The sequence below is a fragment of the Phoca vitulina genome, unplaced genomic scaffold (assembly GCF_004348235.1).
Source record: "Phoca vitulina isolate PV1807 unplaced genomic scaffold, GSC_HSeal_1.0 scaffold20, whole genome shotgun sequence".
Taxonomy (NCBI): Eukaryota; Metazoa; Chordata; class Mammalia; order Carnivora; family Phocidae; genus Phoca; species Phoca vitulina.
Window position 1 is genome coordinate 38,566,073 of NW_022589723.1, and position 71,232 is coordinate 38,637,304.

At 50.7% G+C, this 71,232-nt stretch overlaps 1 protein-coding gene across 2 annotated transcripts; it reads left to right on the forward strand.

The window, feature by feature from the left end:
- Positions 1–39,878: 39,878 nt before the first annotated feature.
- Positions 39,879–52,264, forward strand: TBC1D21 (TBC1 domain family member 21). 2 transcript variants are annotated; one of them, XM_032417033.1, is made up of 11 exons: positions 39,879–39,938; positions 46,027–46,134; positions 46,266–46,369; positions 47,597–47,691; positions 48,214–48,324; positions 48,441–48,541; positions 49,499–49,595; positions 49,973–50,073; positions 51,032–51,148; positions 51,766–51,849; positions 52,232–52,264. In XM_032417033.1, exons 1-11 carry the CDS (start codon positions 39,879–39,881, stop codon positions 52,262–52,264), a joined length of 1,011 nt encoding a protein of 336 aa, XP_032272924.1. The 2 variants fall into 2 exon arrangements, with proteins under 2 accessions (XP_032272924.1, XP_032272925.1); XM_032417034.1 differs by lacking the exon at positions 46,027–46,134.
- The last annotated feature ends 18,968 nt before the right edge of the window (positions 52,265–71,232 follow it).

Consider the following 71,232-nt stretch of genomic DNA (forward strand, 5'->3'; position numbering starts at 1 on the left):
CCTTACTCCCCTAGCCCCTGTCTTCCTAGATCCTGGTGAATGGAGTAGAATTATAATATGGGGATTAGAATTATAGTATAGGGATTGGAATTATGGTAGAATTGTAGTATGGGGATTAGAATTACAGTAGGATTGTAGTATAGGGATTAGAATTATAGTAGAATTATAGTATGGGGATTAGAATTATTGTAGAATTACAATATGAGGATTAGAATTATGGTAGAATTATAGTATAGGCATTAGAATTATTGTACAAATACAATAATTAGAATTATGGTAGAACTGTAGTATGGGATTGGAATTATGGTAGAATTACAGTATGGAGATTAGAAATATGAGAGAATTATAGTATGGAGATTCAAAATATGGTAGAATTACAACCAACACCACACAAATACAAAGGAGTATAAGATTATATACAGGCCAACAAATTAGACAACCTAGAAGAAATGGATAAATTCCTAGAAAAATATAACCTCCCAAAACTGAATCAGGAAGAAATAGAAAATTTGAACAGACCAGTATCAGCAATGAAATTGAATCAGAAAAAACAAAAAACAAAAAACTCCCAACAAACAAAAGTCCAGGACCACATGGCTTCACAGGTGAATTCTACCAAAGGTTTAAAGAAGAGTTAATACCTATTCTTCTCAAACTATCCAAAATATAGAAGAGGAAGGAAATCTTCCAAATTCATTCTATGAGACCAGCATTACCTTCATACCAAAACCAAATAAAGACACCACAAAAAAGGGAACTGTAGACCAATATTTCTGATGAACATAGATGCAAAAATCTTCAACAAAATATTAACAAACTGAATCCAACAATACATAAAAAAAAAAAATCGTTCACCACAATCAAGTGGGATTTATTCCTGGGCTGCAAGAATGGTTCAACATTCTTAAATCGATCAACATGATACATCACATCAATGAGAGAAAAGATAAAAATCATATGATCATTTTAATAGATGCAGAAAAAGCATTTGACAAAACACACCATCCATTCATGATAAAAGCCCCCAAACAAAGCAGGATTAGAAGGAACATACCTCAACATAATAAAGTCCATCTATGAAAAACCCACAGCTAACATCATAATCAATTGTGAAAAACTAAGAGCTTTAAGATCCTCTTAAGATCAGGAACAAGAGGAGGATGTCCACTCTAACCACTTTTATTTAATATGGTACTGTAAGTCCTAGCCACAGCAATCAGACAAGAAAAAGAAATAAAAGACATCCATATTGTAAGGAAGAAGTAAAACTTTCACTATGTGCAGATGACATGATACTCTATATAGAAAACCTTAAAAACTCCACCAAAAAACTACTAGAACTGACAAATGAATTCAATAAAGTTGCAGAATACAAAATCAACATATAGAAATCTGTTGCATTTCTACACACTAATAATGAAGTAGCAGAAAGAAAAATTAAGAAAACAATCCTATTTACAGTTGCACTGAAAATAATAAAATATCTAGGAGTAAACTTAACCAAGGAGGTGAAAAAACTGTACTTTGACAACTATAAGACTCTGAAGAAATAAACTAAAGACGACACAAACAAATGGAAAGATATTCCATGTTTATGGATTGGAAGAACAAATATTGTTAAAATGTCCACACCACTCAAAACAAGCTACAGATTCAATGGGATCCCTATCAAAATGCCAACAACTAGAACAAATATTCCTCATTTGAATGGAACCACAAAAGACCCCAAATAGCCAAAACAATCTTGAAAAAGAATAACAAAACCGGAGGTACCATAATCCCAGATATCATGATATACTACAAAGCTGTAATAATCAAAACAGTATGGTATCAGCACAAAAATAGACGTAGATTAATAAAACAGGATAGAGAGCCCCCAGAAATAAACCCACAATTATATGGTCAATTAATCTTCAACAAAGGAGGCAAGAATATGCAACGGGAAAAAGACAGTCTCTTCAATAAATGGTGCTGGGAAAACTGGACAGCTACATGCAAAAGAATGAAAATAGACCCATTTTCTCACACCATATGCAAAAATTCCAGTTAATTATACTGGAATAACACCGTATGTTAATTATACTGAACTCAAAATGGGTTAAAGACCTAAATGTGAGACCTGAAACCATGAAAATCCTAGAGGAGAACACAGGCAATAAAGTCTCTGACATCAGCCATAGTGACATTTTTCTAGATACGTCTCCTGAGGCAAGGGAAACAAAAGCAAAAATAAACTACTGGGACTACATCAAAGTAAAAAGCTTCTGCACAGTGAAGGAAACAATCAACAAAACTAAAGGCAACCTACTGGATGGGAGAAGATATTTGCAAATGATATATCTGATAAAGAGTTAGTATCCAAAATATAAAGAGCTTATACAACTCAACACCAAATACACAAATAATCCAATTTAAAAATGGGCAGAAGACATGAACAGACATTTCTCCAAAGAAGACATCCAGATGACCAACAGACACATGAAAAGATGCTCAACATCACTCATCATCAGGGAAATGCAAATCAAAACCACAATGAGATACCACCTCACACCTGTCAGAATGGCTAAGATAAAAAACACAAGAAACAACAAGTGTTGACGAGGATATGGAGAAAATAGAAGCCTGGTGAGCTGTTGACGGGAAGGCAAACTGGTGCCACCACTGTGGAAAACAGTATGGAACTACTGTCCCATTCAAAAATTAAAAATAGAATTACCATTTGATCGAGTAATCATATGACTGGGTATTTACCCAAAGAATATGAAAACACTAATTTGAAAAGATACATGCCCCCTATGTTTATGGCAGCATTATTTACAATAGCCAAATTATGAAAGCAACCCAAGTGTCCATTGATAAATGAATGGATAGAGAAGATATGGCATATATATAATAGAATATTACTCAGCCATGAAAAGAATGAAATCTTGCCATTTGCAACAACATGGATGGATCTAGAGGGTATAATGCTAAGTGAAATAAGTCATCCAGAGAAAGACAAATACCATATGATTTCACTCATATGTGGAATTTAAGAAACAAAACAAACAAAGAAAAAAGAGACAAAGCCAAAAACAGACTCTTCACTACAGAGAACAGATGGTTACCAGCGCAGAGGTCGGTGGGGGGATGGGTGAAATAGGTGATGGGGATTAAGAGTACACTTATCATGATGAGCACTGAGTAATGTAGGGAATTGTTGAATCGCTATATTGTACACCTGAAACTAATGTAACACTGTATGTTAATTATACTGGAATTAAAATAAATAAAATAAATAAAATACCCTGGTGGGGGGGAAGGAAACTGGAGAAAGAGAGAAGAGAGCAGCCAGGGTATATCCCCCCAGGGAGAAAAAAAGAATTATGGTAGAATTGTAGTATGGGGATTAGAATTATGGTACAATTTTATTATGGGGATTAGAATTATGGTAGAATTACAGTGTGGAGATTAGAATTATGGTAGAAGTATAGTACAGGGATGGAAGGGCTCTGAGAGATCCAAGTCCTCTCACATCCACCTAGATCAGTGATTCTCATATTTAGGGTGCATTTAATTGCCCATATGATCCTGGGCCCCACATTTAAATGTTCTGATTCAGGAGTCTGGAGTGGAGTTCAAGACTTGGCCTTTCTTACAATCTACCAGGTGATGCCAATGCTTCTGGCCCAAGGCCCACCCTCTGGAACCACTGACCTAGATTTTAACTCAGAAAATAAACTTCTATCTCTGTTTCCCCCCAAAAGGATTCAATGCCAGAGCACTCACTCTATGGCTTTGGTATCCATTGATGGCTTGGTTACTGAGGGAGAGGCAGGTTTTTCAGGCACCCGCCATTCAGAGCCTTGGGGAAGGTTTCGGGTATCAGTATTTATAATGAAGTCACTGACAAGAACATAAAATTCTCTACAGGAAAAATAATCACAGAGATCCACAAAGCAGCATGCTGTAACAATATCAATAGTGGCAATAATAATAGTAATAACATATTATAATATAATGTCATTTGCCCTAATGTGCTACATCCAGATTGATCTGAGCAATAGAAAAGAATTACTGACATACACAAATGCTCACAAAGTCTAGCTTCCACATATTTGGGGCCATTTGGATGATGGCAATGGCGATGAGAACTATAATATGAAAACACATTTGTACACAGCTTTTGCATTTCTAAAGCACTTTTACTGGTTTTATTTTAGCAGCAACACTGAAAAGTAGGTAGGCAAGCTTCTTCGGTTTATAGACAAGGCTCACATTCTCTTGTCCTTTAAGCCTTCACTCGACAAACGTGGATTTGAATATCATTGTGGGCAGCTCAGGTGCTGAGAGGGACAGGGATAAGGTTGCAGATAAAATACAGGACACCCAATTGTGTTTGAATTTCAGATAGGCAAAGAATCACTTTATGTGTAACTATGCCCCAAATATTGCATGGGACATCCTTGTACTAAGACAATTATTCATTGCTCATCTGAAACTCAAATTTAACTGGCTGTCCTGTATTTTTATTTGCCAGGTCTAGCAACCCCAGTGGAGAAGGAAGGAGGTGAGAAGAAGAATAAGAAATATTTACTACCCTTAGAACAAAGTTACAGTTTGGTAGGAGACCCCAGAGAGATGATCCCAGTCCATGTAATCAGTGGGGCGGTGAGCGGTACTTCTCAAATTTGAATGTGCAGGGGAGTCCCCCAGGGATACTGTTAAACTGCATGTTGTGATTCAGGAGGTCCCGGCTGGGACTGGAGACCACATTTCCAACAAGCTCCCAGCGGACGGTGACGCCATTGCTCCCTGGCCACACTCTGAGTAGGGAGAGGGGAGAGGGAAGCTTAGAGACCATGGGAGCGTCCAGGAGGCGCTTGGCCCACCTTTAGGGGTCAGGGAAAAGCTTCTTCGAGGAGGTGGAGCCTGATGAGTCTTGCTGGTAAGAATCAAAGGAGGGAGATGGTGAAGAGGTGCCAGGAGAAGGAGCACCCTTTGTGAAGTCCCAGAGCGGGGAGAAAGCACCGCAGATTTGGGAAGAGCAGGGTATTGTTGAACATGGATGGAGGATAGGGTTTGGGCAGGCAGTGCTGGGCTCTGGGAGTCCAGAGATGAATCAGACATGGTCTCTGCCACCCCAGACCCCACCCAATCTTGAGGGAGAGGCAGAGCTATGGAGAGACGGGCACCATCCAGTGTGGCCCGTAGTGAGTTAGAGGTAAGTGCTGGAAGGGTGGGAGCCCAGGGAAGGCGTCAGTCTCGTTAAATGGATGAAATCACCAGTGTAGGGCTGAAAGACCCAGTAGGAGGCCCAGCTGACACAGTAGCCCAGAGCCTGTGACCCCAGGCCTTTATTCACTCACTGCATCTCCACACCTTGGTCCAAACATCAGTGGCTGAGAGAGTGGTTGTAGCAGTAGACTTGGGCTCATGGGTGGGGCTCTGTAGTCCGCAGTAGCTATGTGGTCTCGGGGCGCTTTAAAGCTAACAGTGCTGGGGTAGCCGCACTCACGAGTCCTGTTCCAGCTCCTTCGGGTTTATCATAGCAGCCAAGGCAAGTGCTAGCGTGCCTTCCTGCTCAATCTTTCCCTCTTCCTTTGGTAATAGATCACTGTAGCTGGGGACATGGCGTCTCGGGACAAAATCGACACTTCCCAGCTTCCCTGGATGTGGTCTGGCCCGTAGGGTGTGGTGGACACAATCTGAGAATCTGTCTGGGTGCAGTACAGGACACAGAAACTGCGCTAGAGTTCCAAGCAAGATGGGGCTTCCTAAAGGACGCGGGGCTTCCAAAGTCACTGGCAGGCTGGAAGCATGCGGGCTGTGGGATGCGGCTAGGATGTGTGGTCTCATCGAGACAGCCACACAGCAGAGGTCAGGAAGTTCCAGGAAAGTGCTCTCACGTCGCAGCCCCCCAGGGACACCAGGTGACCAGACAGCAGCTGGGCATCCAGCCCCTGGCGAAACTCCCATGCGCCAGAGTGGTCCACCGCCTAAGGAAGAATGGCCTCGGCCTTCTTTCCGCCTTCCAAATCACACGTGATTGCAGCTCCTCGGCTGGAACTAGTCATGTCGGCAAAGGGGTCTGAGCAATGCAGTGCCAAGGCTTCCAGGCTCTGTGAGAGCACAGCAGGGCAGGGGAGAGCACTCTGAACGCCCCCTCGCCCTTCCTGCCAGCGAAGAGAAGGGCGTCGTGGTGCAGGTGACCTCCTAGCACCACAGAGAATCCCCCCAGAGGCCTCAGAAGGGCCGCAAGAGTGGGGACCTGGGCGTGGGCCAGAAATAAACTCTTCTTTCAGTCACTGTTCCAGCGGCAGAGCCCGTGTCCTGAACCAGCCCCGTTAAGTGTCAAGTGAGGCTCCAGTGGTATCACTTCCAGAATGTGTAGTGGTGACGTGACTGGGGTGTCAAATCAGCCCGGCTGTCAGCCCTACTCCATCCACAGACAAAGCAGAACTCGGGGCTGTGGTGGCTGGTGCCGAATGCAGGCCATTGAGTCTGAGAGAAGCTGGAGAGAGGGATGGGGCATTGGGGGAGACTTCTTGGTGGAGGCAGAGCTGGAGATGGAGAGGAAGAGAAAGACTTTCCAGGGGAGGCCACTTTTCTCTCCCTTCCCTACAGCCGCACCAACCAGGGCGACGCTCTCCGAGCCCAAGGGGCAAGAGGAGAGAGGCGGGATGTCTCCCCTGCCAGGAGAGCTGACTTTCACCCGGGAGCAGGGTGGACATCGGGAAGGAGGCCTCCGGGGGGTGTGAAGGGAAGGGGCGAGGCGTTTTTCCAAAGGGAGGGACCTGTGTCTCTAAGACATGAGCTCCAAGACTCTGAGGAAAAGGATGGGGATGGACGCACTCAAGACACGGCCTTGAGGTCATGAAGTGGCATCTGGTTCTGGCCTGCCCTGCACCACTGCAGCTCCTCCCCCAGAAAAGCCCCCCACATTCACCCTTCAGACAGGGGTGGCTATAGGAGGCCCGCAGCCTGGGGCACAAGGACAGTCACACGAACCCGGGCGCCAAGCACTGGGGTTGGGCCACTCCCAAGCAGCCTTTCTGTCTTTCACCCGCCTTTGTGAAGAGTATGTGTTTGGGGTATGGGCACAGGCCTACACTGGCCAGGGCCAGGGCGTACTTAGAGACCAGGCCAGGACAGTTCAAGGTGAAGGATGGGCCAGGATGAGAAATTAGACTGGGACAGGGGCCACCCTGTGACCAGGGTTGGGCTCAGCCTGGGGCCAGGGTCGAAACTTAGTCTATGACAAGGACCACAGCCTCAGATCAGTGGTAGGGCTCAGTCTGGGACTGGAGTCTGGACTCAGTTTTTGATGGGGGAAAGAAAGAGTGTTGAGCTAACCGAACCCCTGTGTGTGAGCTCAATTTCTTTAGTTCCCTGGATAATAAACCATAATGAAAGGCCATCAGAATATGTATCAATTCCTCATTATATCATACTTGGCCATCAAAACCATTTTACTTCTGGGTCCTCTATTTACCCTTCCTCCAAACCTGTGGCACAGACTCTGTATCCCCTCCGGGGGATGAGGGTGTCCAGGCACGGGGGTCAAATGAGCTGCCTCGATTCTCACAGCAAGTTCAGAAAGAGATGGAGAGGCCAGTTGAGCAGGTGCCCAGCCCCGGGCAGCCTGGTGGACACTCAGCTTCCTGCGGTGCTTTGGAGACAAGCCCCAGGTCACCCTGAAACCCACGGGCAGGCGGCAGGAGGGCGGGCAGGCAGCTGGCTGGAGGAGTTGGCAGCAGGGACGTCCTGGATCGGAGCCTTGGGCCACAGCCAAGGCTGTTTAGTTGGGGTGCAGGGTGAGGGCAGCGATTTTATTCAGCCTGCTCTGCGGAGAGCCCCGGGGCAGGTGCCAGCAATTTGCCAGTCCTGAGTGACAGAGCCGGGAAACACCACCAAGTGGCTGGGAAGGCAGGGACCCCCTCTTCCCCCCTGCTCCCCCCATCCAGGTCCTCGTGGACACGCTCGGCCACTGAAGGAAATACGAAGTGACGGTAAGTGACAAAATTGAAAATGTAATTAAGACAGATGGAACCAACCGGCGGGGATGATAAAAACCATTCCCCAGGCTCTGAGATTTCAAGCGAGGTCACAGGATGACCCCATCCTGGCTGCACAACCGGCAAAGAGGAAGTGAGGGAATGAGTTCGAGGAGAGGAGCCAAGCTCTGTGGAGGGCAGTAAGCAAACTGGGCTTCGGCTGTGCTGAAAGAGATTTGGGTCAGATACAAGGATGAACTTCCTGGAGATAAGGGTGCTTGAACACTGGCCTACGTGTGACATCATCTCTTTGGCCCAGGGACAAGTGTATGCCTCCTGGACGGGCTTGGACACACTTGACCTCTCCAGGATCGATAGGAATAAGAATAGCTCTATTATCACATGAGAAGTCTGTGCAGGTGGAGGTGGATGGCATTTGGGAAGAGGACAAAGGGAAGGGGGTTCAGGGCTTCCTGGGGGCCAGAGCTGGGAGAGCAGGAGTCAGCCAGCCTCCACGGAGGTGTGTGTCACAATGCTTGAACCTGACATCTCCAGGTGACATTTTTCTCCTTCCGTGCTGCTGCCCATTGGCCAAACCACAAGCAGAGCGGGCATGGTGGCCACTCCTTGAGCCTACAGAGGAAGCAGCAGGCCACCTGGCCTTCAGCTCTCTAGATGCTGTGATGGGGGAAGTCCAGGGGCCCTATGGGGAGAACCTGTGGAAGATGTCATGGAAGCTTTCAAGGAAGGTGGGATGCCTGGGATCTGTGGGGAGATCCATGCAAGAATGAGGGGCTCAGGACCAACATCTGGGGCAGCCTTGCTCTGCTAACCACAGCTGGTAGAGCCCGCCTTTGCTTGGAGGGACTAAACTGGCCAGCGTTATTGGCCTCCATTCTCCCTACGTCCTGTGCGGGTACTCTGTGCCGGGCAATTGGGCAGGCAGAGAAGGTGGCTTCTTTATGCCTGATGAGCTTCTAGATGGGTGGGAGAGAAGAGACTCATACTCCAATTCAAGATAGTCATTCAGTTCCCATTTATTGAGCATCTACACTGTGCTAGGCATGGGTGGGTCCGGGACCCCCTGTGAAGTTAAGAAAGTGTATGGTTTTATTGGGAATTGAAACATAGGAAGCAATCAGATATAAGTGAAATATTCAAGCATTAACTCAAGGTGATGGGTGGTTCAGTTAGCAAGTGCACAAGAGCTTAAGGGAGGGAAGAATTTGATGTAGGCCAGAGTAGTCAGTGCAGGCTTCTTGGATGAGGCAGAGCCTGAACCTGACCTTTGCAGGATGAGAAGGAATGGCTTGGGAGATTAGAGGAAGGGGTGCCTCCCGGGTCGGCTCAGTGTGGTGGGAGAGGAGGCCTGCGCCCCGAGCTCTCTCTGTCCACCAGCAGTCAGACCATCATCTCCTCTGGCTCCAAGACGGATCTGGCAGTACTCCATTGCCAGAGAAGATGTAATAATGGAGACAGGTTGGTCCTGCCATCCCCAGACCATCTTTCATTCCAGGACACGTCCTTGTTATTGATACTGAGCATGAAACAGGGCCAGCATCATGGAAGAGATTGGAGAGATGCGGGAGTGCTCCATCATTTCAAGCACACCATCCATCCCTCCGTCAGAAGCCCGGCATTTACGCCTGCAGCGAGAACGCTGAAATATCAGGTCAGGATTTATCGGGACGTTAAGTCATCATTTATGCTACTCTTCTTCCCTTTTAGGGACAGTCTTCCTGAAACATCTCTATCTCCCTGACTTGCCATCCTAATGGCCCCAGACAAGTGTGTCTGCCACCTGCAGTCTTTTCTGAGAGTGCTTTCCCCTTTATCTCCCCTATCCCATGAGTCAGTCTCCCACTTTAGGGCAGCCCCTGCCTTTGACCTGGGAGTAAAGACCCCCCCCCCCCAGAGTATAAACTGTTTGATGAGGAAGAGAAAGGCCCCCTTTCCTGAGTTGCTTGCTGGATCCCCTGGGGTTGTGAACATTCCGGAGGAGCCCCAGTCCCTCACCCTTGATGACAATTCTAGGTCCCAGCTGTGCAGCCTCAAAGAAGTCACTCTCCATGCTGGGGACTTTGACCTTCTCCATAAAATGAAGGGGCTGGACTGGATGAGCTCTATGCTTCTCCCCACTCTAAAACGGGGTGAGCACAGTCCTGGAGGCCTCAGCTCATTTAAGGCAGAGCCTGCCAAACGGTGGGCGTTCCAGAGGTCCAGAGAGAAGTTGGAGCCAAGGACCAAGACTGGGGCCATGAAGAAAATGCTCAGCAATTCCTCACATGGGGGGATCCCAAAAGGGGTCCATTCTTTCGGGGGCAGGCTACTGGGGACTCACTGCTAGTCTCCACCCCTGTCTTGTCCTCTACTCACGTATTCTCTTTCTCTCTCTCCCTTTCCCTTCTCATCTGTTTTATGCGTGTCTTGAACTTTACCATCCTTCTTGCCACAACCTACTTCTTTCAACCCACATTTTGCCAGACCAGTAATAGTCCCAACTGTCGACCCAGACCCAAGGCAAGGTTGGAATCCGAAGCCTCGGTGTTTGAACTCTGATTGGTCTTATGACACTTAATGGTATCAGAGCCTGTCTCAGTAGGAGACGCTCTTGACAGGCAAACATTCCAGAACCTGGGCACTGACCATCAAATGTTCTTAGATGCGGAGAAGCATTTTCACTCTCCTCCCCTCAGCCCACCTTCCACTCTTCTAAGGGTGTAGCCGGTTCTGTCCAAAGCTGAGAACCCCAGGGACCCTTTCAGGGGAGGCTGACCTGGGATGGGGTTGTATGAGGAAAACATTCACAGAGGAAACTCCCGGGTTCCAGATGGCTGTCTTCATGAAACAGGTAACATGGCTGTGACAGGGCAGTGTCTTTTGAGCAGAGATACATATATTTTTTATTTTTTTGAATCTAAATATCTTCACATGGTTCAAAGATGAGAAAATGTTAGAGCTGTATCGTGAAAGGTTTCTATATAGTGAACGGTTTCCTTTCATTCCCATCTAAGACCCCAGTTCCCACCACCTCCTCCCTGGCACTGTTACTAATTTCTTACAAAGCCTTCCAGAGCCCCCTTATGTCTATATAAGCAACACCAAATATGCATTCACATTTCCTCCTATTGTTCATGAAAGTTAGTATTCTATACATGCTATTCTGTTCCTTTCTTTCTTCACCTGATGAAATATCTTTTTATTTCTGAGGAAGTGTCCTCATTCATTTTCACAGCTGCAGAGTACTCCTTTGCAGGCATTATGATTCAAAATCCCCCTACATCCAAGCACATTTTCAGGTGGTTTCTGAGAGAGCATACCTTCAGGAGAGGGTGTTTGAGATAAAGATCAATAGGCTCCAGGAGCCCCTGGGTGGCTCAATCAGTTAGGCATCTGCCTTCGGCTCAGGTCATGATCCCAGGGTCCTGGGATCGAGCCCCATGTTGGGCTCCCTGCTCATCGGGGAGTCTGCTTCTCCCGCGCCCTCTGCCCCTCCCCCCCACCCCTGACCATGTACTCTCTCTCTCTCTCTCTCTCAAATAAATAAATAAAATCTTTAAAAAATATATAGGATTCATAGCAGTGGGTCTCCTTCTTCAGTTTCTCTAAGAATTGACTTGGGCTGCATGAGACCTGCCTCCCAACCCTGCCGCACCTGCCAGGACTCCAAGCTGGTGGGGCTGATATGGGACTGTAAGCGGCACTTCAACCAGCTGATGCTGAAGGCCGTGCACAGTAGTACAGAAGTCTCTCTGAGAAACTCCGGTGAAAGCGTAAGGAAGCAAGAGCTATATCCTACACTGAAAATATTGAGGTGTTGCAATTAATCATTAAATTTAGCTCCGAGGTTCCTGGCAGCCCAGACCTAAGTGGAACCAAAAGGATATAGAGTTCTCTCTGCCAGAACAAAAGGCCAGTTTTTCGGGAGACATAAACATGTCCCTGGCATTAAATTCTAAGCGGAATTTATCACGGGAGCCATTACTTAAGGTACATTGAGCTGCACAACAGGCAGCATCTTCCCTGACAGCCACAGAAAATGCAGGAGGCATGTTCTTCACCGTTCCTCTGCTGATGTCGAGGCCCAGCGCCAAGCCCGGCTCAGGACAACGTTTCTGCAGGAAGCTCAGCCAACTCGGGCCATCTGAGAAAGCCCAGAACACCTGTGACACTATCAGAAAATCTGAACAGGGGGGTTCAATGTGACTAGGGAGAAAGAATAAAGACACACACCAGTTGGCTTCTGAACCCCGGGGATGCCATGCCCAGGATGAAAGAGGAAGCCTCTCACTTAACCCTAAGAAGCTCCTAGAACAATGTGTGGGAAGGGAGGGGAGAATGGACAGCTGTTTCCCCATTTTCCTCAGCTAAAGCTTTGAGTATTTCCTGAATCCAGCAGTTGGTGTCACTTTGTCATTAAGCATACAACTCAGGGAGTGGAACGTGGTGAATCAACTAATAAATGTTGGCGCTGATGATACTGATGGAGGGGGAGGGGCAGCAACAAGGGTGCTCCCCAGCCTGCTGTCCCGAGGATATCTTGAAAACCTCCAGCGATTTATGGGGCAAATCAAGGTGACTATGTCTGATATCCTAAACATGGTCTCTCCACCCCAATCTTTGCCTACTCAAACTTAGGGAAGCCAAGACTTTGTAAAGCCATTCTCTTCACTCTCCCCTTGGCCTACCCTCATTCCGAATTGGAGAGTGACTTTGGTATCATGGTCGCCATCAGGATGCCCAGGGAACTATGGCCACTGGGGCGAGAGCCGGGTTGAACCAGAGGAGGACACCCCTCTGGGGTACATTCAGCTTATCAGATGAGGCTTGGGACTTAGTACAGATGCAAGAAATCATCATTCTTATGAAATAGAAGACAGCTAAGCAATTATAATGGAATTCCTAGTTATTTATCAAAATCCATCCTCCTTCTCTTCCATAGTGGTAGAGTTGTAGTTAGCCACGTGGCTGTTCACCTAGGGGCTACCTTTCCCACCCCCCTTGCAACTAAGTGTGGTCACGGGACCAAATTCTCACCAATAGTGGATGTGGTATGTGTTTTTTTTAAGCCCGGCCCACAAAATCTTATAGGGTGCTTCCACTATGCTCCCTTCCCGTGAGCCCAAACTTAGACATGCCTGTGACCCAGCTGTACCCAAGCAGATAAGTACAATGCCCTAGAACAGTGGTTCTTAATCTTCAGTGTGCATCAGAGTTACTTATGGGTATTATTAGATCATGGATTGCTGCCCGCCCCCACCCCCACCCAGGAGTTTCTGATGCACTAACTCTGGGGATGAGAACTAAGAGTTTGTATTTTTTTAATTTAATTTTTTTTTTTGAGAGAGAGAGAGAGGGCACATGTGTGCAAGCAGTGGGGGGAGGGGCAGAGAGAGAATCCTAAGCAGGCTCCACCCTCAGCATGGAGCCCGATGTGGGGCTCCATCTCACAACCCTGAGATCAAGACCTGAGCAGAAATCAAGAGTCAAGTGTCGGATGCTTAACCAACTCAGCCACCCAGGTGCCCAAGAATTTGCATTTTTAAAGAGCTCCAAGGTGATGCAGATGCTGTTGGTTCGAGAAACACACTTTGAATGGCAAGGCCCCAAGGCAGGACGGAGAAAGAATCTCAATCCCTAAATGAGCACATGGAGCAGAGCCTCCATACACCTGGGATGTTCATCTTGGATTGATATACCTGCTGTCTTTCTTAAAGCCACTAAAGTATGGGTAGGTGTCTGTGTTTCAGAGCCCAGCTTTACAGAACTAGTACATCATCTAGTTCATCCTCCTTGAATATAGAAGGGGATGCTGAGGTCCGAGAGGGAAAGAACCCATCCAAGGCCGCATACCAGTCAGTGGGCAAGCCAGAATGAGAACCCAAAGGGAGCCTGAGCCCCATGAGTAGATGCTCTCTTTAAATTAGTGTGATGGGCAGAATAATCCCATCAGCTACCCCCACCTCCCAAAGATGTCCATGTCTTAATCCCTGGAACCTGTGAATATATTATGTTAATATAGCAAAGAGGAATTAAATTTGCAGATGGAATTAAGGTTGCTAATCAGGTGATCTTAAAATAGGGAGATTATCCTGGATTATCCAAGTTGTCACAGTGTAATCACAATGGTCCTTAAAAGTGGAGAGGGAGTCAGATGAGTCAATATCAGATTAATATATGAGGAACACGTGACCAGCATTGCTAGCTTTGAAAATGGAAGAGGGGCCATGAGACAAGGCGTACAGGTGGCCCCTTGAAGCTGGAGAAGGCAAGGAAACAGATTCGCCCCTCAAGCCTCTGGAAGGGAATACAGCCCTGCCAGCACTTTTATTTTAGCCCTGTGAGACTTCTGACCTCCAGAAGGGTAAGAAAATAAATGTGTGCTGTTTTAAGCCACCGAATTCGTGGTAATTTGTTACAGCAGTCATAGGAAACAAATGTGCTTGGGAAGTGTTCCCTGTGTGAGGTTGATCTTGTCCCCTAAGCCTGGAGCCCCTTGAGGGTGGATCTGGGTGGATCTTTGTCTCTTCTACCTCCCACTGTCCCTGGCTGGGGACTGGGTCCCGAGGGAGGGTGGAGAAAGAGAAGCACTCACTGTAAAGCCACGTGGATAGGGCCATATGGCCTTCCCTGCTTTCCAAAACCAAAGAGACCAGGCTTCTGTCACTGTTTGGGACACCTTCTAACCCCTGACTCCTGTCACTAAGCCCTGACTCTGTCCGGAGATTACACTTCATTTTAGGACCAGCCTGAGCCTTTACTCCATAAACATTTTAGAAAAAATGTTGACCCTAGGGGCAAGCTTAGAGTGTGGCTGACACAAACTAACCCTGTTCCCACAGCCCAGCTTGTCATGTCTTATATCAAGGCCCTTGGGGACTCTGGGAGTCTTTGGGACAGACTGCTGCTGTTAGAATGTGCTCCAGTGCTTGGGCAGGGCCTGGGCTGTGGTGCTGGGGAGGAGGCGGGGAAGTGAGGATGGGGCCCAGGCTCCCTCTGGAGACCTGTCTTCTGACGTGGATGTGGGGGCAGCTGGTAGACCTGGGAAGAGCACTTGGTCTCTGGTGATAGAAGCACCAAGCTTGACTAGGGGCACTGGGTGTCTGGAGGACTCTGCTGAGTGGGGGTTTGTCGAATGGAAAGAGCAAATGTCTGCCAGAGGGGTAGACTGACATGGGACCCTCACTGGCTCTCACAGGCCTCGGCCGCAAGGAGCCCGTTACCTCACTGACACTCCTCTGCAGAAGCTGTGCTGATCCCACAGTAGGCTGCCCGCCTTGCCAAGAGATCCCTCAGCCCTCCCTCGTCTCCATGCTCCCAGCCCCTCAGCCCCGCCTTGCTGTCTCTCCTTGCTCCCTGCGTCACACTCACGTCTGCACACCCTAACATGAGCTTCCTGAGGACAAAGTCCTGTTTCTTCCTGAAAACAGACACCCATGTCCAAGCTAGAAGAACTGGAGGCAGAGGAGGGGGCTGAGGAAGCCACTACAGCTGGTGTTTGCCGGCAGACTTCGGAGGGTTGGCAGGGGCAGGAACAGAAATTAGGAGCCCTGGGAGTTACACTTGGTCTTGCCAACTGTCTCCCTCTGTGACTTTAGAGAAGTCCCTTTACCATCACCTGCAGAGGCTTAGTTTACTTATCTTTAAAATGGGTCTATTAATCCATACATGTTCAACCACAGGGGAAGATTTATGGGAAAGGCCTTAGAAGTGTCAGGCATTTTTTTCAGCCCTGAAATTAGGAATAAGCAGAGGGGGTGGAGCCCGCATGACTGGTCGAATTTCCCATCCCTGCTGGTCCAGAATGAGGGGGATTATGTCAAACCAGGGACAAATGGATTAAACCCAAAAGCCTATCCCAAAGTAGACTCCTGGAGCCAGAAAGGGGGTGGGAGTTTGGAGCCTAGGGGAGAGGGAGCATTAGGGTTGTGCTGCTTATCCACCTGACCAAACAGCTCTGGAGGCAAGAACTGCATGGAATGACCTCTCGGAGGTCTGTATTTGGAGCCAGCAGGCCAGGCATTGTTCAGACAGGGAAGAATTTAGCTTGTCAATCATTTACACCTTAGTATGAATTCTGTGGCTGATTTACCCCTCCCCAAGATCAGCCTGAACTCTCCAAAATGCAAGATTTTTATCCCAGGCATCAGAGTGAAAACAATTGGCCATGGAACCTTCAGTTATGAAGTTAACCACCTCGCTGCTCTTTCAGCTTGACTCAGACAACCTTGGATCCCAGAAATGCTGGAATGGCCTGTTCTTGCCCTTCCCACCAGGGCAAGAAGTGAATGATCATGACAGTTGGAAGGAGTAAGTCTCCTGTACCCTGGGGGTGGGAGGATTCAAGCCTTGGACCAGTTCCCCTACCTGGAGAAGAATCAGCCTTCTGAAGCTGCATTAATGGCAGTCAGGGTTCCTCACACCCATGACAAGCTTGGATTCCAGGATTCTGCATGAGGGATAGGCACACAGGGCTGTAAAGCCCTATTGCCTTTTCTCCAAATGTGGGTGTCCCACAGCCCTCCTTGGATCCCCTGACACCTTACTTTGTGGGGGAACACTGGGGCTGCGAGCCCAATGCTTAGAGCCCACTCTCTACACACCCTGGAAAAGGGGCCCTGAGTGGCCCCCACCCACGCTGCTGGTTTGCACCAGTCTTCCCCTGGCCTTGCCTGGCCACAAGCCTGAGAATGAGTTCAGGGGCAGAGGGATTCCCAGGCCTCTTTCCATGCCCAAACTCCTCAAATTGCAAGGGGGCACATTCCTTCCTTTGGAACCAGAAGGGACTGGTAGCTTCTCCACTGTCCTAGCAATTCATGCCAGGAAAGCCTGGGCTGGATTGAAGAGGAAAGCAGGGAGGAATTAACATTTATAGAGTTCCACCCTGTGCTTGGCACTTTGCAAGCATTTATTTATTCTTTCAATCATTAATTCATTCACCAATTACTTCAACAAACAGCCAGTCCTGGCCCTGACTTTGAGGAAGCCACAGAATAGCAAATGCCATAAGTTATCTCATTACCTCTCACAAAATCCCTGTGATGAAGGTATTAGTCTTCCCATTTTATAGATGAGGAAATTGAAGATCAGAGTGGTTAAGCAACTGGCCCAAGTTTACCTGATTTATATGTGGCAAAGCTGGGAAACAGAACTAGGTTTGCAATTCTGTTACTTACCCCTTCCTACTGTGGGTCTGTTCTCATGTACAAAATGGGGTGCATCTCCCTGTTTGTAGGGTGGTTGTGAAGATTAGATACAATGCATGTAAAGTTCTGTGATGATGTGGATATTCTGTACATGGTTTATGGTGAAGTGGCTCTCATGCTCCAAGTCCAATGTTCTCCCACTTCCTCACATGTTTGTAGAGACAAGCTGTCACAGAGCTGGACTTCATTGGTGCTCGGGAAGGTAGGTGCCCATTCAGGGCTTGAAAAAGCCTGGGTCCTGAGGGAAGGAGATATTTATCAGTCTGGCACCAAGTAATAGTTGAGCACTGGTTGCGTATCTTTAGGATCTAAGAAAGAGACAGAAGAACGAGAAGATAAAACCCCCACCGTCAGAGAACTCTCAGTATTATTGGGGAGGCAAAAAAGATACACAAAACCACATAGGACAGAGGCCTGGCTATGTGTCTACAACATAAATGCTATAGAAACCAAGAAGTGGGCATGTGTGATCAGGAAGCTTCCTGGGAAAGAGAAACTTGAGCTGGGCCTCCAAAGGATATAGATGGGGTGAAGAAGAGACAGTTGATAAGAGGCCCTTAAGCAGGACCAGCCACTAGGTAGAATTTTTTTTTAAGTTTAAAATTTTGAAATAACTATGGACTCCAAGAAGTTACAAAAATAGTACAGAAAGGTCCCAAGTACTCATCACCCAGCTTCCCCCAGTGGTATGAGGAAATGTGTGGATAACCATAGCAATTTCAAAACTAGGACCTTAACATCAGCACAATACAATTAACTACAGTCCTTACTCAGTTTTTACCATGCACTTATTTTTGTATGTGTATATGTATGGTTCCATAAGTTTATCACATGTTAATCTGTATTACCACCACTATGATCAAGACACAGAATGGTTCCATCACCAAAAATGAGCTCCCTCGAGGGCACACCTTTGAATTGCCCACATTATGCTCTGCTCATAAACACCAAGCGTGTGGCTGCCCCTGTGCTCTGTTCATGACTGGAAAATTTACTGGGGAAAACAAAATCTGCTTATCCTGTCCTGCTCTGCTCAGTGAAGGTAAGTTGAGGCCTGGGTGTCCAGGGGCAGATCTCCTGGCATTGGCTGCAGCCCCCGTGCACAAACCCTACATAACGAGGCTCATCTTGCCACTTTCTTGCAGGAGAAACATTCTGCAGACTTGGTCCTCCTAAGGTGAGGCTTGGACAAGGGCTCAGAAATTCAGAACCATGGACAGATCCAGGCCCCCTGGAATGACCGAGGCTTTAAAAAGGCAAGAGTAAAGACTAGGTACTTCTCTGGGTCACCTCTTAATCTGGAGATAACCCGACCTTGGGTGAGTAATGACTCCCTTCCCCCACAACCGCAGAGCAGGCAATCGAGAGGACATTTCTGGAGTGCAGATCCCTGTTTGCCTGACTCCTCTCCATTATTCAAGGCTCATCCTAAGTCTCTTCTGTTCTGAGGATCTCTCTTTGACTTTCCCACCTTGCTGGCTTCCTTCTCTGAATTAATTTACTCTAAGAGCTGGCAGAACCATCCAAGATAGTCTGGGAGCACATCGTGTGCTGCTCTCTGCCTGCTCCCACATATGAAGCTGTACCCCCAGCCAGAATGTGAATGCCTTGACAAGGACCAACTTGTCCTTTACTTGTCCTTCTGTTCTCTTTTCCTCCCACCCACTGTAGCTCCACACAGGGTTAGGCACTCAGGGTCTTTCTGGAGGACATGTTAGCCAGGGGGTGACTCTGTCCTCAGCTTTGATTTCCTGGGAACCTTTTCTGTCTGGCATTGTTGGCACAGGAAGCAGAGGCAAACTATTCCAGAACTCCTTGACCCAGCTTCATTCCCTTTCTCTCATAATCTATAGGACCCTGGCCCCTAGGAAATCCTCGTCCCTGGTTTATATTATGTCTGATATTTCTGTCTATCCTGAAGTTGGCCTTCCCACAGCCACCTCTCTTACTGCTATCACTGGGAACCCTTGTCAGGGATGCTGTGCTGTACTACCCAGATGGCCCCTACAGGCCATTCTCCCAGCTGCTGGGAGGTGGTTGTTTGGCAGCTCTCATCTGTCCACTCTCTGCAGAGTTGCCTCTGCGGAAGAAAGTGTCCTTGTCCAAGGTCACACCCATTCCCCAGGGCAGTCACCAGCTAGTGACTGGTCAAAGACAGAGAGTAAAGGTCCAGCTTCCTCACTCCAACTCAAAAAGACAGCTCTGATGGATCACCCCAGCTTCCCAGCTCCTGGGGAATCAGCAGAGGCCTTCGCTGAGACTGTCCTGCAGCCCACTTTCTTCCACTACTCTCCCCACAAGCACTGGTCCTGAGACCACTACCTAGTAAGTTTCCTGCATACTAATCATGTCAGAGTCTGCTTCCAGGTGAACCCAACCTATGATAGCTCTAAAGTCTTGGCCCCTTGGGATTAGTCTTCCTGCTGACATTTCTGCCCTACTATCTGACTCTGTGGATGAAGACCAACAAAGAGTAGATCTACCCTGCATATCAATTTCCCCTAAGTCTCCTAAAAGAGTACTCACTCCACTCTCTATGGCAGTTCTCAGCGTGCTTCTAGAAGCAGGCCTTCCCTGATGTCCTTGGGTCACCTGGCATAGTAAAATGGGCTTTGAAGGCAAGCAGATCAGGGTTTGGGCCCCAGCTCTTCCACTAACCAGCTAAGTGACTTGGGCAAATTATCTAATCTCTTCCAGCTACTGTTCCCAAATCTAGAAGCAGAAATGATAATAAAAACACCACAGGCCTATTATGAGGATTAAGTGACACAACATAAGGGAAACTGTTTAACATAGTGCCTGGCATGTAAATATTAATCCCTTCTTCTTTTGGGTCTGGGGACCCTTTCCAACTAATTGTCAATTAATATTTTTAAATTAACCCAGCATCGAGCATCACAAGCACAGATGTGGTAGGTATTAGTCTGTAGAAAAAGTTTTGAATTTCCCATGTGATGGAGCAAGGAGGTAAGGGTGATGGTCATGCAACTCAGCTCTCCCTGTATGCTAGTCTTGGTTCTCATGCTGTTGGAAAATTCTTGACATCTAATGAAAATTCCTCATGGCATGAGGAATAGCAGGTGTTTTCATTTTATCCGAAGGGGAAATGGAGCCCAGCCAGACCTCCTTTTATAACTGGCTGGAGCAGAGACTGTGCTCCCTTAAGACACAAGACCAGCCCTTCTTCCAAAGCAATAGGGGAATGGATTGGAGAGGAGGTGGTACCTTAAATTATGGCTGCTTGGGCCACACAACTGGGTGCTGGCATCTGGAAGAGAGGACGTGGGCAGACAAATCAGCCTGTTAAGAGAGTTTTGTGAAACTGTAACTCGGCCCTAAAATAACAGCACTAAGTATCCAACTGTCCAAACACCATCTCTTCCCCAGAGGCAATGATCGTCTGTTCCCCTCCACTATCTCCCTGCTCCTTCAGCCCCGTTCCTCTCCCCACTCCCCAGGGGAGCAGGAGAGGCCCTGACCTCCCCAGAGCTGCTGCCTCCCCTCAGAGCAGCGTCCGTGGGCTGGGTGGGTGGCGGGGGGGGGAATGCAGGGTGGGAGCTGGAGGGGGTGTGGGGAGCCCAGGGCAGGAAGCCACACACTCTGTACACATTCCAGCTCCAGCTGGGTCTTTTCTGACAACCTTGGCCCAGCACACACCGTCCTGTGACACCCGAGCTGGGCTCAGAGAATGCTGACTTCAGCCCCAATTAAGGGGCCATCTCAGGGCAAGCTGCCGGCACCAGCAGCTGCTATTTTGGGACTTGGTGAAGACACTATCTCCTCTCTCTTCTTCTCTGTCTCTGTTCTGTTTTATTTTTCTCCTCTCTCTCCCTTCTCCCTTTCCATTATCTCTAGGGTTTTCTCACTGAGTAGGCATGTCTTTTCATCTCTCGGCTTCTCTGTTTCTCTAACACCCTGTCTCTGTGACTGTATCTCATTCTAGATCTCTCTTATCAACTAATTTGACCAACACTCATTGCCACTGGGCCAGACTCAGTCTGTGCTCTGGGAAAGAAGCAACATGCAGTCCCCTGCCCCCAGGAGCCCCAGGTCTTGTTTGCCTTTCGCTGGTTCTCCCCACCCCTCCCTGCATCTTGACCAGCCCTGCTCCCCATGCCCAGCAACTCCAGGGCTAGCTTCTGCAGGCGAAAGAGAGGATTCACACACTCCAGCCACCCCCTGGATCCACATGCAGTTTCTATGTCCTCAGGTTCCCAGGCCTGCCGTTAGAGGTTAAAGAATTTTCCCCTCTTCCCCCAGGCTCCCAATTCTGGCACAAAAAGGACTGGAATTCCCTGGATGGGTCTGTAGCAACAAGGGCTCCAGGATGCCCAAGGGCCCCCGGCCATGCTGTTCCACCATCCTGGACCCAGGGAGATCTGGGCCAGGTCCTGCAGGGTAAGACTGCTTGGTCCATCAAGAGATTCAGTAGTCATAGACCAAAGCCTCTTCTTCCAGAGGAGAGGCTTCCCTGGAGGGCCCACAGCCAGCATCATGCTGGGGTTATGAGGATGCCTACCCATCCATCCTCTCAGCCTTCCAAACTTACACCTGCTGGGCCCTGCTCACTTTCCTCCTTCCTAATCACCAGCTCACAGCACCATCTCCTGCTCCAGCTCCCGCAGCCTTGGCCACCTGCCCTGTGCCCTTGGCACCGAGCTTTCCCACCCTGGTACCTACCTGCAGGTTGAATTTAACCTGACCTGGGTTCTTTGGTACAGGGTGTAGAATAGTGATATTTAATAGGACCCACCTGTGAACTCTCTGAAGCCCTTCCCCCTGAGCATCTTCCCTTCTGAGGCTTCCCTGAGTACTAGGAATAGGGGTACATGGTAATTTTTTATGTACATTATTGAATTTTTAAATTTTTTTGATTTTTTTTAAATTAGCACCTACTATGTACTAGGCACCATTAAACATTTTCAGATGCATTACCTTATTCAATTGGTAGACCAGCCTTTTGAGGCTTTGGTCCCCATTCTAGAGTTGAAGCTCAAAGAAGTTTCCCAATGTCAAGTCATAGGAATCCAGGTTTCCTGATTATATAGCCCAGCCTTGTTCTGAAACCCAGCTCCTGCCTGTAAATAAAAGATGGAAAGAAAAGACCTACAGAGCTCGGTTCTTCCCCCAGGGAATGCTTAATTCCAGATCCAGGGGCCTCCCTGCCTTTAGCAGCTGCATGAGAGGCAGACACAACTCTTCAGGGAAGGGAGCCTTGGCCACTGGCCCACTGAGCCGGACTCAAGCCTGCTGAGGACCCACACCCTTGGCAGAGCAGAGAAGTCCTTGCTCTAGGCCAGGGTGGGCACAGCTGGGGATAAGTTCTGAAAGACAGCCCGGGGTCAAGAGAACACCTTGTGCAGGGACTAAGGGATGTCAGCCAGAGGCTCAGGGGAGAGGGCGGCAAAGGTTCCCAGGTGACAGGTGGGACCGAGACCTCCGCCTTGGAAGCTCCCCAGGGGAGGGACAGGCAACGTGGGGCCTCCCTGATGATCAGCCGGTCCCCCAGGCCTGTGACCTGAGTGGGGTGTCTGAAGCAGGCTTTGGAGCTGGGCAGAGAGCTCAGCTCTAGGGAAACACTTTGATGCCACCTTTACTTGGCGGCTCGTTCGGATCCCTCTGCTCTTTGTCAGCAGTACTGTTGTGTCAGGACGCACCAGATGAAGAAGCAGGCAGGGCACACGGGCTGGGCCAGGCTGTTTGAAGGGAAGAGCAGGGCTGTCTTGGCACGGGGGGGGGGTGGAGGTGGCACTCAGGTGGGTGCTGTGTGGAGTCAGGGTCCCAAAGCTTATCCGCAGCCCAGGCCCAGCCCAGGAGTCCAGAACCCTGACCTCTGGGGCCCCGAGCTCCCAAGCTGGCCTGGCCCCTGTCTTGCTGGCTTCAAACCAGCAGTCTCCCAGAGCCAGCCCTCTCACCCCTTAGATTGCAGGGGATCCCCACACCCTCAGCTCTAGCCCCCGAACCCTGGGTCCTCCTCCCTGCACCGTCCCCCACCATCTTCTGGCCTCTGGTCTGCCCTAGCCACTCCAAAGCCAGCTTTCCAACTCGGCTTCACTGCATCCCTCATCCCAAGCTGCGAGGTCGTGCCCCGGCCCACCTCTCCAGGCTTTTCCCCACTGTCCCCAGCAGGCCCCCTGGACCCAACCACGCGCAGCCACAGCCATTCCTCAAACACGTCCACCTGTTCTCACCACTAGGCCTTTGCCACGCTAGTGCCTCTGCAGGGGAGAGAGCCTCCCACCCCTTCCTAAATGCACTGCTCTGCTCCTACTCTGCTCAGCTTCTAGATGCCATTCAACTGCCCCTTCTTCAGAAAGCCTTTCCTGGCCGCCAGGCCGGGCGCAGTGCTGACCGGGCTCTCTGTGCCCTGTGCTCTCGCGTCCTGGGCTTCACCACGCTGGCTCTGCACGGCCGGTAGGAGCGTCTTCCGCAGAAAACTGCGTCTCCCGGAGGCCCGGGGACCCGTGCGATTCGCCTCCATGCTCCACAGCCCAGCACAGCGGAGATGATGAAGAAACAGGCAGCCCCTCCCCACTTCCCACCGTCTGGCTGAGGCAGCCACACACGCACCGGCACGCACACGTGCGTGCACACATTCAGTTATACGCACCATGCCTTCACACCAACGCACCGTCACATATACACACACAGACGTACACGAGCAGATGCTTACACAATACACCCCATTCTTCACACAGGCACACTCACACAGCTTCCAACACACACGTACCATCACCTGAGCCCCCACAGTTGAGCTAGTCTGAGGGCCGGGCCGACAAGGAGGGCTTCCCTGAGAAGGCGGGATCTGGACGAGGTGAGCCTTGTGTGCCAGGTCTCTCCGGGGCGATGGGTGTGGATGCTTGGGCCAAGGCTGGGCGGAGATGACTGCAGTGGGTCCCGTCCATGAGTCCATGCCCTTTACCGTGTGACTTTGTATTGTCCTTCCCCACCTGCTGGGCCCAGTCCTGTGACTTGCCTTGGCCAATGGGATGTTAGCAGACAGGTTCCAAGCAGAGGGCTTAAAATGGGCTTTCCGAGGTGCTTGCCTGGCTCAGTTGGTGGAGCGTCGGACTCTTGACCTCAGGGTTGTAAGTTCGAGCCCACATTGGGCGTAGAGATTACTTAAAAATAAACTCCTAAAAAAAAATAAAATAAAAATAAAATGGGTTTTCACACTGGAGCCTGCCTTCCTGTGCTCCGCCATCCCTGTGAGAACATGCCCAGGCTAGGCCACAGGAGAATAAAAGACATCTGGAGCGGAGCCAAGCCATCTTAGTGCACCCAGCCAAGGCTAACCTAGGTCAGCCCAGAGCCAGTCCACCTCCAGGGCTGTGAGCAAGCCCCATTGAGACCTGAAGAACCACCCAGCAGAGCCCAGCCTAAATTGCTGACCCACAGAATAGTAAACTCAGTGCTTATTATTTCAAGTCACTAAGTTCTGAGAAGTTGGTTAACAGCATCATTGTGACAACACAGTGACTAAGGCCAAAGAGATCAGCCTCTGGAGGGCCAGGCTTATCCACAGCGGTGCCCTCAGCAGGCTGGCTGGCAAATAGGGAGTCTCAACAGAGTCCACCTTCCCTCTGCATCACCCACCGCCCCTCCATTCCAGCCCCCTGGGGCTTTGCCAGGCCTCACACCTGTCCTGGATCTGTGCACAACCTGCTCCCTCCTTCTGGAATGCTTGTCCCTACCTTGCCCTCTTTGGATCCTGTTCACCCTTCGAGGTCAGGTCCATACCATGGAAACCTTTGGGGGCTCACAGCCTCACAGCTACCATAAACCTTTGGGAATGAGGTAAGGTAGAAGTAAGGAAAATCCCCCATTTGTCTGTCTCTCCCTCCCCCATATCCCACAGTGCTCTCCCTATAGCTTTACTGAGACACATTCTCCTTCATAGTCATCAACCTGGGCTGTGATGTCTCCTGAACATAAGTAGGTCCTGCCTGGCCACGGAGGGAGCAGGCCCATGCAATCCTAGACCTCCCAGAGCCTCAGCACATGGTCCACTACCTAGAAACATCTGGGGAGTGGGCAAGGCATAGAGATGAATATATTTTCTAGCTATTGATTTTGGAACAAGGTGACCAGATATTTTGTATTTAAAAAAACACAACCACCAAAAACCTAAATTGAAATCCAAACACCTATTTTCAGTCCCCTGTCTTGCTTTGCACCATTTGGTGGGACCCTGCCCCCCCTCTGAGCCTCAGTTTACCCATCTGCATAATACGGAATTGTGCTGACTCATCACCCCACTCACTGCCAATGCTGAGCACCTGTGAAGTTTGCCTATGTGTCCAGCCGTCTGGCTGCCTGCTCTGGCCTGCTTCCTCCCACACCTCGCTGGCCCTGAGTGCCATGTCAGAGCTTCCTGCCTGCCAGCAACTCTGGCCAAGCCTTTGGATGGTCATGCCTAATGAGTTGGCCTGGCTTCTTTTGACTGCTGCATCCTCCACTCCCTGAACCTGCCGGTGGGACTGATGAAGCCTTGATGTTAGGAGACCTCTCCCCTAAAAGATCTGTTGGGCAAGGCTGATCCCTGCCTGTCTGATAGGAGAGGCCTGGCCTGTCTTCAGGAAATACCCTCTCTCTCAACTCTCTCCCTCTCTCTCTCTCCCTCCTTCTCTCTCCCCCCGTCTCTCTCTCTGTCACACACACACACACACACGCACACAACACACACACACACACACACACACATCCACTCAAGGCTCCTCTCCTGGCAACTTCTGCTGGGCCAGTAGGAAGGAATGCTGACTGGCTGTATTTCAGGTGAGAAGAGACAGGAGGAAAATGGTCCAGTGCAAAATTATCCGGAGGGGGGAAGACCTTTACACTCCGGCTTACCAAAAACAAGGATGGGAGATTTTGGAAGCCAGAGAGCCAGGCTGGTACATGCCTAGAGAGCAAAGCTTTCTGGGATCCAGTGTAGGAAGGGAGGCAGGGGCCTTGGAGCTAGATCATAGGCTCTAGCCAATGTCACTGCTTGTTCCAACCTTACTTCTACGCTCTTTTTTGGAGTTGGGGAAGCTCCAGAGATGCTCAGATCATGGTCTCCCTGGGACACCGAGAAGGAACATGAGATAGAAGTTCAGGGGGTCTCCGTGGCCAGGGCTGGGGCTGCAGGGTAGAAGTCTGCACTCACATCTGCCCAGCCCTCCAGGGTTTCCAGGTACCATCCACCCCAGATGATGAGGGGCCGACCCAATGCCAAGCAGCTTGGCTTGTCTGCTCAGCCTCCTTTCTTGTCTGCTGCTCTCTCCTGCAGAGAAAGCTTGAAGAAAGTGCAGAGAGGCTGTGGGTGGGTGTTCACTCACTGCTCTGCTCCCACACCACCTCACACCCCACCTCTGTGAAAGAGACAGAGATTAAGAAGCTGGAAGTTGGAATCAGAGCTTCTAGTCGGAGTGTTTGACCTTGGCACCTCCGTGCCTTTGAGAATTCCACCTCGTTTTCTGAACCTCTGAATACCTGGATGTCTCTTCTGCAGGCAGGAAGTAGTCAAGCCAATTCTGTCAAATGGCTGCAGGGATGGGAGAACCCTTCTGAACCCATGAGGCCCTCTACACACCCGAGATGCTTGCATTATTGAGACCAAAGAATGCTTTGGGCCTCACTGTGTCATTGTGGGGCATGCCTCTCCTTTGCAAACCCTCTGCAGCCTGCGTTCTGAGGAGCACAGCCAGGACCTGGTCTCTGCCCCTGCACCCCTGCCCCCATGCCCCACGTCACGTGCCCCCACGCCCCACATCACATGCCCCCACGCCCCATGTCACGTGCCCCATGTCCTGCCCCCACGCCCCACGTCACGTGTCCCCATGCCCCACGTCACGTGCCCCCATGCAGCCAGCCGTCTCAGAGGTCCTCCGGGCCATCCCAGGTCAGGGCTGTCAGCGAGCTAGAGAAGGAGGTGTTCTGGGCCTTCCCTGCAGAAGCTCTCTGCCTGGGATATTGATAAGTGACCGAGCCATTCCGAGAACAATAAGAGTCCAGGGCAGGACAGAGTATGAGCAGAAGCTGGCTTAGACCCTCTGGGAAGGAAGAGGGTGGTGTGGGTTGGAGGAGCTGGGAGGGTTTTCTGGAGGAAGGGGAGGGTTTGATGTGACTTTAAAGGACCCAGATGCTGCTGCAGGGAGCCCTGGCATGGCCAACTCAGATCACCATGCCCAGAGACAGGAGAACCAAACTCCAGGGGAGGTTCTCACTGACCATCCCAGATTTAAGGAACAGAGACCCCATGCATAGAAGTGCAGCAGCAAGGGAGTCTGTGGTGGCTCCACAGAGCTTGAGCAGAGCCAGGGTGGCACTGGCGCCCCAAGAGTTCCCCAGAATGAAGGCCAATTATCAGCCCTTGGAAGCACAAAGCATCCAACTTCCTGTCAGGGTAAGAAGAGACCAAGAATCCTGCTCTGTCCATAGATCTTCTGAGTCTTTCAGGGCAAATTACCCCTCAGAACTAAGCCCTCCACACCCACGGGCCCTCTGAGTCATGTGGACCCAGTGGGGGCAGAATGGGGACTGTCATACCCAATCTAGAGATGAGAAAACTGAGTCCCAGGGAGGAGAAGGTTTTGAGCTAAGTGTCAAGGCCCAGGAATAGAAGACGGGCCTCCTGTTCCTCAGTTGAGTCAATGTAGACAAGCTAACCAGATACCCTGGGTCAGTATAGACAACTGGATTGCCTGCAGCCAAAGAATCCACTTTGGAATAAGACGTACATGGTGGAGATGCAAGCTAACCCCTGTGTGTGGGTACAAGCCTGCCACACGCGAGGCATCATGCTGGACACTGCACAGGAACCCATTTAAGACCTAAATCCACCCTATGAGTCAAGGATCCTCAGCTCCATGCCATGGAATGGTGAAGGAACAGAGGCTTGGAGAGTCGGGCAGCTTTCTCAAACCATCCAGGAGGAAAGGTAGAGCTGGGGTCTGAACACAGGCCCTCCTGAGGCCAAAGCTCTCCATCTTTCAACCACCCCCTGGCACCACCAGACAACTGTCTGCATTTCTACCAGAAATGGCTGGGCCAGGGAAGGAGCAGGAGTGACGGTCCAGCCCCCCATTTCAGTTTGGCTTTCCCATGACCTCCCCCTGTGCCAGGCCTGGCACCCCTGGCAAATGGTTTGAGAGTAACACCACCAGGAACAGCAGCACTTTTTACTATTACTGCTATACTTGCTTCTCCCGTGTCTCTTGGCACTTTCTACGTGAAGCCTTCACACACAGATGCATGTACACAGGCACTTTACCTACATCCTCTTATTTCACCTTCAGCACAAACATTTGAGGTAGGCCTTTTTTCACTCTCATTTTGCAGGTAAGGAAACTGAGTCTCAGGAGAGTAAAGTAACTCACCAGTCTGTCTTCAGCAGCTTGTACGGTCTACACTACCCAGGGATTTCAGGTAGAAAGACAGACATCTTTCCAACAGTGGGAATTGCCTGGGGGTGACACGGCTGTCTCTGGGGGAGGTGAGCCCCTGTCAATGAAGCTTTTTTGGTGTGCATGTGAAGGGATGGAGAGCACACAAAAATACCATTTTAGTTACTTTTTAAAAATTTATGTTCCATTTATTAAAGATACACATTTAAAAACAGAGCTTTTCTTAAGGACTAATTCCACTTGCCAATCTTATTGTTCTATCTATAAACGTAATAAAATAAGAACAAGACATTCACTTTTTCTTCAATTAAGGTTTGATCAACTCAAGTTGAAACACTAAACTCCCTTAAATAGCCACTGCCATTTGCAATTTAATTAAATTTGTTTAAACAATTTCAACTACATTTGAACATTTCATATATTTAATTTTCCTAAGTGATTTAAATGTCTAATTGAACAAGCATAACCTTTGCAACATGTACATGAAAAACTGTTGTAAATCTAATAAATTAAATTTATAAATATATTGACTTTGAAATTCTCTTAAATATTGCAAAATTGTTAACAAAATTAGTCAAACATCCCTTCAAGTTACTTGCCTAAAGGCCCCTGGTTACTGCTAAGGTGGAGTAACCACACTTTGCTCTCTCCTCCCACTGATTGCAAGTAAGAACCCTGGAACAGATACATAAAGTACTGTCAACGGACTCTGAAAAATAAACAAAACAGGTGGATTGGAGAAAGCAATAAACATTAAAGATTGACCAATATGGCAATGTGATTCCTGGGTTTCTTCCTTCCTATACTTCCCAGCTTGGACTCTAAAGTGCCTGAATCTCAGATCTGTGCAGTGGGCACAAACAGAAAGAGCTTGAAGAGAACCCCTCTCTTTCTGGCCAGAGGACTGGGGACAGGGACCTGCAAGAGAGAGTGGGGTGGAGAAATAATCTCAATCATTTCTCTTTTACTCTTCAGGGTGCACCACAAGGAAAGCCCCAGTCATTAAGCTCTATTCCTGCACTGTTGGTGGTGCAGGACCTAAAATTCTGAGTGAGAATCATTCTCTTTGACTGGAGAAACTTAGAAAAGGGGACCCTATGGAAAATGTGGGGAAGTTCTGTTGATTTTTTTTCTCTTTTTTATCCCACTGCAGCCAAAGGAAATGTGTGACAATATGAAAAGGCTAAAACCCCAGGTTCTAGGCCAGAGACCAGGAGGTGGGAGCCAGAGAGTGTGAGGACAGTCATGGAGAGCTGGAGAACAGGCTCCCTTAAACCTGTGTATGAAGTCCTGGACCCACCCTTGAGCTGTGAATGAATTGACTCAACGCAAAAGGCAGGGGAGGACTTGTGGCCTGAAACAAATAAGGTTGATTACAAAATGCCCCAAATTACAAATGAAAAACCAGGAAAATCTCAACTACTCTCAAAGGAAAAGACAATAGATACTGGCCTCCAGATGACCAGATGATGGCATTACCACACACAGACTTTAAAACAGTTATTATAAATATAGTCCATGAAGTAAGGAAGAATGGTTGTGAAATGAGTGGAAAGATTGAAACTGTCAGGAACAAAATGAAAACTATCAAAAAGAACCAAAGGGAAATCTTTTAACTTATTTTACATAATTAAATTTTATAATATAAAAATTCAACAACTGAAATAAAAAAACTCACTCTATGGGCTCAATAGCAAAATGAAGATGACAGAGGAAAGAGTCAGTGAACTTGAAAATAGATTCATAGAAATTATCTAATCTAAACAGTAGAGGTTAAAAAAGGATTGGAAAAATAATAGAGTTTGAGGGACATATGGGACAATATTAAAAGGTCTAACATTCATGCCATTGGAGTCCCAGGCAGAGAGGAGAAAAAGTTTGGTGCAGGAAAAAAAAAAAAATTTTTTTTTAAGAAATCATGGTTGAAAACCTTCCAAATTTGGTGAAAAGAGATAAATTTATAGATTTAAGATGCTCAGTAAACCCCCCAAAAAGGATAAATTCAAAGAAAACCTGACCCAAATACATCTTAATCAAACTAATGAAAATCAAGGATAAAAAAAATTTTTTGTAAACAGCCAGAGGAAAGTAATACATTACCTGCGGGGGAACAACAATTAAGATGACTACAGATTTCTCATCAGAAACCATGGAGGCCAGGAGACAGTGGAACAATATCTCTAAAGTGCTTAAAGGGAAGAACTGTCAACCCAGAATTCTATACCCAATGAAAATATCATTTCTAAGCCCCCTCCCAAAAAAAATTTTTTTTCAGAGGAAGGAAAACTAAGGGACTTCACTGAAGGCATGCCAGCTCTAAAAGAAATGTTAGAAGAAATTCTTTAAGAAAAAGGGAAGTGATACCAGAAAGAAACTTGGGACTTTAGCAATAAAAGAAGAGGAATAAAAATGAGAATAGTTGGGTAAATATGACAGACTATTCCCCCTCTTAAGTATTTTAAAATGGGTACGACTGCTGAAAGCAAAAATGGTGACATTGTCTGATGGTGTTTTCACTGTATACAGACATCCTGAATACAGCAGCTACAGGACTTCACTCCAAGTAGTAAGATATTAACTCTAAGTAGATCATGACGATGAATTAGATATGTGGATCACAATCCCTAGAACAACCACCTAAAAAACATATACAAAAAGGTAATCAAGAAGCCAACAGAAAAATAATCTAAAACAATATTTAAATAATTCAAGAGGAGGCATAAAAGGGGAAACCAAAGAATGAAAAACAGAGGAAACAAGCCAAAACCAAACAATAAAATGGTACATCTAAATCCAACCTTCTCCACATGTAAATCTCCTATCACATGTAAATTGTTTGAACATACAAATTAAAAGACAGAGATTGTCAGATTAGATTTTTAAAAAAGCAAGACCTAACTATATGCTATCTATAAGAAACTTAAAGTATAATGACATAGGTTAAAAGTAAAAGGATGAAAGAAATATAGTATGGAACATTAATTTTAAAAAAAAAAAAGCTGAAATGGCAAAGCAGACTCTTGAAGAAGAAAACTTAGAGATAAAGAGGAATATTCCATAATGACAAAAAGATCGATTCATTTGGAAGATGTAGCAATCCAAAATGTGTATGCATCAAACAACAGACCTTCAAAATACACAAAGCAAAAATACCCAATAGGACTAAAAGGAGAAATAGACAAATCCAGTTATACTTGGGGACTTTAAGACTCATTGCTCAGCAACTGATAGAAAATAGAGAGAAAATCAACAAGGATATAGAAGATCTGAGCAACACTATCAGCCAACTTGAATCATTGACATTTACAGAACACTCCACGAACAATAGCAGAACGCACCTCCTTTCAATTTGCTCATGGATCATCCACTATAGACCATATTCTGGGTCATAAAACAAACCTTAATAAATCGTTAAAAATTGAAGTCATAAAAAATGTGCTCCCTGACCATAATGGAATTAAACTAGAAATGAATAACAGAAAGATACCCGGAAAATTCTCTAATTACTGGAAATTAAGCAACACACTTCTAAACAATCCATGGGTCAAAATCTAGGAGGTGGAAGAGCTGGGGTGCTAGCCTGGGAAGTTTGGCCCATGAGCCCACACTCTTAAGCACTAGGCCATGTGGCCACTCAAGGTTTTTTAGAGCCTTGAATGCCAGGTTAAGGAATTTAGAATTTGCGCTGTATTTAATAAATCAACATTTAAGGAGTTTCATACATAAGGCAGAACACTATTTACAGATAGATGGAGTTGGGTAGTGTTGGCGGGGTGGGGGAGGGTGGGAAAGTGCAGGAAAAAATCTGCATTCTGTCCCACCAGAGAGGCAAAGTGAAATTAAAGAGTTTGGATTTTTCCAGATGTCTGAAATGAGACATTTTAGAAGCAGGGCCCATCCTCCCTTTCTCACAGAGAATATTTTCAGTCTTTCTGGGATCTACACATGCTAGGTGAACAGGCAGCTCCAGAGGGAGGAACCTACTTCGGCCATCAGACAGGGGACTTTCTGACAACTTGCCATAAGAAAGGGGGTTTCCCAAGCCACTAGCTCGTGGCTGTGGACAAGTTACTTTACCACTCGATGCCTCGATTTCTCATCTGTGCAGTGAGGAGAGCATCAGTTCCCATGGACCTGGAGAAAAGCCTGGCAGGGAATTTGAACCCCGGCTCCTGGGAGTTGCTGTGGGAGGCTGGCTGTAAGGGAGGGGGTCTCTCTGGTTTGCAGCGAGGCTTGGAGGAAGGCCTCAGCATGATGCGGAGTGGGATTCCTGCCCAGAGTGGGGGCAGGGCAGGGCACATAAAACATTATCCGTAGAACCTTTGATCAACAGTCATGACAGGGAGGGCTTGTATTCTCTTTGAAGCAGCAGAAAGATCAATCCCCTTCTTATCTCAGCCTCTCTGTGGTTGCTGCTACTCTGGAAGACCCGAACAGAGGGGGCAATGCCCAACCCAGGCCTGCGCCCCCACCCCCGCCTCCCTGTCCACCGGGGTGAGGAGCAGAACCCCCCCCGCCAGCTGGCCTTCCCCTGGCCTTGACCACAGAGGGAGGAGAGGGCAAAAGACGCCTAGGCCCCCAGAAAGTAAGGGCGTCCACGACTCTTCCATTAAACTTTTGCAAGGGTCCCCCTCACCTGGGCATTTCCCCTTTTTTCTTCAAAGCCTGGCTTTAAAACATCACCTTTTCCTGAGATCTAAAGATACTAGGCCAGGAGGCAGGAGAATGGATTCTAGTTAAGGGTCTGTCTTTGATTTGCTGTGTGACCTTGAGCAAGTTACTACCCCTCTCTGGAGCTTAATTTCTCTCTCTGTGAAGTAGAATTGCTGCAAATGTTTTTTAGGGGTCAATTGAAAATTCTGTGATCAAGACTAGTCTGTGACCAGGGTCAGGGCCAATGTGGGTTCAGGTTATAGAACTGTCTTTCTCAGATCCTGTCTCGGAAAATTGCCCCCCCCCCCCCCCCCGCCCCAAATACTGACTGGCTCCATGTCCTTGACCAAATGTTTTTCTGCGCAATCCCATTAGTGGAAAGAAATGCTTTGCCAGCAGAGCAGCATCCTGGGTCTGTGGGATCTGCCCATGAGGGGCAGGAACAATTCCTATGATGGCACTCTCCCCAACTTGCTCAAGGACTGCAGAGAGAGAAGCTTGCAGGGCCGCTCTGCCCTGGAAAGCGGAAGGAAGGAAGAGTATGGGGCATGGGGGCAGGGTGGGGAGTGGGGCAGGAATGTCCTGGGACCTTCTGCCTCCAGGTGTTGCGTGCTTATGACTACAGCAGGTTGGTGAGTTCTGGTTAGGGTCCAGGGAGCCTCTTCCGCCCTGAATGCTGGCTTACCCCCAGGCAGGTGCGGCCCCTCCCCAGCCGGGTGAGTGAAAGTCTTTCAGACACAGAGGAAGGAAGATCCTCCATTCACGTCCTTCCCTGCAGAGTAGGTCCCCCGAACAGAGACCACAGGAGTCCTGCTCCTCCAAGCAGGACCTGTGAGCTGACATTGCTTCTGGGTAGTTGCCTCCTTTTGAGAATCCCAGTAATGAGAGCTGCCTGCGTCTGGTCTCCAGACCACTCACGCACCTATCAGCAGGCCAGATCCGGGGCTCTCCCAGAGTGTCCTAAAGTCTGGAGGATAGAGTAGTTCCGGAAAAGGGAAAGAACTGGGAATGAGGTGGGAAAGAAATATTTCTGGTCTCCCTGCTTCTGCCAGGTGCTGGTGTGTGTGCGTCTGGATCCAGAACCTTCTCTGCCCTGGACTGGAAGGTGATGGTGCTGATCTTCAGTATCCTTTACTTCCCCAAGCCCAGGCTCAGTGTGTCCCCTTCTGTCACTCCAGGCACCTGGGGTCCTCCTGCTCTGCCCCATCCCTCATGAATTCTGACCTCCAAGGAGTCCCCCCAGGTCGGCCTCCCTCTCCGGCGTTGGCCTCCTCAGCCTGGGGTTTCTCTGGGAAGGGAACCACCATGAACCCCGCCAACACGGATGCGGCCCCAAGGTGCCATCCCTGGCACCCTGCCCAGGCGTTTCCCCCTTGGGCGTGGGGGTGTCTGTGTGTACACACTTCAGAGTGCTTACAAGTCAGGTGCTCCGGATCGGTTTTGCGCTGTGTGTTGGGCAGCATGTAAGCGTGCATATGCGATGGTTATATGATATGTGTGTGTTCGTCTGTGCATTTTGTGGGGCTGTTTGTGTTTCCGTGGGTCTGAGTACATTGAAGAGTGGATTTGAAGCATGTGGTCCTGCGTTTTAGGGGTGCTGGTGTACTCCTGAATTTGAGGGGTGTAGTGTATAATTTTGGAGTTTCCTGGGTGGGTGGAGATTCAAGGTTAGCTTGGGTGTGCTCCGGGGCAAATAACAATACCAGCAACGGCTTGAGCTGGGCCGGTCACCGCGCTGAGCACTTTATAGACACTCTCTAAACTTCGCAACACTACAGAGTAGATAGTGTTACCCCATTTTACAGGTAAGGTAACTGAGTCTGCAAAATTAAATCACTGGGTCACACAGTAAGTTGCAAGACTGGGATCTGAACCCAGGTCTGTTGAGCTCTAAAACTCCTGCTTCTCTCCGCCTGCCATTTTCATCGATAGATTATCCCCGGGAGAGGGGAGAATGGGGCTCGTTTCCTGCAAAACCCACACTTACCAAACAGTTGTATTTGGAATGTTCGAGACAAGCGTTTCATTTCACACAAGGAGCTTTAGACCACTGGATTTAAGATCCATGACTCCCTGGTGGGGAGAGGGGGGATGGAAGGGAGGCGGAGGAATGCCACCCCCCCACCCCCACCCCAGGAAGGCCTCCCTGAGCTGCTGGAGAGAAGCCCGGAGCTATGAGGCAGTGAAGACATTAGCTACAGGTCTTCGTCCACGCTGGTGTTCCTGGAGCCCAGGGCACATGAGGGGCCCCCAGCTGGTTCTGTGGCTTCCCGGGGAGGCTGCTTCGTGGGCAGCCCTGGGACGAGGATGCTGGGAAGAGACAGGTGAAGTGGTGAGAGGCACTGGGGCGCACAGCTGCTCTGGCCGGCCCTGGGAACCCCTGCTCGGTCCCTTCCCTCTGTGATGCAAGCGGCAGGGAGAATGCATTATTTTTTCATTAAAAATTCATTTTGGAACAGATAGCCTTCAGAGATGTAATTAGCCACATTATTTCTCTCCATTAGCAGTCCCTGGAGTTTGCTGGAATTTCTTGTCCTTTTTCCTCCCCGTTGCACTCTTTCCATGGCCTTTATAAGCTAGGTTGTAGCACTTCTGCCTCCCTCCCCCGACCATCACCACCCATTCTGGTTCTGGACTGAATACCCGAGTCCAGAATCTGGAGAAGGAGCGATGGCAGACTCCCTCCTCCTCACTGGGCTACGGGATCACAGTCCCCTGAGCCAGCAAGGGGTTCACAGATGCCCACTCCTGCCAATGTGACAGAGACAGCCTGGCTAGTGGCAAAGCTGGGTGGAGGTAGGGGGTTCCTGGCTCCCCCACTTACTCTCTGGGTGATCCCAAGCAAGTAACTTAACTTTTCTGGGCTTCTGCCGCCCGCACAGGATGGTCCAGGTCAGCACTGACAGTTGTAAAGCACTTCACCTGAAGTAGATAGCAAATGCCCTGTGGTCTGGATGTCTGAGGACAACAGAGGACTTCTGGGGGCCAAATGATCAGTAGACATGACAGCATAAAAGATCCAGCCACGGCTTGGGGAGAGTCAGAGCTAAGTGCTTGCTGGTGCTCGGGGAGACGGGCAGGAGGTCAGGGGTCAAGGAGACCCATGATGAGGAACCCCTAAGGGGCAAGGCCCTTTCAGAGCAGGAAGGAGTTCATGGGGTCTCAGGCTCAGCTGCCCAGGGCTGAATGCCTCTCTTTTGCCGATTCTGGTGGATTCTAAGCCCAGCCGTTGCTCCTGTGGGTTATTTCTGGCATGCTTGACAACTGGATGGGAGGTGATAGAGGTATCATCTTCAACTGATTGGGGGGAAGTGTGGGCTCCCCAACACCTTGAAAATGACCCGAAGTGCAGTGAATAACCCCTCCACTGGCACTCCAACTGGCTCAGCGGACTTCAGCGAGGCTCGCTATGTCTCTGGGGAATTCCAACTGCCACGGCACTCAGAAGACAGCCATCTGCATCCGCGGCTCCCCGCTCTCTGCTTCCCTCACATTAGTGACACATGACGTGCAGCTGTCTCCAGCTTTGTCAGAAATACCGTGCTCCGTGGGGGCAAGGGCAGGAAACCTGCTGTGGGAAATCTAAACTTATCCTCGTTCCTCACAATGAGGGCCAAAGAGAAAAATACAGCTTTAGCATAAAAGATCATTGGCACTTTGCAATGAGATAAAATGCGTGTGATTTATACCAAGAACTAGCACGGCCTAGACGTAGACAGTCATGGGGAGATGTCCTTTGAAGGGGCTGGCAGATCACTGTTTCGGGGACACGGTCACATCGAATTGCATAGAGTTGTGTTGTGTTGCATTGACGTAAGGAGCTCGAGGGAAATTTCTAATACTGGCCTCAGCCCGCTTGGATAGTAATCCTGGTCCTTAGGTTCCTGGGGAAATGCAGAGAAGCAGAAACTGTCTGGCTCACGGGATCTTTGAACTTTCACACGGATGTTACAACAAGCCTCACGGAAGCAGGCAGCCCCTTGACTCACGTCTAGTTCATAGTGATTTTCAGGGACACGTCTGGGCATCAATAACAAAAATAGGGATGCTGAGGTTAATAATACATACCATGCACTGGGAAGCCCCGAGCTCCAGGCCCAGGCCAGGCTCTTTATGCACGTGGCTTTACTTACCCTTCAGTTCCATGAGGTAGTATCCCACAGCTCTCCCTTCACCTGACCCCCCGCAGAAGGGCAAGAGATAGTGTCAAGCGAAACCACCTTTTGGGGAGGAGGTGCACCGCATGGAGGAGGCCGAGTAGCACAGCAATGCCCACCACCAGGCGCAGCATCCCAAGATGCCGAGCCACCCCGTGGTTTGCAGGTGTCGGCATCACCAGGAAAGACACTACTCACACAGGACCCGGAGGGAACAAGGCTGTGTTCACACAAAGAGATGGGGATCAACTTCAGCAGTGGGCATTAGTCCGCTGTGGCCAATGGGTCTCGCCCCCAGCCAACACAGGGCCATGATCTGCACGCACCCCTCTCATGCTGCAGACAAAGGACCCCGCTCCCTCCCTGCTGGGAAGAGATTCAGCAGCGGGATTGGCCAGGCGCCACTTGATGCACACACTTAAGCAGAACGAAGGAGCGCACATTGAATCTGGAACAGGGACAGACATTCCCACAGGAGGCGATAAATCCAGCACAGGTTGTGAGGACTCCCTGTCTCTTGGTAAGGAAGTGTCCCAGGCCCAGGTCCACTCCTGAGTGGCCAAGCAGAAAGACGTCATGCCTTTCTGGATAGGTGGGACCAAGTTCACACGGTTGGGTGGGCGGCATGGTCAGGATTTGAACCTGGGTTTTTCTGGCACCAAAGCCCATGAGCTTTCTCATTGCGAGAGCCCTGCACTTCTGAGGATGAGCTGGTCTTCCCCAGGTACCTTCCAAGCCTCCCCGCCACCCTCCTGCCTCACCACCACACCCTTCCGCCAATGGACAACCCAGAGTCTCCCAAGAAAAGATCGGCTGGGAGGGTTGCTCCCTCCCAGGACTTCCTTAATGCAAATTCTAGATCTCTCCAACCTTTGCCCATATTCCTATACCAAGAATAATATTTGAAAAGCTGGGATTCTTGTGCCCTGAACCCCCATGAACAGAAATTTAAAGCAGAAAAACTGGGCAGCTATCAAGGAGGGGGAAATGCATAAAAGAAAAGTGATTGGGGGGGGAATGTAAAGAATTTGGGGAATTATGTAAATAAATGGATGTGGTAAGGACCATTCAGCCCTGAAGAAATGAGATTGACACATGTAAATCCCTTGTAAGTTTCAGCAAAAAGGAGTAAAAGGGATCAAAAACGCTTCTTGCTTCAGTGTCCTGCAATTCCATTTGAATATTAAGCCTCCATGTGGTGCTCTGAGGCTTTTGTAATATGACCAAACCGTACCAGCTAATTTGGGCCAGGGTTATTATCTACAATTTACAGACAAGGAGCCAGAGGCGAAAGGAAGTTCAGTAGATGATCTACGGCCATCGTGTTCATTTTAGAAGCCACGTCGGATTTAGCACACAGTTTTTCCAACGCCCTGCCTGATCCTGAACTTCTTAGGGAAAAATTGCAGTTAATTCTCAGTTGTCGACATTGTTAATGTGGAGGAACAGAAGTATAGATAATCCCAAATGGTGTCTCCTGGTCTGGACATTTGCTTTGGAAGCTTCTTGCTGACCTCAGAATGGAGGCACCCTGCTGTGGGAGGCTGCCCCATCCTCATTCCACCACTTTCTGCTCAAAGCCACCTACCTCCTGCTCCATGAAGGCCTAGGGGCAGCAGATTAAGGGGACAAAGCTATAATGCTTTCCTAGGCTGGCATGGAGTAGTGGAGGGAGGCAGAGAATAAGGTGTTTTGATTTAAAAGGACCCCCGCAGTGCCGAAAGCTGCAGAACAGTAACAGTAAATGAGACAATGAATTGTGTCCACTGAAGACTTCCATCTGGTTGTTGATTCATTATGTTAATAAGGATGTGAGAGCTGGAGGTTGACTGTATTCTGATTTCATGGCTGGGGGACCCATGGCTCAGAAGGGGGAACATCCAAATTTAAGGTCCGAGTCCAGATTCCATCTCCAAGCTCCTGATTCCAATTTGGTTGATCTAATTACTACTATCTCTTAATGACTATGGATGCTTTCGAGCCAGATCTCGGGAAGTGATACCCAAGAAACCTGAAGCTCAGATTCTAGGTGTTATCTGGGTTTGGGTACTGATCTGTGGGATAACAAGGGGAGGGAGCCCGGAGGAGGGCTAGCCAGAGATAGGGAGGAAGGCTTCCTGGCCCAGCTCTCCTAGGAAGCCTCCCCTGACCTGCCCGGCGCACTGATCTGCATGTTCTCAGCCCCAACCTCCACTGTACATCTGTGTGTCCTGTGATTTTCTGGCTGACTGATATCTTTGGTTGGTTCCTGGGTGTGTGTTACCTCTGAAGCTGAGTGCCCGTATGTTCCAAGGTCATTGTGATGAGGGTTCCAGGGGCCTTGTGACACATGCTGCCCGGCTCTGTTCAGCTGTGGGAGGTCAAGGAGAGGCCCAGTTCCTCCTGGGAATGAAATTCATCCCCCAAAAGGAAGACCACTTTCCCCTGCTAATTAAGCATCATTTAGGGCTCCAAGTGAGCCCTGGTCAGAAGCTGCTTTGAAGACATCCTGCAGGGGCCATGACCACCCTCTCTCCTGAAAACAGCCTCTCTGCCAGGTGGTCAGCCTCCTTCATCCTGGTGCGTGTTCGTCATCAGCTCCAAGTCCCTCCCTCCCCAACTTCTGGTTTGCGTTAGGGCCACTTTCCTCAGTGGGGTGGGAAGGACTAGAACCCTGAGCTGGCCTATAAGGTTGAGCAGGGGAAGTTGTACCTTGATCTCACATCAGGACTGAAAAAACACAGGTCCCCTTGCCCCCTTCACCCTTCTTTCTAAGCCAGTTACCTTTCCCTATATGTGACATTCTAACTTTAATGACTTTTAGGTTTGCAAGTTCAATCTCGATAAATTGTCCTTGGTGTTTTTGCCAACAATTTTGGTATGCTGCCACCAGGTGGCAGTAATGCCTTTGTTAGTAGGTGGTTTCAAGCCCACTTAATAAGATACATCTATTCATTTAAAAGTCAGCCTCAGTCATAAAAGTTTTCCACATGGTATATTTTTCAAAATCATAATAACTAATTACAATGACCTTAACCAATCTCAAGTTTCATTAATCATATTGATTAAGGAATGATGTTATAGCTTTATTGCAAATTATCACCAAGTCTTGATTTGGATTTTCTTTATATCTTTATTCATTTCTCTGAACTTATAGAGTGATAATAATAAAATAACAAACTGTCACATAGCCTTTAGTATGTACCACGACTGTTCTAATGCTTTATTTATAGTCATTTATTCTCACCATGACCCTCTATGAGGTGGATGATGCTATTATCTTCATTTTATGAGAAAGTTGGGGCACAGAGACAAAGCAACTTGCCTAAAGTCACACAGCTGGTAAGTGGCAGAGCTGGTATTTAGACCCAGACTGCGGAGTCCATCTTCCAAATCAGTGATTCTCAAAGTGTGGTGCCCAAAACTGCCTCATCAGCATCAACTGAGAACTTGTAATGCAGACTCTTGATCCCCAGGTGTTCTGAACCAGAAACTCTCAGGGTGGGGTCCGGTGATCTGTGTTTTAACAAGTGCTCCAGGTGAGTCTGATATGCAGCTAACTTTGAGAACCACTGTTTTAAACCATTCATTTAATCACTATGCTATACTGATGATACGCCCCCATACCTGGGTTGATAATAATCACCCAGGTAACTTCCAAGTTGCACATATGCCTCCTCCACCCCAATTTTAATACTCCTTCCCTCCTTGGGCCAGCCTGATCTCCCCTGGGTGAGCCACTCTTACTTTTGGAAGTAAGTATATCTTGTCCCTCAAGGGAACTGGAGTAGAAGAGGTTGAGATCAATAAGCAGCCAGTGACCCTTCCCAGGCCTATTGGGGGCTCAGTTGCTATGAGTATTCAGAGCAACATGGCAACAGAGATCCTCCTGGAAAACTTGCCTTATCCTGCAGTAGCTTTCCTATTTTACTAAAAATATTAGAGGGGGCGCCTGGGTGGCTCAGTCGGTTAAGCGTCTGCCTTTGGCTCAGTTCATGATCCCAGGGTCCTACGATCGAGCCCAGAGTCAGGCTCCCTGCTCTGTGGGGAGTGTGCTTCTCCCTCTCCCTCTGTGTGCTCTCTCTTTCTCAAATAAATAAATAAATCTTTAAAAAATAAAAAAATTTAAAGTATTAGAGAAAAGTCTTAACCCAATGATGCAGAATAGAGGAGGGTGGGAGGATATATGCCTGCAGCCAAGCCCTCTGGTAGCAGGAAGATGTTAGACAAACTGAACCACTTAGGCCTCCTACTTCTGGCTCCCCTACTCTAGAGGAAACATGGCCATGGTGTCTCTAGGTTTGCTAGTGGAGAGCTTTGACCTGTTTAAGCACACCATAAAGGTGGGAGAGTTTCACAACTGCTCTACCTAGCAGTACTCTTCCTAAGAGACTAGGAAAAAAGCTACTGCAGAGCTGAAGGGTATCCAGCACCTCGTGGACTACATATCACCCAAGCCTGAATCACCAGGTCATTGTACCCAGATGGTGGTGCAGCATGTTAATAGGTTAGTGGAGCAAGAAATGGGGGATTATGGGAGAATGAAGGTGGATTTGAGAAGCCATTGAGTTGACAATCTCTCTTACTTCAAAGAACCCCAGATACAGATTCTATGATTTCTGGCATAGACAGGCAGTGTGAATGTACTGGAGAAGAGAGGGCGAGGACTTCTGTGTGGAAATATTCCCAGGTCAACAGGCTTCTTGTGCTTGTCCTTGGCTTGTCAGCAAATGTCTTAGATGTTCTTGTGGTTGGCCTATAGTTTGCTTAGGTTTGACCATAGAAGTGGCGGAAATAGAGAAATTGAGTTTCCTGAAAGGGGAAGTCAGTGACTTTTTGTAAGTGAATTCAGCCATGGCAAAGTTAAGCAGATGGCCAATTGTTGCAAAGGTTAAATGGTAAATATAAAGTGCTTGGGACAGCGCCTGGCACATCATCAATGCTTTGTAAATGTTTACAACCAATCAGAGAATTTAATGCATTTGTTTTCATAAATGATTTATTTGGGTTTCTATCATTTTTTATGCTTTATGCTTTTATTAATTCCTTGTTGTTTCGTGTATTATTTGCTTTTATCTTTAAAAGTGAATTAGAAGGAAACTGCCCTGTTCCTATAAATCTCTAATTTTTAAAGTTAAAAAAATTTTTTTTCTTCTGACTCCATCCTTCAATCTAATAAAAAAATGTCTGTAGTTAAAAATCTTCCCACAAAAAACACTCCAGGCCTCAATGGCTTCACTGGTGAGCTATACTAAATATTGAAAAAAGAAGTGATACTGCTTCAATACAAACTATTCTAAAAAAAATTTTTTTTTTCAAGATTTTATTTATTTATTTGAGAGAGAGAGAGAATGAGAGACAGCACGAGAGGGGAGAGGGTCAGAGGGAGAAGCAGACCCCCTGCTGAGCAGGGATCCCGATGTGGGACTCGATCCCAGAACTCCAGGATCATGACCTGAGCTGAAGGCAGTCGCTTAACCAACTGAGCCACCCAGGCGCCCACTATTCTAAAAAATTTTAAAGTGGGAATACATCCATGCTCATTCTATGAAGCCAACATTATCCTGATACCAAAATCAAAGACATTACAAGAAAAGAAAATCATAGACCAATATTTCATGTGAACATTGATGCAAAGATCCTAAATAAAATTTAGCATATAGTCTCCAATAATATATGTATATAATATAATATATATATATATAATTAAAATATCACCAGTGGGGTTTATCCAAGAAATGCAAGGCTGATTTAACATTCAAAATCTTGCAATATAATTTACCATATTAACAAACTAAGAAATGAAAAACTGTATGACCATTTCAACAGATTAAGAGTATCATTTGAAAAAATCCAGTAGCCATTCCTGATAAAAACTCTCAGCAGACTAGGAATGGAAGAGAGCTTCCTCAACCTCATAAAGGGCAGCTACAAAAAGCCTGCAGTTAATATCATACTGAGTCATGAAAGTCTGAATGCTTTTCCTCTAAGATTGGGAACATAGCAAAGATAGCTGCTCTCACCACGTTTATTCACCACTGCACTGGATGTTCTAGGCAGTTCATAAATAAATAAATAAATTTTTACAATAACATCCCCCCCAACCCAAAATATTTGGGGATAGATCTGACAAAATATATGAATAGCCTACATACCTACAAAACAATGCTGAGAGAAATTAAAGAAGACCTAAATAGATGGAGAAATATGGATTATGTTAGTCTTTGTGTACCATATATCTCTGTTCCAACTACTTAACTCTGCTATTTTAAAGATTTTTATTTATTTATTTATTTATTTATTTGAGAGAGAGAGTGAGTGAGAGAGCACAAGTGGGGGGAGGGACAGAGAAGAGGGAAAAGCAGGCTCCCCGCTGAACAGGGAGCCCAAGGCGGGGCTTGATCCCGGGACTCCAGGATCATGACCTGAGCTGAGGGCAGACGCTTAATGGAATGAGCCCCCAGGGGCCCCTTTACTCTGTTATTTTAGCATGAAAGCAGCCATAAACAATACATGAATGAATGGGCATGGCTGTGTGCCAATAAAACTTTATTTAAAACAAAAAACAGGTTGCAGGCCAGATTTGGTCCATGGGTTGTAGTTTGCTGATTGTTCGCCTCTATAATAAATCCCCATGGAATCCACAAAAGCTACTAGGACTAATAAATGAAGTTAACAAAGTGGCAGGACACAAGATCAATGTATAAAAACCCATTGTATTTCTATATACTAGCAACGAACAATTGGAAGTTGGAAGTTTTAAAATAACACCTTTTACAATAACATCTCTCCCAACCCAAAATATTTAGGGATAAATCTGATAAAATATAGAATAGCCTACATACCTACAAAACAATGCTGAGAGAAATTAAAGAAGACCTAAATAGATGGAGAAATATACCATGTTCATGGGTCAGAAAGCTCAATAGTATTATCAATTCTCCCCAAATTGAGCTATAAATTCAGCACAGTCCCCATCAAAATCACAGCTGTCTTTACTGTAGAAATTGATAAATTGACTAAGATTTCTATGGAAATGCATTGCCAAAGTTCATGATTAAGGACCCCAGGACACAGTCCAACGTTGCCTATTTTCTCCTACTTCCTGCCACAGTGCATGCTGAGTGTTGTAGTCTGAATATAGGTTGGGAGAACAGGATGGCAGTCTGAGGGTAGGAAGCCGGGCTCTGCTCAGACGATAGTGTCTATGCAACTGGGGCATGGCATCAGGACACACCCCGCTTCCCAAGTTTAGGTCAACAATGAGGGTGGAGATTTTGCGTTGGTTTTTTTTTTTTTTTTTTTTTTTTTTTTTGGTATCTTCATGGACCCTGTGACACACGGCCCCTGTGTCCTATTTCGGTTCAGAAGATAGAGCGTGTATGATTTACTAAGGGGCTCAATCCATCCCTATCAAATGTGGAGTTAGTGGAAATTATCCCAAATCTGGGCCCGTGGGTTCTTATTTTTTTATTTCCAGTGCTAAAGCAATTTCTAATAGCTTGCCTCTCATGATCAGTGGACCAGCAGCATCAGCAATCTCCTGGGAGCTTGTTAGAAATGCGTCATCTTGGGCCCCTCCCCAGACCCTCTGAGTCAGAATCTTCGTACAATGCAGATTCTGCAGGTGACTCGTACGCAAAGTCAATTTGAGTCACATATGTGCATATTCAGGTGTATATCAATGGGGAGTTGGGAGTGTGTATATCAGACATGTCTAGTCACCTGCCAAGCTCTGTCCATCAGCACATCCTCATGCTTGCAATATCGCATTTCAAGGTATGCTTCTCTCCAATAAAGGCTTCCTTTAGGAAGCTTCCCCGCTTCTGACAGGAGCTCTTACCTCCTGGTTATTGTCTTATGAGCATTTTTAATTACTTTGCATGCAGTGCACTCACCTGCCCCCATCAAACACACACACACACACACGCCTCTCTTATATAAACCAGAAACCATTTCTTATGATGAACTGTTTTACTCTTCCAGGAAAGGCAAAACGTAGCTCATCGGAGTGTTTAGTGCTTATTTTATATTTTTCCACTATCAAAGCAGTAGACATTGTTACAGAAAAGTTTGAAAACACAAGAAAAAGGAAAAGATTATGCAGGACCCATGCTTTTGGTGGGATTTTTGGTGGGGTTTTTTTTCTTCTTTTTTTTTCTTACAGAATTTTTATAGTGGTTAATTCACTATACATTAGAGTCTATAAGGTGTAGTTTTCATAATATGTACCAGGTATACGGGGAGTACAGCACATAGAGAAGATAGAGGCTAGATACTGAACGTATAATTTTGTATTCTGCTTTTTTCCGTTAACATTTTCATTTTTCCAGGTTATTATTCATTCCCTGTAAGCATCATTTTTTATGCCTCACAATATTCCATTGAGCATATAAATTATAGTTTATTTAACTATTCCCTTATTGCATAATGTTTAGAGCACGTGCGGTTTTCATTTTGGTAAGTAATGCGCAATGAAAATTATTGTGCATTCAGCATTTTTCTATAACTTTGCAGTAATTTCTTCAGGATAGATTTCCAGAAGTGAGTCAGAAGCGGGGAACTTGATTCATATTGCAAACTCCAGAGTATAGCGTGGAAAAAAAATCACACTTAAAAGAAAAGCCAAAGATTCCTAACAGAGGGCTGAAGTGATTGTCCTTGCCAGGTGAAGAGAAAACCACCCATTGACAAGACGGAATGGGATGGCTTCTTTGATGAGAATGGTCTGTTGGCCAAGTCACGAGACTTCATTTGTGTGAACATCCTGGAGCGGGTATGGTCCTCAAGGCCTTGCCCTGGCACTGGAGGGCATGGGTGGGCAAGGGGCAGGCATGGCGTTTGGAGACACCCTCTTGGCAGGCATCTGGAGGTCCCATGACCTCTCACCTCTCGTCCCCACCCCAGGGTCTGCACCCCTACGTGAGGACAGAAGCCTGGAAGTTCCTCACGGGCTACTACTCATGGCAGAGCTCCCAGGATGAGCGACTCACGGTGGACAGCACGAGGAGGTAGAACATTCCAGATCCTGTCAGGGGAGAGTGGGTGGCAGTGCAGGTGGGAGGGAGTGCCCATCCCAGCCTGACAAGTGCAGTCTTCTTCCCTCAAATGGATTTCTTATTCTAAGAGACAAACTCCCCATGTGCTCCTGACCCAGGGCCCGAACCCAGGAGGTGCCAGCCCCTTCCCGCCCAGCTCCATTTAGCAGCGCACAGACTGCCCGGCCTGGGCTGGATCCCAGCAGGTCCTCAGCCCCGCCGCCATCTCATCCCTTCCTTCCCTAGGGCCTATGCAGCCTATCTGAGGTGAAGATTCATGCACAAAGGGCCAGTGAAGAATCATTCAGGGCAGTAGGGGAACTGAGGGCCAGCCTGGAAAGCTCAAGAGCCCTGACGGGAGCACGGGTTAGCTCCCTGAGGCTGCTGTAACAGGCCCCACAAACGAGGGTTTTGCAACAGCAGAAATCTGTTCTCTCGGTTCCGGAGGCCAGAAGCCCAACAGCAAGGTGCCGGCAGCACCACACTCCCTGGAGGCTCTAGGGAAGGGTCCTCCCCTGCCTCTGAGGTTCTGCTGGCTCCGGGGACTCCTCCCATCTCTGCCTCTGTGGTCACATGGCCTGTTCCTCTTCCCTCTGTCTCTCTGTGTGTCTCTGTGTGTCCTTAGAAGGACACTTGTCATTGGGTTTAAGGTCCACCTAGATAATCTAGATTGATCTCATCTCAAGATCCTTAACTTAATTACACCCGCAAAGGCCCTTTTTCAAATAAGTTCACATTCACAGGATTCAGCAGTTAAGGCGCAGACATATCTTTTGAAGGGTCGCCATTCAGCCCCCTACAGTACCCAAGCACGTTCTAATGATGGACAGTAGACACCGTCTCATCCAATCCTTCCAATTCTAAGGCCAAGGTGCCAGGATTATCCCCATTCTACAGAAGAGGAAACTGAGGCTTAGAGAGGGATCGTGATGTCCCCAAGGCCTCACCCTCTTTGCAAACACCCAGTTATTAATTTGTGGAGCCAGGATTCAGGAGCAGCCGTGGGACCCCCAGGGCCACCTCCATGCTGCCCTCCAGGGGCACATTAGCACAGAACGTGGTTAGGGCTGGCGCCTGATGGAGATGAGGGGAAACATCACACCCAGGTAGGGGGAACAGCCTAGTGGAGAGAGCTGCTCAGACTTCCCTTGATTGGCTGGGAGAAGGCTGCCTCCTCCAGCCTCAGTTCTCTTTGCACAGGAAGAACTATGAGGCCTTATGCGAAATGTATATAAAGATTCAGCCCCTTCTGGAAAACCTGCACCGGAACTTTATGGAGACTCGGAATACCATCAGTGAGCTAGTCGGGTGGGCAGGGCTCGGGAGGGGGTAGTGCCTGAGGGCATGCTTGCCTGCTCCTCAGTCATATCCAGGGGCAGATGATTCCCCGGTTCCTGGGAACTGCCTTGAATTCTGGAATTCTGCTGGCTAAATCCTCGTTAGTCCATCCACCATCTCTCCTGGGGGCTCCTATATGCCTAGCGTCATATTCCCCTGAGTGCATGCTGTTCCTGCTGCTTTGTCTTCATCTCCCCTTTGGCCTTGAACTAGGCTGGATTTCAATTGGATGGGACCGGTGGAGTGGGGATGGGGGGGCGGCATTCTTGGCAGAAGGTATGGCCTAGTCAAAGATTTGGAGGTGGAGACAAAGCCGGGCAGCTCAGGGTGTGGTGCTGGGCAGAGTCTCATGGGTGGATGCCGTTTTTACAACCCCCTCCAGGGTGTCCTGGGTCCTGCCCTTTGGGGAATAAACTCATTCATGGCCCCTCTGCTGAGGTGATCTGGTGCCACCTACCTGTCTCTTGTCCCCAACCTAGCATATGACATTCAGAAACTCTACGACAAAGACCCCCTAGGCAATGTCATTATCGACAAGAAGAGATTGGAGAAAATCTTGCTCCTGAGTTATGTCTGCAATACCCAGGCAGGTGGGCCACAGGGCTGAGCCTCTCCTCAGCCCCCTCTTCTCAATTCCTTCCTGGAATCCCTTCCCCACCCAAGCCCAGGCTCACCCGTCCTCACTGTCCCCCCACCCCCACCCCAGAGTACCAGCAGGGCTTCCACGAGATGGTGATGCTTTTCCAGCTGATGGCGGAACATGACCACGAGACCTTCTGGCTTTTCCAGTTCTTCCTGCAGAAAACGGTGAGGGCTGGGCCTGAGCTCAGGGACCACCTCCCTGCCACTCACCAGACACACCCTGGAGGTTAGGCAGGCAATGGGAGCCCCAGCTCTTTCCTCCAGCCCTGAAACAGCCCCTCTGGGTCCCAGAGGAGCCTGGGCAGGCAGCACTCACCCTAGTGAGTTTATGGGGCGTGGGTTGTATGTGTTGCAGGCACTGGAGTTGAGGAGGGGGCTGGAAGGGTGCTCTGGGTCCAGCTCTCACCAAACCTCGAAAGAGTGTAACTGGCCAGTCCCAGGGATGGCTCTCTCTCCTGGCATTCCCCTCCCAAAACATGGCTCTGCTCCCACAGATCCTCTCCATGGCTCCCCATCGCCTTCGGAGTAAATCCAACAACATTGGCCAGGCATGCAAGGACTATCTTTGGCCTTCTCTCTCACTGCTCCCTTCACATAACCCGCACTTCAGGCCCATGAGGGGACGTGGGACTCCCCAGACACACCCCACAGTGATCAGGTTGAGGGCTTTTGAAGTTGCTTCTCTCCGGAACACCTTCCCTGGAGAGCCTTTCCTCATGATCTGTGAGAGGCTGTCCAGAATTGTCTCCGCCCCTGCAACAATGTGCTCACTGCTCTTCCCCTGTCCCGCCTGGTTCTGACCCACGGTGTGTGTGTGAAGGCATAACTGGGCTCACTGCATTGAGAGCCACACCCGAGACATCTCTGGATCCCCACCCCCCCAGACCACACACATAGGTGCATACACATATACAAACGAACACACCTATTCACACAGATCACAGAGACACAGACATGAGGTGAGTGTGCACACACACATACAGACACCCAGGCTCATACAGACATGAGCCCAGCCTGGAGCCAGCCACACACAGGGCCTCCAGAACTGAATTGTTGGTGAAGCAGGCCGGCCCTCAAGCAGAGAAAGATTAGGTTGGCCTCCCACCCACCCATCTCTCTCAGGAGCACAGCTGTGTTATCAAGATCGGAGTAGGCAAGAACCTGGACATGCTCAACACCCTGATCAACTTTTTGGACCCCGTGTTTGCTGAGCACCTAAGTGAGTGGACCACCCCCAACCTCCTGCAGACATACAGCTCCCCCCACAGGGCAGGAATGAGAGGGACCTAGGACCCAGCCCCAGGTAGCCATGCCCTGTCATGGCGGCGAGAGAGCAGGATCCTTTGGTCTTCTCTCCGGTCCCTGGGAGGAGGGTTCATCTAGATGTGCGGTTGGAATCTGGACAGTTGAAAATTCACTCCAAACATTCTCCGAAGATAGTTGGCAATGTGAGAGCCAGGCATTTTGGGTTTCCCCCATGTGTTCACGTGCCCTGCTGTTCAGCCTGTCTGGGCGCTTCTGCTCTATCACATGTGCCGCCCCTGGTTTCCCTGACCCGGGCCTCCGGGCTGACACCCCGTGTCTCTCTCTCCACAGGAGGGAAGGGGGCGGGGGCCGTGCAGTCCCTCTTCCCCTGGTTCTGCCTCTGCTTCCAGCGTGCCTTCAAGTCCTTCGACGATGTCTGGAGGCTCTGGGAGGTGAGTCCTCCTTGGACGGAAGGGCTAGGCCCCCACCCCTCCAGAGGGCAGGGGGGAAGCCCGTTTCCTTGCTTCCTGACTTGGGATGGAGTTGAGCAGGTTAGGGTTTATGGGGCCTTGCTGGAGGAGGTGAGCGCATTAGCACGTCCTTCTGCTCATTCAGTCCCATCCAGGACCTTCTGCAGGGCAGCGAGGGCAGGAGGAGGGGCCCCTCAGCCTGTGCGGGTAAAGCCTGATCTGCTTTCCTGCCCCCCCCCGCCCATGCAGGCCCCCCTCTGCTCTGCATCCCCAGCTGCCCCTTCCTCTGCCTTCCCCTCCATTTGAGTGCTGCCTCCCTGCGGAGCCCTCACTCATGGAGAAGGAGGGGCCCTCCAAGGGCAGGTCAAAGGTGCAGTTCTTTGATCATGGGCTATCAGCCCATGAACCTCCCCAGGAACAGACCCACTACCCATTTCTGCTCTGCCCAGCCCAACACTCAGCCTGGCATTCAGCGACCCACAAGTCAACTCCCACCCGCCTTAACCCTCCCTCATGGCCTGCTGGTTTCCATGCCCAAGTCCATGGCCACCCCCCAGACCTCTGGGGACACCCCTGGATTGTTGACTTATCAACCGTTGCTTTGCCAAAGCTCCATTCAAATGCTTTGGATAGTCACCGGGTCATTCTCCCTCCTTCTCCTTCTCCCTCCCCTTCCTCCCTCCCTCTCCCTTTCTCTTTCCCTCCTTCCCTCTCTCCTCCTCTCCTCCTCTAGCTAATGAATTCCCTGAAGCTTTTTCTCTGAGTCCCCCAGTAGCCAGCATGATACCTGGGACCCCCCAAGGTAGCACTTGCCTGAGTGAATGAGGGAGTCAGCAGTGAGGCCCAGGAACAGCTGACCCCGGGTGGGCCTGTGGTCAGCGGGCACCTCACCATCCGAAGGGCTGGGAGGCCCCGGCTGAGACTCGGGGGCTGCCTGCAGGTTCTGCTGACAGGGAAACCCTGCAGAAACTTCCAGGTGCTGGTGGCCTACAGCATGCTGCAGATGGTGCGCGAGCAGGTGCTGCAAGAGAGCATGACCAGCGATGGCATCCTCCTGGTGAGAGCGCCCTCGGGCCAGGCCAGCCCCCCCGAAACCCCTGCGCCATCCCAGCCCTCAGGCCCTGGCAGGAACTGTGATGCCCTGAGCACGGTGCTCGTGCTTATATAGACCAACGCACGGAAACCCATGACAGGCCAGAGGCAGAGGGACCATAACCACCATGGCAGCACCCCGATTTAACATAGGAATAAACTGAGGCCTTGAATGCTTCTTATCCTCTAGGTTTACTGCCTCACAGTTAACCCCCTGGGCCCTAGGGTCCCCTGTGGCAAAAGACCGAGAGTTTTCTGACATTTCTAAAAAGCAACTGGAGTCTGGGTTAAAAAAAGTCTAGGGCGGCAGCCCAATTATAAAACAAGTTCTCCTTAGAAGCTCCTGAGACCCTCAGCGGAACCCTGGTACCCCTCAGAGCCCAGTATGAAAACGAGATTTACCATCTCCCCGCAAATACCACATTCCAGTGGTGAAATCGCCGGCACTGTGCCAGGCTGGCTGGGGCGAGATCAGGAGGCCTCGGCGACTGCCATGAGCAGTGGCCTTGTCCCCGGGAAGCAGCAGGAAGCTGCCTGTGCCCAGGGAGACCTGCTTCCTCCCGGCTTCCGTTCCCGGCACAGGCCTGCAACAACCTCATTGACCTTGACGCGGACGTGCTGATCTCTGCTGCCTGCTTGGTGTATGCTGAGCTCATCCAGAAAGATGTAAGTGGCCCTCATTATTTGCCTTCTTCCTCTTCCTCATCCAAGAAGCCCTCTCTGATTTTCTGAGCCCAGCCCCGGCATATGGCAGGCATGTTCGGCTTCAGAGACACGGTTTGTGCCTTGTTCTCTGCCACCAGCCCATGGGTGTTGCTCTGCGTGGTCACCTCCTGTTTGCATATGCAAATCCCACCTCCCCAGGGAGACGGCGCTGCCCAGCGACTCGGCCTTCACCCCTCGTGCCCTGCGTCCATCCCAGCGGGTCGGGCACAGGGCTGGGCGCCCTGGGGGTCAGTAGAATGTCACTGGCTGGACAGACTGAAGAATGAGAGCAACAGACCAACATCTGTCCACCTCAACCTGCCGGAACCCTCCTCTTCCCCAGGTTCCTCAGTCATTAAAGGACTTCTTTCTCTGAGGACTCTCGCAATGGACAGATGCCCTCAACGGACAGGACGGAGGTGGTGCTTCAGCCGTGAAGTCCGACAGGGCATTAGGGTGAGGGTGTAGGTAATACAACTACGCTGGAAACAGCCTCTGGAGTCACAGTTTGTGGTGGGCAGTGTGTCTCCTGCGGACGCGTGAAGGCCGAGCGGAATGTCCAATACAGACAGAGGCCTAGTGGGCGAGCAGGGAGAGGTGAGGGAGAGAGGGGGCAGGCACACCGGGGAGACCCCGCCCGTCGGCCACTCCTCCACAGCTGAGGGTTTGCCAAGGCTATGGTGGCTCCACACTTGAATGCACCTGGGTCAGGATAGAAACAGCTTCCTTGCCTCCCGCGGAGAACAAACTGAACGCGTCCCATAGACCTGCTCCATCCCTGGACCAGGTCTTGAAAAGAGGTCCTGACCACAGGGCTTTGCACACACTCCACCATTTTCCCCCTCACACCCGACACTGTGATCCCACGTTCAGTGGTTTGTTCACGGATTCCCTGGCAGTCTGTGGAAGGACACGGCCCAGGTCTCTGGCTCGCAGGCCATTCCCCTCCTGGTTTCAAAGCCTCACAAGCACACGTCCACATCTCAGCCTGGAATGCCTCCTCTAACTAAAGACTAAACTCTTTTCTTTGGCCTTACTCAGTCTCTCTAGAGAACGCAGTTCAGTCACTCCCTGGGGCAGAGACTTGTGCAGCCCACCCTTCCCAGACGGTGCCACAGCCCGGAAACCCCTGCCCAGCCTGCTCTGCTCTGAGGGTGCCCTCAGGGCAGACAGGAGGATGGGCCAGAAGGGGCTGAACCCGCAGAGAGGCTGGGGCTGGCCAGGTGTCCCCGTATCTGCTCTGTAAGTGTGTATTCCTGCATGTCTGTGCATGCATGCGTGCAAACACACACACACACACACACACACACACACACACACACACACACCCCTGCCCAGTGGCTACACCTTTTCAGAGGGGCTGACGGATGGGTAGGAAGGATCCCCTGGTTTTGCCGTGACCCTGGCCCCCAGGAAGAGGTATAACCCTCTTCTCACTCTTCCTGGGCTGCCCCTTTCTGCTCCCATCCTGTCACTCTCATGGTCGTCGCTCAAAAAGCACTACATCCCCAATTAGTGTCTGGTCTCCTTCCCTCAAGAGACAGTCCCCATCCATGGCTAGCTCTGAGTCTCTTGGCCGCTGTGTGTGTGCTGCAGGAGGGTGTAGCTGAAGAGTGAAGCTCTGATCCCCCCACCAGCGTCTCTCCTGCATGGCTAAAGAGCCAGCACTTTCCAGGCAGGAAGGCACGTGGGTAAGTTCATGTATTGCGCTTCTTGGGTTTATGTTCCCAAGACAGTTTATTTAAATAAGGCTTCCTTCGTGGAATACAGTTCTCTAAGAACAAAACCATGTTTTCATTTTACCAAAGAACCAGAGTCAAAGACAACTTGGTGCACCAACTGTGGCCTTGGGAAGAGTCCAGAGAAACATCAGATATGCTTTTCCTAAGGCATCCTTTGGCCTGGTAGCATCAGTTGGCCTATGATTGTTGGTTGAGACACATACACCATGCCAGACATCTATTCCAAAACTAAAAAATTCAAAAACTCACTTTCTAGACCAGTGGTTTCCAAACCTGTTTGTAAAATCATGTTTTAAAACCACGGTTATACAATCTTTCTCAGGAGCCCAGTGTTTGAAGTTTGGGTGGGGGGCCCAGGGCCTTCCTCCCTGTGATCCCCCTCAGACCCCTCCTCGAACCTCACGTCATTCCCTATGGTACCTCCAAAGAACCTCTGGACTCCTGGGAGCATGTTTGACACCTCTGTTGGTCTTAAACATGAACTGGATTAAGTCCTGACACTGAATTGATCCAGGTTCAGATAAATGTCAGGCGATGGTAATGATCTTAGAACAGCAGGCTTCTCTCAGCTCATCTGCAGCACCCCTGGCCAGTGGAGTGTGGATTAGGATCTTCGCACCGAGCTGCTGAGCCCAGGCTTCTCCTCACGTCCTTTATCACTTTATCACCCAGTGTCATGTTGTTGTAGTAAGATCCAGTCCGGAGATAGAACTATGGGAAGTTTTAAAATCCTAGAGCCTAAGTTCCCTTTGGTGTAGAGACCATGCTGGTCTAAATAATTTGTTACTCCAACACACGTTTATTGAATCCTTACTGTGAGCTGCCCACTGTCCATGCACTGAGAATTCAAGAGTGGGGTGATGAGCAACACAGTCCCCAATTCTGGGTCACATAGAGTTGAGTGGGGACCAGATAATCACCTTAAAGAATGTATAATTGCCAATTTCCTTTTCGTGCCCTGAAGGAAAGGAACATGGTTCTATGGGAGAAGATAACAATTAGTGGTGGTGGTGGTGATGTCAGTAATGATGGTGGTGATGGCGTGATGGTGGTGGTGTTGTCAGGGGTCGTGGTGGTGATGTCAGTAATGATGGTGGTGATGGCGTGATGGTGGTGGTGTCGGGGTCATGGTGGTGATGTCAGTAATGATGGTGGTGATGGTGTGATGGTGGTGGTGTCGGGGTCATGGTGGTGATGTCAGTAATGATGGTGGTGATGGCGTGATGGTGGTGGTATCAGGGGTCATGGTGGTGATGTCAGTAATGATGGTGGTGATGGTGTTGTCATGGGTCACGGTGGTGACATCACATGATGACGGTGGTACTAATGGTGATATTAGCAATGGTGTAGTGTTGGTGGCGGAGGTGACAGTATAAGCTTTGGTGATGATGATGGGGACATCAGTGAGGTTGGGGGCTGTCAGTGATGTTCTTGGTGCCAGTGGTATGGTATGGATGGTGGCAGACGTGTGAGGTCATTAATGATGGTGGAGGTGGTGGGCGCGGTGACGTCAGGGGTAACACTGGTGGCAGACGTGTAATATTGAATCTGGCGGTAGTGGAGATGTGACTGTCACTGGTGGTGGCGATGGTGTGGACTTTTGTTCCATCAGCAAAAATTTACTGAGTGTCTCCGGTGGCCATCTCAGTGTTGATGCTGATGGTGGTCCTGGTGGTGATGGCAGTCAGTCATGGTGGAGATGAAAACAGTGATAAATTTATTCTGGAAAAACTAATGCCTAACACACTTCCAATGAGTAAGACCTAAATATAATATTTTTAAATAAGTCAAGTGGCCATGAGCATCGGGACAAAGAAAATCAAAGCCCCTGGGCCCCATCCAAGCTCTCCAACATCGGTCCTGAGCTTGATATAAAAGCCTGGACCAGCTGTTTCTTCCATGACCTCACCAGCGCCCCCCTTCATTCTTGTTCTAAGCCTCTTCCCCAGAGGTGGTTCCTTCTCCCCTCCTCTGGCTACCTTCAGTGACCCCAAACCCACTCCTTATTCCTGGAGCCAGGATAATGGCTCTCTACCTACTAAGAGCTTTGCAGAGGCAGCATATATAAAGATCTGGGTTCTCTGGGCCCCAGAGCCTGTGTGTCAGACTCAGAAACCCAGGCTGGCCAGCAGAGCCTAGGCCTGGGCTGTAGCTCCAGACCTTTGTCCAGTGAGGGGGAAGGGTTCCTCCCTACCTGCTAGGAAGACCCCAGCTAGGGGAAGGGGCCTCCACAGCGCAGGACCCAACCTCACTGACCAGACTGGAGGCTGGAGCACTGGCCTCTGAAGAGCACAAGACAGGAAGGAAGAGCGAGAAAGAAGTGAAAGAAGGAGATAGTGACATAGGAGGGAATGTGAGGTTTCTTCCTCAGCTATCTAAAGGGGGTCACTCATGTCAAGGACCATCCACAGAGCCAGCGGTGTGGGTCGAACCTGGCAAAGTGACTGATCCTCAAGGCTGCCCCTTCTCCCTATCTCACCAACCCCCCACCCCACCCCCACTTCAATTCATCACCAAGCCCTGCCAGTTCTCCCCCTGCATGGACCAGCCACTCAGTTCTGGAGCTGCTGGGGGAGGGTAGGTGCCTTGTCTTGCCCTCTGACCCTCTCCCCTCGGGGTGGAAGCAGGCCCGGGTCTGCAAGTCCAGAGGTCCTCAGTGCTGGGGCCTGAGCCGGAACCCCACAGAGAGGCCTCTGAGAAGCCTGGCCCCAGACTCTGGAGCTGCAGCCCCCACCCCGAAGGACAAGGCAGCAAGTCTTCCCCAATCCCACCTCCCCACAGACCTCCGAGGAACCTGAAGCCCGGAGGGAGGGGACTGTGACAATGCGGAGAGGGCCGGAGGTCCAGGAGGTCAGGACCAGGGCAGGCACTGTGGCCCCGACCCTCGCGGTCCTCACAGCTGCCCTTGCTGAGTGAGCGCTGTGCCCCAAGCCTGTGCTGAGCATTTCATAGGCCGCCCGGCCCCGAACCTCATTCAGAAGACAGACGCCGCCATCACCCTCTTTCTCCTGCTGAGGAACCAGAGGTGCGGGGTGCACGGCCAGTGATAGCGCTGACAGGCGAACCCCAGAGCCCACACTGTTAATACCACAGTATTGGCTCTGGGGGAGCTCCCTGTGTCCCCCTCCCCACCTGCTCGCAGCCTCGCTCCAGTGCACCATCTACCCCACGGCGCACACCAAGTCCCCTGTGTGCTCCTCTGCAGGGCAGACCCCCCACCTCACAGGCCACCCCTGCCCTTGGCAGCCGAGGACCCACAGGGGGGCTGGACTACTGAGGAGCGTGCAGGAGGCTCTGTCCCACTTCCCTTATCCCGCCCCAGAAGTTTGGAGAAGGCCAAATCAGAGCCATGTTCATTACCACGTCTTGTTTTGAAACGAAGTTCAGGTTGCACTGGCCATTCCTTCTCCGGGACCGGGGCTGAGCTGGGGCTCAAGGCACAAGGACGTCGGCGTGCAGGGGTGAGTGTAAGGACCAAGAGGGGCTGCCGTGCCTCTCTGCCAGGCACAAAATGGCGGCAGCAAAGCCCGGGCGGCTAGCATGAGCCAGCCATGTGAGTGTGGGAAAGGAGGGGTGGAGGAGAGCCGCACAGGAGTAGCCCCCTCCGCACCCCAGCCCCTGCAGGCCCCTCTCTGGACCGGCCCCTGGCAGGGAGGTGGGGGAAGACCGAGGCGGAGAGTGAGGAGGTTCCACGCTGAGCGCTAAGCTGCCACATGCAGGCTACCAGCCACACCACCCGCGAGGGGAAAGGAATTATTTCCCAGACCTGGAACAGAAGCACTAAGACCCACACCGTCCTGCCAGAGCCTGGAGCTAGTGAGCCTACAGTGAGGACAAGATTAGCAGCAACTGGAAGCGAGGGCGGTGGGTCAAGGGAGGCAGCGGGAGGCTAGGGGCAGGGTCACAAGCAGTAGCTTTGAATCTTGGCCGCACAGGAAAATCACCTATGCCCAAGGCCCACTGAGGAAATCGGAATCTCTGGGGGTGGGGCCAGGATGTGGGTATGTTTTAGAAGCTCCCCAGGGGACTCCTGTGCGCAGTCAGCAATGGGAATCCTGGTGCTCAGAGCAGGTGCTGCCTGGAGGGGAATTGGTGGCTTAATGCCCTCCTTCCACTCGGGACGGGAAGGGACTTGCCCAAGGTCACACAGCGCATGGACTATGGCCTGGAGAGGACAGGAGTGGCTGTGCAGGCCATTATCCTGAACGGATACTGTGGGCCAAAGTCCACAGGGTCTCTGCAGCCAACCCCCCCCACCACCGGTCCCAGCCTGGACCACACAGAAGCCTCCAGCGGCCCCTGCCCCCCTTCCCCACCCTGTAGCGCCCTGCAGCTGGATGACTCTAGAATTAAGCATTCCAACTTCTTTTCTGCACCAGCAGATTCATAAAAGAATCTCTTTAGGGAATTAATAAGTGCCCAAGTCTCAAAGGCCTGACCCTCACCTGCCGTGATATGCAAATGGCACCTGAACACCCACAGTGCCACGCTCAGAAGCTGGGAGCAAATGGGATGCAAATGTATGCAATCATTATGCAAACAAGGGCAGCCCCGGATTAATGGTCTCGATCCTTCAACCGACAGCCGCTGTCTCTCTAGGTACAAGCATGGCTGACAGGGAGGGCTGAGTGACTCCTGTCAGAAACATCCTGAGGAAGGGTCAAGAGTAGCGACTCTTCTGACACCTGGCCTGTTGATGGTCTCCTCTGAGAAATCCAGGGCGGGGCGGGGGGGGGGGGGGATGCTCTTCTCAGACTGGCTCCTTGCTCAAGTCCCAGGTTCAAGGTCAGCCATGAGCACTGGAGGAGAGAGGTGGTGACAGGGGCGACAGAGGCGAATGAGGCAGTGGGAGAGGTGACAGTGGAAGGGATGGGGTGAAAATAGTAAACAGCTGGGGAGATGGCAGAGGAGGAGGTGAGGGTGGTGAAGGTTCTGGTAATGGTGGTGATGATGGGGCTGGAAACGGGCCAGGAGGGGATGGTAGTGGCAGCGGTGGGGACAGTCATGGTGTGGGCAATATCGCATGCGACACGGCGGGTAAAGTGGCGCTGATAGAGGTAATGTTAACAGTAGTCGCGAGGGAGAGGATGGCAGTGAGGAGGGGAGGGTGGAAGCCCCAAGGAGGAGGGGCGCGGCGATGCGGGGAGGAAGAATGGCCCTGGCTGTGATGTCCGCGGTGGTGCAAGTAACAGAGGCAGGGGTGGAGTGGGGGGGCGGGGATGGTCACTGTAGTGGCCAATACGAGATGAGAGCTGAAGTGACAGAGAAGGTGACGATGGGGAGGGGGAGTTGGCGAAGGCGGGCTCTCAGAACTCTTAACCTCAGAAGGGGAGGGTGTTGAAGAGCCTGTCAGACAAAGGCAGGGGGACAGAGGAGGAATTGGAGGGGAGATACAAGGTCGGCTGTGCTGGGAAGACTGGACTCCTGACTCCTCTCTCCTCGGCAAAGACTCAGCCACTCACCCCCGTGCCACTCAGGCAGGGTGACAGGCCCGAGGGGTGAGCCGTGGTTGGGGCAATCACAGCCCCCGCTGGGCTTCAGTTTTCTCCTCTATGAAATGGGAGGAAGCGTGACACCCAAGTGAATGGGTGAGTTTGTTCTCTCCTTCTGGGGTAGCAGTGGCCCTGTTCTCAGAGACCCCTGTAGCTGATGGCAGGGTGACACGCAGGAATGAGGCTGCCTTGTTGAGTGGGGAAGGAGGGGTGAGTGTCGGGGAAGAGAGCACATGCTAACTGGGGCTCCGGAGACACTGACGAATGTCTCCTCAGGAGAGCACGGAAATGCCTGGGGTCGCTCCTACCCCACGGCCCAGATCCTCTGCACTTCCCCATCCGCCTCACCTCAGCTCGGTCCCGTCTGTGAAGGCTTCCAGAGCTGTCTGTCTGCCTCGAGCCTCACAGCTCTGGTTCCCTCCTAAAAGGCCACACCCGACGCAGACACAGAGGGAACCGCTTTAGTCCGTGGGCTCCAGAGTCAGATTCCAGGCAGTCGTCGGGTGAGCCTGGACAATGAGCCTCTCCGAGCCTCTGTTTCTTCACTTAGGAATCAAGATACCTACCTTACGGATTATAGTACGGATGCCTATAAATGCGTTTGGTCCAGCAGACATCAACTCAGAGAACCCATAGCTATCAGGAAGACACTGCAGAAGTAGGGTGCACCCACTATCACTTATTCTTTAACCCAAAAAGCAGTGGCCACAGGAGAGAGGGGATCTCCAGGACCTGTGACTTCCCAGAGCCCAAAGGTAGAGCCTCGGCCGTAAGCCACTTCCTCCCTCCGGTGGGACCGGCACTTGCATGTTAGTCCTGCAGAGGGCGCGCCGCCTCCACGAACCAGGACCCTACCCTGAAGGCAGGGATGCTCCAGGGAGGCGGCTACCCACCCAGCGTCACTCGGATCTCTGCGCTCTCTGGCTAGGTGGAAGGGTTACAGGGGAGGAAGCTTGGTGCCCTGGGTCGGAGCTGCTCTGGGGGACTGGAAAGGGAGCAGAAGGAAGGGATCTGTTCTTGGCTCTCAGAGGTCCCGAGCCTTCCACTCTGGCTGCAGATTTGCTGAGAACCAGCCATTAGCTTGGGACGGAGGAGCCATTGGGATCCCCTTGGAAGCATTTCTTGGCAGTTCCAGAGCCCCGTGAGCAGGTGCAGTGACCACCACGCTCTCTCCCATGCCCCCTTTCTTGACAGGGAATTCCCCCACTCCCCACCCAACACGCACACACGCACACACGCACGCACGCGCGCTCGCGGTGGTCCAGCATGATTCACTGTGAGCAATGACAGTCGTCCTGTTGGCCTGTGTTTACGCAGGGTGGCCTGAGGAGAGCGGGACCTAGCAGAGTCCTCTTGGAGTGGTAATGAGGGCCACCTGGAGAGGACTTGTCAGCCTCTTCCCCGGGCCCCAGGTCTTCATCCACACAGGCCACGCTCTGGCACACCTAGGATGTTGCTGTTCCCGAGGCACCAGCCCTGCCCTCCCATAGCGGGACCAGCATCTGGGGCCAGGGCTGGACACCAGCTGCCGTCAGGGCCCTGTGTGGGGCTGGAGTGGGAGGCTGCCTCTGTTTTCTCTACCCAGTTTCTAAACACTACTTGTCGCAGAGTGCGAACAACCAACCGAGGACCTCTCCCGTGTTTTCTACACCCAAGACCAGCAGTGTCCAATAGAAATACACTGTGAGCTACAGATGCATCTCTTAATATTTTAATAGCCACATTAAAAAAGGAAAAAGAAAAGTGAAAACATTTACTTAACCCAATATATCCGTAATATTATTGTTTCAACTATGTAATCAATATAAAGATTATTAATGAGATTCTTACATTCCTTTTTTTTCTTCTACTAAGTCTTCTTCAAGATCCAGTGTGTAGTTTACATTTTTGGCACATACATCTTAATTGGGATGAGCCGTATTTCAAGTGCCCAGTAGCCACTCGTGGCTAGTGGCCTCCATAGGCGACAGTGCATGTGAGTCACTCATCCTTGATATCTTCCGGTCCCCCATCTCAATAAATTCATGTTGACTGGCTTACAAGCTGGCAGTCTCCTGGGAATCCTGCAGAAGAAGTAGCTGAGTGGCCTGATGAGCTTCGGTTTCTCTACTTTTGGTTCTCGCAGCTGGGGGAGGGGGGTCCTGGGAGCCTCCTGGGGGCCTGGAACCTGCTCATAGCCAGAGGGGGAACGTCAACCCTGCCCGGGAAGGCCCCACCTCACAGGGGGCTGCCATCTGGTGCAGGACCCACAGAGGGCACACCAGGAGCACTCTTCAAAGCAGTCCCCAGGGCATTCAAGGCACCAAGCCACATTGCCAGAGCCCCCTTGTCCTGGCCCATCGCCCAGCTCATGCCCGAGGGAGGGCCTTTGTGCAACACGGAAGGGGTGTTAATATATAGATGGTGGAAAGGAAAGCATAAGGGAAAAGTTCGGGAAAGGCCACAGTCTGTGCAAAGGTCTGGAGGTGGGTTCTCGGGGACAGGAGATGGCAGGGAGCCAAGGGGAAACGAGGGGAGAGAAAGGAGCAGCTGTCGGTCTTGGTACATGAGGGTGTGTGTGTGTGTGTGTGTGTGTGTGTGAAATGGGCACTAACTGCCAGTCTAGATAAGGTGGAACCACGGAAGTTTCTGAAGTCTGGTTTTGAGGCACAGCAATCCAGAACAATCCAGAGCCTCTCTCATACAGAGAGGACTGGGAAGGGAGAAGTGAGGAGGGGAGTAACGGGCCTGGACTTGTGCCCTTCGGTGCTTGGTTCCAGGGGCCCAGCTGGGGGGGCCTCCCGTGCAGAGGTGTGCAGAGAGGCAGGCACAGGCTCGGAGGGGGGCAAGCCCGGAGCCCGAAGGCTCCCCCCGCTTATCTCTGGGCGGGCCAGAGCAGCGCCCACAGAGGGATCTCAGTGGTTTCCGTTTCTGCGACAGTGAGTTGGGTGCTCCTTACTTCCCTTCTCCACTCTGGATTCCAGGGTCTGAGGTCTGAACTGCAACACCAGCCCTCCTGCAAAACCAACACATCCCCGCCCACTGTGAACCAGCGCTGGGCTTTTGCGACAATTTGAAAAGGCTGTCCCCTCCAGGTGGATGCAGCCTCTTAGCAGATGGTGACTTTGTGCCAAGCAAAAGGTGCCCACCATGGCTGGATTTCAACCCACACCTCCCCAGCTGCGAGGCCCAGCACACAAACCACAAGAGCCTACACAGCTGTCCTGCGTAATGCCCGGCACTAAAGGAAACCGAAGAATGGTGACAAGTTGAACTTGAAAATCACGAGCAGCCAGAGATGAGACCTTTCCCCTCAACTTCCTCCTTCTCCCCTGGATCGGGGCCCAGAGCTATCAGGAAGGGATGAGGGAGAGGCCCCGGGGGGGAGGGCCCAGGGAGTCAGCAGCAGGGCCACAGGCCCTCCTACAAAGCCTGTTACATCTTATCTCCCTGGAGCCAAGTGAAAACCGCCCTAGGAGGGAGGCAGGACAGAGTTTCAAAAAAACTGAGGCCAAAAGAGTTTGAAGGGTCTGTCTCACGATGGCACTACTGATAAGAAAATGCTGAATGATAGGAGGCAAGGTCACAGAGCAGTGAGGAGGCACCAGGCAGACCTCGGGAAACATCTCGGCCCTGAACTTGGGCATTCATTTCGCCCTTCTGAGTATCCATTTGCTCATTTGTAAAATGGGAATGATAGTGAGGGCTCTTCCCAGGATCAAATACAGCAGTGCCTGGAAGGCTCTCAGCCGTAGCTGTAGAAACTGGGAATAAAACCCCAATTCATGGCTCAGGGAAAGATGTGGACATACTGTGGAGCTCCTTGGTAGGTGAAGAAGTCTAGGATGGTAGAAAAGGGTCAAGTACCAGGCCTGTAGACCAGAGGAAGAAGACTCAGAGAGGGCACCTTCCACAACTGTGGGGATCCCCAGTGGTGGCCCCAGACCTCCTTCAGGACCCGGTGAGTGTGGCCTGCAGAGGGCTCACTGCCTCTCCCAGGAGCTGCTCTCCTCCAAGGCCACATCCCCATTCAGTGAGTGTGGGTCACGTGCCAGCGGCTCATGCTTCCATCTGAGGCAGCTGTGCGTGGAGTTGTCTATGACTCCCCAGCAGCTGAGCTGCCCCCTCTGACCCCCTCTGCTCGTTTCACCCCCCAAGAGCACGCCCTAAGAGCATGTACATCTAATGGCTGAGTCTGCTTCCTCTGGTGCTGGAACAAATCACCATCAGCTTCGGTGGCTTAAAACCCACACACAAAAACACACATTTATTCTCTTACAGTTCTGGAGAACAGAAGTCCAAAATCAGTCTCAACCGGGCTCAGGTCAAGGTGTCCGCAGGGCGGGTTCCGTGCAGAGGCTCTAAGGGAGATTTGTTTCCTTGCCTCTTCTAGCTTCCGAAGGCTGCCAGCATCCCGGGCCCACCTCCGCTTCCAGTGTCATGTCTCCTAAGTCCTCCTTGACCCCCTTGCCTCCCTCTTCCAAAGACCCTTGGGACTACATTGGGACTCACCTAACTAGTCCGGGAGAATCTCCCCATCTCAAGACCCCTAACTTGATCACACCTGCAAAGTCCCTTTTGCTACATAAGGTAATATTCACAGGTTCTGGGGATTAGGATCTGGATATCTTTTGGGGGGCTATTCAGCCTTTGACTCCAAGGAACGGAATCTATACAAGCAGCCTTCTCCCCTTAAGCTGGAGGCCCAAGGTGGTATTGCTCACCTCCTTCCAACCATCCTGTTTGGCCTCTCCCATCTCCCCAACGAGGGCAGTCTGATTCCATCAGAGGATGGTGGGAGGGGTCTGGCTATGGAAGAACTGCCGTTGGATCCCTAGTCTCGAGAGTGTGTGATAACCAGCCACCCAAAGACTTCAGCAGGCTGGGAAGGCTTTGGAGTCCAGGAATGCCTGCTCCCTCTTTTCTCTACCTCTGCATGTCCGTCACCTTTCAAGGCTCAGCTGCCCCAGCCCCAACAGTACAGCTGCCCCCTCTGGGGCCTACCCCCTCTCACTGGTGCATCCACTGGTGCACGCCCCCAGCCTGCTGCATTCATCTGTCATGGCACATCTGCAACTTCCCTAGACTAGGAAGACAGGTCTTCCTCATTTCCTCACCCCCCTTTGATGCCTGACATGGAATCTGCTCCCCTGGAGAGCAGAGGCCTTGTCTGCTTCCACTCAATCAAAGAAATGCTTGCAGAACTGGGTCATGCCGAGCCAATCCGTGGCTCCCAAGGAGAAAAACGGAAGTACAAGGTGTCAGCTCCATGCCCTGGCTGTTCCGTGTGAATCGGCGCAGGCTGGTGCTCCCTGGGGAGGACCCACCTATACTTCCATCAGTCTGGGGCTGGCTGAGTAGTGCACTCTGCTCCTCCTGCAGGCTCATCTGCTTGCTCTCCCTGACTCCGAGCAACTTGCCAACCTGCTCCCAGCTCACCCTCTCCCCTGCCCCGGGTACCTTCCAACAGTGCTCCCATCGTCCATACTTTTCAGAATAGTCTATCTTCTCCATTGTCTCTCATTCTCCCCCTGAGTCCGTCCTCTCTGGCTTCGGCCCCTTTATGGCACTAAGACTGCCCTCCCAGGCCACCAGCAGCCGCTGTGCTGCCTCATCCAAAGGCACTGACCAGAAGAGTCTTCTCTGCTGCTGCCCATCCTGGGGCCCATGCCCTAGGCTTCTTGGTCTCTCTTCATAAGGGCTTTCTCTGGCCCTGGACTGAACTTGGCCCCCACGTGGGTCAGACAGGAATGCCGGGCACTAACTCCCCAGGAGCAGCCCTCGACCAGCAAGGGATGAGAACTGGTGGCTCCCCGCCCCTTGGCTGGACAGTTCTAAGGCCTGCTCCGGAAGTCAGAGGGTCCCCACCCAGACGCGGCCCCCGCCCTCCACAGCTGAAGCCGGAACACACCCCTCCTGGACTCTCCTCTCCGCCTGCTCTAGGTGTGTCCATGTCTGCGTGTGTGTGTGTGTGTGTGTGTGTGTGTGTGTGTGTGTGTGTTTGTGGGACGCCTATGTCTGTGTTCCTACGCATGTGTCTACGTGTGTGTCTACGTGTGCGTGTGCCTGTGTCTGCATGTGTGTGTCTGTGCGTGTCTGTGCAGAAAAGAGAGAGATTCCAAGAAAAACAGAGACTAAGAGAAACAGGGACGGCAAGGAGCAGCCCAGGAGTGAAGAGAAAGACGGGGAGAGAGAAAGGGAACAGACAAAGCAAACACAGTATACACAGAGGGGGAGAGAAGAGTGAGACGAGGTAAATAGAGACAGAGGCAGGAACAGAGAGAAAGGAGGACAGCTTGATGAAGAAAGAGAAGGACAGAACCTGGGAAAGCCCAAGGCAGCAAGAGAAGAATCCAGGGACAACAAGGGGAACTCGGGAGGGAGCGGGAGCGATACAGAGTGCAGGGAAGGCAGGAGCAACAGGGGAGGCGGGGAGGGTGGCCAGGCCGGGGGAGCCCCGCCACAGCCACCACATGGACGCCTCCTCGGGTGTCAATCAACTACTTGATTCAAAGATGCAAACGTTTGATTGCTTCTTCAGTTGAGGCACTGCATTCCTCCGTAATTCAATAACGCATTGCCCAATTACTCACATGACGAGCGATTTTAAACTAGGTAAAAAATATTTAAGCAATTAAATTGCAAAGTGATTTGATTGTTTCTGAAAGAAATTCCTTCATAATGCTCCCTTGAGTTTTTAATTCCCCCTTCTTAAATCAGCCGGTGGAGGAACGTGTAGATCTACAGCTCTGCTTAGGGGTTCTCCGCCACGGGATTGGGCGCATCTTTGAGGGCAGGGTCCCCAGATTCACCCCCTTCCCCTTAGCCAGTGCTGTGCCCGAGACAGCTTGTACAGGCTCGGGAACACGTGTTTGCACACCTTTTCCCAATTCTGCACGCAGGGGCATCATGTTGGTCGCTTGAAATCGGTCGTGGGGGGAGTATCGACACCGTGGGAATTGGCAGCTATTACACACCAGTTCTTTTTTCCTTCAGGTGAGTTCCTTCACGCACCTCCCCACCCCCACCAATCTCTGGCTCCCAGCTGTGCTGAAGCCGAGCCCTTGCTCAGGCCCAGGTGTGAGCCTCCCTCAAGGGGCAGAGCAGAAGGCCTTGGAGGAGGTCAAGTGGCAGCATGGGACCTAGGTGGGCGTGCTGGGTGCCTCCCCTCAAGGCAGTGTGGACTGGAGGGAAGAGTGCTGGCCTCGGAGAACCCTATGTGTCAGTCAGGGTAACCCAGGCCAGGCAAGGGAAGTGACCGGCCCTAGGTCACCAGGGACACAGATGGGCTGGGCTGGGCTGGCCTACTGGCCTCTCTGCTAGCCTTAGAGAGACCCAGAAAGCTGGTGCTCCTTCTACATATAGAGCAGCTTTGTTGTTATTTATAGCTCCATTGGCTTTTTGGGAAGCCAAGTCCTGGGGACCAGTGGCCTTTGAGTTGCCCACCTTGAGGGATTGGGGGGCAGGCAGGGAGGTGGGAGAACTCAGTGGAGAGAAGGGTGGGGAGAAATGCCCAAAAAGCATGTCAAGTATTGCTTGCGGGGCAGGCGGGGGCAGAACCACAGACCTGTGTGTGAGGAGAAGGCCGGAGGTCATCTTTCTGTTCCTCGGGAAGCAGACTGCTCGGGAAAACCAAGCCCAGGCATGTCTACAGCAGGGGCCTGCGTTTCCTCTTGTGAGGAAGACGAACGATGCACTGGGCCACAAGGAGGGGCAACTGAGGTCGGGTAGATGAGAGGGACGCATCTGACCCCTGACTGCATCCAGGACTTATCTGCAGTGCTGAGGGACTCTTTTCTGGATCTGAGCTGTGCCCAGTGCTGGTCTATAGAGCCCCAGCATCCTGAGCTGGAATGGCTCATACACTAATGTCATGTATGTGCAGAAGACACTCTCAGGCCTGGAAGATTCTCTTCTGCAAGCCCTGTTCTCTGTCCCAGAAGCCTGGTGATAGGGTCTGGACCTTCCTGTCATAAAGAGACCTCAACCAGCCATCATGCTTCCTTGCAAAGCTAGCAACAGAAGCTGGCCATTCATTCTCCCTCTCTCTTTCTCTCTCTCTCTGTCTCTTTCTCTCTGTGTCTCTGTCTCTCTCACTCTCCCTTTCCCTCTGTCTCTCTCATTTCTGCCTCCCTGTCTCTGCCTCTCCCACCTCCCTCCCCACCTGGGCCCCCACTCCCTATCAGCTGACTAGCCCACAGCAAACAGCTAAATATAGTCCCTTACTCCTTGACTCCTAGAAACTGGCCACAAACCATCCATCAGCTTCCATTCCTCAGCTCAGTCATTCCAGCCATGAGCCAGATGCTGCTCCTGAAACTTCACTGGGCTGCTCTCAAGCCCATTTTTGGTGGGGTCTGCATGTGGGGGAAACACAAGTCTGAGAAATCCAGTTTCAAATATGTGAAACCAGCATGTACTTTGGAATCAGAGAGACTATGGTTCAAATCTTAGCTTTACCACTTCCTGGGTGTGTGACCTCAGACAAGTTACTTAACCTCTCTGAGCTTTCATCATCCTCAGCTGTACAGTAAAGCTAACATCTCCTGGCTCACGGGACTGTTGGGATGGTTAACCAGGATGACAGGCGTAAGCTGATAGCCAAGACCCTACCTGGCCAAGACCTGGAGGGTTGGTAACCTCCCTTCATGCAAAGTCATTCTTTGCCTGTCCCACAGTAGGACAGAAACTAGAATTGAAATGCCTGCCCAGAAAATGGGGATTTCCTAGGATCTGTAAAATCAGTGGCTAAAATCAATATCTGTTCCTATGCCCTGACTCTGACCTTCCTTGACACTGCAGGGGCTGTCAGATGTGGTTCCTGGAAGAATCCACCACCACCACCACCCCCCGACTGCCACACGCACACACACACACACGCGCGCGCGTGCGCGCACACACACACACACACACACACACACACACACACACGGGGGCATGCGCACATCTGTCTCTCAGCTCAGGGTGCAGGTGCATGGGCCTCAGACCCACTGAGGCAGGAGGAATGGGCAGGGAGCACACAGACCCATCCTGCCTGCCTGCCTCTCAGTTCTCCCCTCCTGGGCCAGGCCGGGGGCCTGGGTGTGTGAAGAGGCTCTGGCGCCCTCTGCTGTGGATCGTGCTGTCTGCAGTCCACAGGGGACCCAGCTAGAGCCTATGTAGCAAACCGTGGGGACAGGGACAAGGACTCCCCTCCATCTAGTGGAGGAGGAGGGAAAACCAGAAGCTGGGCCCCTTCTGCCCTGAAAGCTGCCAGGAGGGAGGATCGGGCTACGTAGCCACTCCACCGACCGCAGCAGGGGTCTACCATAGAGTCATCTCAGATGCTCAAAACAACCCTCTGGGAGCTCATGGTGACACAGCCAGGCCCCAGGGATGGTCCCAGGCTGTAAAAGTCCACATGACAGAACTACACCCCGGACCAGAAAGACTCTTCTTCCTTCTCTGCAAATGCTGAAGCCCAGACGCTCCATCTTGGAGGCAGGAGAGCTTGATGGTGAAGAAGCCGGGCTTGGGAGCCAGAGAGATACAGGCAGCGTGCGAGGACAGCCCCTCACTGGCCGTGTGACCTTGGCCCCTTGGCCCCTACCCTCTCCAAGCTGCCACACGCTCATCCCCAAAATGGGTGGAGAGAATACAGTTTCTGTGAGGATGAAGTGAAATTTCGTACGGAGCACAGCCCAGGGCCTGGCACATAGTAGGTGCACAATAAATGTGAACTATTGTCACTACGGTCATTTCCCTCGCCGTGGGTCTCCAGAGGGCTGAGGGCACAGTGTCCTCAGAACCTCCGCAGTGGGAGCCACGTCTTTGCAGGAGGCCAGCATCAGACCGTCAGATTCCTGCCAGAAAGACCAGCAGCTACCGCCTGATGGACACCAACCCTCTTTCCCCTGGGATGGCCCTTCACCACTTGTCTGCGGAGTGGCCCTCGCTGGGCCAGGCTGATGGGCCAGGCCTCCTCTGGGGCCACGAGAGGCAGTCCTGTCTTGCGGCAGAACCTCCAAGTCATGATCCTTGGAAGCTGTCAGTGGTCACATTTTCTGCCCTGTGAGAAGACCAGTCTGTGTGAGGGGACAGCAAGGCTGACCTGCAGGGCGAGTAAAACATGAGGGCATGCAAAGGCCCTGGGGCTCGCAGACCCCCAGTTCCTGATGCCACCACCCGTGACCCGGCCCCTCCTCCCGCTCAACTCTTGGACTCTTACTTAGACTCTGTGAGATGCTTTGGGATCTTTCCAATAAATCCCACTTTCTGCGGAAGCTGGTGTGAATGGGGCTTCTGTCGAAAGCAAAAGGGCGAGGACGTGCTCCTCCGGCCTCTCAGTCCCCTGCTCATGGCCGCCTCTCTCCCTCCTCACTCATAGATGCTCCCATCCCACGCTTCTGTACCTTCCCTACCCTAAAACGTTCCCAAGCTGGATTTTCCCCTTTTGCTTTTAAGAAAGATTTTGTTCAAGTGTAACACATTTCTTTGAGTCTCGATGTGTTGAGGTATAAAACTGCCTTCTAACCGCCACCCTCCTCACCGCCCTCGGCCCGGCTGAAATCCCCTCTCCTGCTGGATGGCAGGGCTCTCAGTGATGGCTGCAGGACACAACACCTGCCCTCTTCATCTACTGGGACAGCCTAGTTTCCGTAACCAGAACCGAGACCGGTTCCTGCTTACCCCCTCCAGGCATCCCCACCTCTGCTCAGACAGAGCGCTGACCCCCAGCGGCATGGCCCAGAGCAAGGGGAATCCGGCTACACCCATCCTCCCGCTCTCTCTTCTGGGGATCCCTGGGACCAGGGGGCAAGGAGAGGGATATGGAAGCAAATCTCACAAGACTGTCCTCTCCTGGGTGGATCGTCACTGCTTCTGTGGCCCCTCTGACTCATCCGTTATTCAAAAGCTGGCTCCCCCAGGAGGACCGTGAAGGCATCCTTTGAAGCCCTGGACGAGGTCCCCCTGGGCTGGGCACCAGCATGTGTGCGGGCTTGAGCTCAGCCAGCACGCACGGCTCCCTCCACCTGCCGTCTGTCTCCTATTTCCCTTTCCCTACTCAGAAGGTTCAGAGTCCACAGACACCCACCTGGACTATGATGGGATGGTCTGCCTTACTCAAAATTCCCTGTGGCTTCAGGGAGAAAAAGCAGCCGTCCCCCGAAGAAGGAAGAGAGTAGGCTCTGACATAAACACTGCACTCCCTACATGGCAGATGACCTCCCCCACCCCTGCCCCTTGCACTCCCTGTGGGAGGCAGTGGTGGTGGTTGATGGGAGAGGGGCCAGCGCAGCCCCCTTGCGAGCCCTGCCGAAGGGAGATGATATAGCTCCGCTGCTCACTCTCTGAGTGTAGGGACACAGGGTCCCTTGTGTTTTTTGTACTCAGTTTTGGGTCTTAGCTGCATTCCAGAACAGAAGGAGAAGTCCCACGCAACATCCTGTTATGCTGGTGCAAGGCTTTCCTCCTGCCCAGATCCCAGCTGAATTGATCAGATGAATATAAAGAAGGGAAAACCTGTGTTGGCCTGGAAGCCAGGGGAGGCGTATCCCCACTCTAGGAATGCCGGCGATCTGTGGAAATTGGGCAAGATCCAGATTGAAGGGAGACCCCCAAGGACTGGATCACAATTCCACTTTCTGAGAAAGCAAAAACTTCCCTCATGAGAAGCAAGTAGATGAGATGCTGACAGCATTTGCTGACTGTCCCTGAATTCAGAGGGCAGGTGGGAAGCATGGGGCTTGCAGACAGTATGTCATTTGGAAGACGTATCAGTGCTGGGGATCAACAGCACTTGGGAGGAGCTCACTGAGAGGTCTTGGGGTGCCCATAGTTGCTAGATCAAGTAGATAACTGGGGGGAGCTCCTCCCTGGATCAGTGTCTCCCTGATGCCTCATCTCTCCTGTCCCGACAGGGTGGGCACAAGTCTTGCCATGGCTTTGTCAGTTACCTAGAGGAGGAGCATGACATACAGCTTGCCTCAGGGCACAAAGTTCCCTATTGGGCCTGCCCCCTGCCAATGCCCACCCCTTTCCCTCAACTAGATCCCTGAGCTCGTAATGGCCCTTGGAAGCCTTGACCTGAGTGGAGAAAACAGCATGTGTGTGCACACAACACACACACACACACACCCTGGAGCCAGTGA

What these genes read in the sequence shown, in the direction of transcription:
- TBC1D21 (XM_032417033.1), top strand. Translation starts at nt 39,879, where the DNA reads ATGACCACCCTCTCTCCTGAAAACAGCCTCTCTGCCAGGTGGTCAGCC. An exon ending in TGTCTGCAATACCCAGGCAG is followed by an intron (nt 48,325 to 48,440) that starts GTGGGCCACAGG and finishes CCCCCACCCCAG; the next exon opens with AGTACCAGCAGGGCTTCCAC. An exon ending in CCAGCGATGGCATCCTCCTG is followed by an intron (nt 51,149 to 51,765) that starts GTGAGAGCGCCC and finishes TTCCCGGCACAG; the next exon opens with GCCTGCAACAACCTCATTGA.